The 71,851-nt window shown below is 44.1% G+C and overlaps 2 protein-coding genes across 4 annotated transcripts; both read left to right on the top strand.

Annotated features, from left to right (window-relative positions):
• The first annotated feature begins 29,404 nt into the window (after positions 1-29,404).
• LOC123853937 (olfactory receptor 1D2-like) lies at positions 29,405-30,350 on the top strand. The gene is given in 2 exon segments (XM_045888816.1): positions 29,405-29,607; positions 29,609-30,350. Coding segments are annotated over 2 exon segments (945 nt in total).
• Positions 30,351-50,368: 20,018 nt separating this feature from the next.
• Positions 50,369-70,011, top strand: LOC123854758 (zinc finger protein 354A). 3 transcript variants are annotated; one of them, XM_064595738.1, is made up of 5 exons: positions 50,369-50,564; positions 51,640-51,724; positions 55,583-55,709; positions 56,623-56,718; positions 67,889-70,011. In XM_064595738.1, the coding sequence occupies exons 2-5, from the start codon at positions 51,692-51,694 to the stop codon at positions 69,436-69,438; spliced, it is 1,806 nt and encodes a 601-aa protein (XP_064451808.1). In that variant the 5' UTR covers positions 50,369-50,564; positions 51,640-51,691; the 3' UTR covers positions 69,439-70,011. The 3 variants fall into 3 exon arrangements, with proteins under 3 accessions (XP_064451808.1, XP_064451809.1, XP_064451810.1); XM_064595739.1 differs by lacking the exon at positions 50,369-50,564 and adding an exon at positions 50,580-50,930; XM_064595740.1 differs by lacking the exon at positions 50,369-50,564 and adding an exon at positions 51,988-52,041 and having other exon boundaries at positions 51,147-51,724.
• The last annotated feature ends 1,840 nt before the right edge of the window (positions 70,012-71,851 follow it).

Raw genomic sequence — 71,851 nt, 5'->3', positions numbered from 1 at the left:
GGGGCTGAGGGTGTCCGCGCGCGGCTCGCGAGAGACGCCGCGCTCGGGGCTCCGCTTCTGTGGGGTCTTTGGTCTGGGGAGCGTGGGCCTCAGAAGCGAGTCGGCGCGTGTCCGCCCTCTCCTTTCTCGTCGCGAGTGCGGAAGGACTTGGTGGTGTTCCCTCTTTGAGTGCTGGTGAGAATTCAGCAGGGAGGGGCGCCTGGGTGGCTCGGTCGCTAAGCGTCCGCCTTCGGCTCAGGTCGTGGTCCCGGGGTCCTGGGATCGAGCCCCGCCTGGGGCTCCCTGCTCCGCGGGGAGCCTGCTTCTCCCTCCCCCACTCCCCCTGCTTGTGTTCCCTCTCTCGCTGTGTCTCTCTCTGTCAAATAAATAAATAAAATCTTTAAAAAAAAAAAACAAAACTTTTTTTTTTTTAAGATTTTAGAGATTTATTTATTTGAGAATGCCTGGGTGGCTCAGTCGTTAAGCGTCTGCCTCCGGCTCAGGTCATGATCTCAGGGTCCTGGGATCGAGCCCCGCATCCGGCTCCCTGCTCCGCGGGAAGCCTGCTTCTCCCTCCCCCACTCCCCCTGCTTGTGTTCCCTCTCTCGCTGTGTCTCTCTCTGTCAAATAAATAAATAAAATCTTTAAAAAAAAAAAACAAAACTTTTTTTTTTTTAAGATTTTAGAGATTTATTTATTTGAGAATGCCTGGGTGGCTCAGTCGTTAAGCGTCTGCCTCCGGCTCAGGTCATGATCTCAGGGTCCTGGGATCGAGCCCCGCATCCGGCTCCCTGCTCCGCGGGAAGCCTGCTTCTCCCTCCCCCACTCCCCCTGCTTGTGTTCCCTCTGTCGCTGTGTCTCTCTCTGTCAAATAAATAAATAAAATCTTTAAAAAAAAAAAACAAAACTTTTTTTTTTTTAAGATTTTAGAGATTTATTTATTTGAGAATGCCTGGGTGGCTCAGTCGTTAAGTGTCTGCCTTCGGCTCAGGTCATGATCCCAGGGTCCTGGAATCGAGCCCCGCCTGGGGCTCCCTGCTTCTCCCTCCCCCACTCCCCCTGCTTGTGTTCCCTCTGTCGCTGTGTCTCTCTCTGTCAAATAAATAAATAAAATCTTTAAAAAAAAAAAAAAGAAAACTCCTGTGGTTTCCACTGAGGACAAAAGCACAAGTCTTGCTAATACTGAGCTTTGCTACCTCCATTCATTAGGGGAAGAATGGCTAAATTTAATAAATAAAATAAATATTTAAAAAATAAATTTATTTTTCCCGTCCAGGTTCACAGACCCCCTGAATTCTCACCAGGGACCCTCATGTTTTGGATAATAGTTTTCACCTGGGTGGTTTCTGATATTTGAAAACTGACGGGGAAGGGGGTGCCTGGGTGGCTCAGTCGTTAAGCGTCCGCCTTCGGCTCAGGTCATGATCTCAGCGTCCTGAGATCGAGCCCCGCATCGGGCTCCCTGCTCGGCGGGAAGCCTGCTTCTCCCTCTCCCACTCCCCCTGCTTGTGTTCCTTCTCTCGCTATGTCTCTCTCTGTTAAATAAATAAATAAATAAAATCTTAAAAAAAAATAAATGGAAAAAAGTTAAACATAAAATTAGAGATACAGTATGATGGGAGCTTTGTTCCAGAAAAAAAAAAAAAAAAAACAACTAGCCAATGTATAGAAGGGGAAGGAGAGCAGATGACAAGAAAGAGGATTTCTCCAAAACCTGATCATTAGTCTAATTTACATAACAGAATGTCAGATAATTTTGCTTTCTAATCTTTTGGTTCCATATTTTTTTTAAGTGTAGACATTGAGCTTTTTTAAAAATTTTAATTTAAATTCAATTAATTAACATATAATGTATTATTAGTTTCAGAGGTAGAGTTCAGTGATTCATCAGTCTTATATAAAACCCAGTGTTGATTACAACTTGTTCCCCCCCTTAATGTCCCATAACCCAGTTACCCCACCCCCCACCCCCTCCCCTCCAGCATCCCTCAGTTTGTTTCCTATGATTAAGAGTCTCTTATGGTTTCATATTTTTTTAAAGAGCATGAATTAGGGCGCCTGGGTGGCTCAGTCGGTTGAGCAACTGCCTTCGGCTCAGGTCATGATCCTGGAGTCCCTGGATCGGGTCCCGCATCGGGCTCCCTGCTCGGCGAGGAGCCTGCTTCTCCCTCTAACCCTCCCCCCTCTCATGTACTTTCTCGCTCTCTCAAATAAATAAATAAATCTTTAAAAAAAAAAAAAGAGCATGAATTACTTTTAACTTTGTAGGAAGGTACAGTTTTTCATGAAAATCCAACGTGATATTCTAACTCCGTCCACTAGAGGGAGAAGCTATTTCATGTAATTGCACAATGTGCTGTTTATATTTAGAGCCAGTTGAGAATGGAGCATTTCAGTCTGTACATTCTCTGATTGTGGTGAGACTTTCTTGTTTACTGATTTGTTTAGAATTTCTGTGAAATAAGTTTTAAATATTAAAACCATTATATAGGGGCGCCTGGGTGGCTCAGTCGTTAAGCGTCTGCCTTCGGCTCGGGTCGTGATCCCAGGGTCCTGGGATCGAGCCCCGCATCGGGCTCCCTTCTCGACAGGAGGCCTGCTTCTCCCTCTCCCACTCCCCCTGCTTGTGTTCCCTCTCTTGCTGTGTCTCTCTCTGTCAAAAAATAAAATCTTAAAAAAAAAAAAAAAAAGAATTCAGCAGGGAAGCGCGCGATACCTGCCTTTTCACCCCTTCACATGGGTTTCTGCAGAAGGACGTTTTTACTTATTTATTCTTAGGGGTTTTTTTGAAGTTTTTATTTGTTTAAGTAATCCCTACAGCCAGCGTGGGGCCCTCACGACCCCGAGATCGGGCGCCCACACTCTTGCGACTGAGCCAGCCAGGCGTTCCCAGAAGGATGTTCTCAATTTTGATGAAATGCAATGTATCTGTGTTTTATGAACTACACTTTTGGTGCCAAATCTAGAACGACTCCCAAAGTACCAGATACTGACAGTTTTATCCTATGGTTTTTTCCTAACAATTTTATGTTTAGTGGGGTTATAGTAAGTCTATGATCTATTTTAAGTCCACTTCTGCATAAGGTGTGCAGTTTACATGGGGGTTCACTTTTCCGCCCTCGGAATGTCCAATTACTCAAATGCCCTTTGTTGAAAAGGCTGTCCTTTCTCAGGAGAATTGCTCTTGCACCTTTGTGCAACATCAGGCGGGCATATTTGCGGTCCACTGATCTGTATGTCCGTCCCTTTTGCACACTACTCTGTCTTGATTACTGCAGCTATTTGGTGGGCCTTCATCTATGGAGAGTGACTCCCCCCACTGTATTCTTTTTAAGGACAAGCTACAGACTCAGAGAAAATATTTGCAAAATACCTGCAAATTGGGGCACCTGGATGGCTTGGTTGGTCAAGCAGCCGACTCTTGATTTTGGCATTCTGGGATCCAGCCTGGTCAGGTTCTGCACTCAGTGGGGAGTCTGCTTGAGGGTTCTTTCTCTCCCTCTGCCCCTCCCCCCCCCATGTACTTTTTCTCTCTCTCTCTCAAAAAATAAATCTATTTAAAAGATACCTGACGGGCGCCTGGGTGGCTCAGTTGGTTAAGCGACTGCCTTCGGCTCAGGTCATGATCCTGGAGTCCCGGGATTGAGTCCCGCATCGGGCTCCTTGCTCAGCGGGGAGTCTGCTTCTCCCATTGACCCTCCCCCCTCTCATGCTCTCTCTCCCTATCTCATTCTCTCTCAAATAAATAAATAAAATCTTTAAAAAAAATAAAATAAATAAAAAATAAAAGATACCTGACAAAAGACAACTATCTAGAATATATAAAGACCCAACAGCAAAAAAAAAGTAGTTCAATTTAGAAAATGGGCAAATATCTGAAGAGACATTTCACCAGATGAATTCTGTCGAACATAGGAGCAAGAAGTAAAATTTTACAAACTATCCCAGTGAATAGAGGAGGGAATATCTCCCAACTTGTGTTACAAGGATGGTTTCCTCCAGGTTTATCATACCTGATGCTCTTCACTCCCTCCTGAGGATGGGATTTTACCTCTGGGAGCACTTTTTTTCAGCACGAAGAACTTCTTTGGTATTTCTTGTAGCACTTGTCTGCTCACAACCAATCCTCTTTGTGTCCTTTTGCCTGAAATTGTATTTTTCCCACCTTCATCCATGGCAGGTATTTTTACTGGATGTAGAATTGTGTTGACAGTCTAGATTGTCTAGAAACACCAGGGTTTCTTTTTTTTTTTAATATTTTATTTAAGAAGTGGGGTGGGGAGAGGGAGAAGCAGACTCCCCGCTGAGCAGGGAGCCCGACGCGGGGCTCGATCCCAGGACCCGGAGATCATGACCTGAGCCGAAGGCAGACGCTTCACCGACTAAGCCTCCCAGGCGCCCCTGGACACCACGGTTTCTGAGGGAAGTCAGTGGAAATTCAAACTGTTGTTCCACTGTATGGGATGTGTCATTTTTTTCCTCTATTTTCTCATTGTCTTTGGTTTTCAGGAGTTTGTTTGTGACATGCTTGTATATGGTTTTCTTCATATTTATTCTACTTGGAGTTCGCTGAGTTTGTTGAGCCTGGTCTTTGACCAACACAGTGTCTTTTGTTTGTTTGTTTGGTCACATGCCCTGAGGTCTCCCGTGATTATTTCAAATTTGGCAGCACTCCAGGAATTGGGAGAGTTTATCCTTAAAATTTGGTTCTTACTCCTCTGTGGTTCTCTCACTTCCAGGATTCCCCTCTCCTCCATTTAAACTTCTGGCTGCCTTTCTGCCCTGAACTCTGATCCCCGGCACCCTAGGACTACAGTTTCCATTCTGTCTCCTTAGCCATGGCCCTGGGGCTTGGGAGTGCTGTCCAAATAGAAATCAGCAAATTTATCTTCATTATCTCTGCCAGTTGCAGGGTGAGACAGTGTCTACTTCTGGATACTTTCCAGTGTCTTTAACAGTTATGTTTCTATTATATCCCGTTTTTATACTAGTTATCTGCACACAGGTATATGTGGCCACTTCACTTCCTCAGCGTTACTAGAAATAGTTCTCTCTTTAATTTGAATTTCTTAGTATGAGTGAGATCACATCTCTTTTCATATAGAGAAGGACCATTTTATATCTTTGTGTGTGTGAATTGTCTGCTTACAGCATTTTCCCACTCTTATAATTGGAATCTTAGTCCAATATTTTAGAATTTTCACATATTTGGGATATTAGCCCTTTATCTGGAATACATGTTGCAAATAGTTTCCCCTGGTTTGGTTTGCCAATGGCCTTCAGTGTTGTTTATGGTGATTCTTGCCTTGTACTGTTTTGTAAATTTGGGGGTAGTCAAATTTATCAGTCCTTTTTTTTTTTTTTAGAGAGAGGAAGAGCATGTGTGGGGTGGAGGGGGGCAGAAGGGCAGAGGGAGAGAGAGAATCTCAAGCAGACTCCACATTGAGCGTGGAGCCAGATGTGGGGCTCGATCCCAGGACTCTGGGACCATGACCTGAGCGGAAGGCAGATGCTTAACCAACTGAGCCACCCAGGAGTCCCTAATTGCCTCTGGATCTTGAGGCAGGGCTCAAAAGGCTTTCCCTGGGTGGAGATTAATGAGAATTTCATGCATGTTCTCTTATAGTTCTTGCATGGTTTTGTTTTTTACATTTAGATCCCTGATCTATTTAGAAGTTATTGTTTATGGTGTAAGGTATGAATCTAATTTTTCCCCCCAAATGGCTGGCCAGTTGTTCCAAACCATTTACTTAAAAAAATCCACCTTTTGCCCTACTGATTTGAAATACCATTCTTATACAAAATTTCTGCATGTACTTGAGTCTTTTTCTGGGATTTCTGTTCCATTCCACTGGTCTATGTGTCTCTTTTTCCACTAAGGTTTTATAGGACATTTCAATATCTGGTAAGACTAGGCCCCCTGCGTTGACGTTTCTCTTTAACTCTTGATTATTGTTGCATTGGTGTTTTCCCATATAAACATCAGCATCAGTTTATCAAGTTCATTTAAAAAGCTATTTGATATTTTATTGATATTTCATTAAATTATAACCTAAGGAGAACAAAAATGTTTATGATGCAGAGCTATCCTATTTCATTTGTCCAAGTGTACTTTTGTGTTTTGTTGGAATGTTGTAGTATTTTCTTTGTATAGATATGGTACATTTCTTGTTAACTTTATTCCTAAGTATTTAATATTCTTTGTTGCTACTATAAATGGGGCTTTTATCTACAATTATTTCTTTTAGTGAGAGATTGTGTATATGAATACCATTGATTTTTTAATATATTCTGCTACTTTACTGATATTTAATATAGTTAGTTTTATATGGACTCTCTAGGGTTTTCTATGTATACTACATGATCTGCAAAGAAACATAGTTTCCTTTTTTATTTTTTCTTATGCCTCCAATTGATTTCTCTTCTCTAATTGTATTGGCTAGTGTCCCTAGTACAATGTGAAATAGAAGCAGAGAATGTAGGAATCCTTTACTTGTTCCTGATATAGAGGAACCACCAGAGACTTAGTTTTTTTCCCAGTAAGTAAGATACTAGCGTTAGGACTGAGGTATATATGTTAAGAACAATCCCAAAAGCTAAGTGGGGTGGAGTTGGGCATTGGGATAAGAGTTTGCTAAGACTCTGATTTCCTGGTGACCAAATCAAAATAAAAATGACATAGAAAATAATTATAAGCCTATAAAAGGGCCCTCCATCTGAGTAGTGGAAAGGACTATGGGAGGCTTTCAGCTACCATGCTGCTTTCTTCCTGCTCAGCTCAGAGATTTCTTGCCCCATTCCTCATCTACATTTGGGACTGTCATGAATATTTGGGCTAGTCCTGAAGAGTGCTAAATTCCTCAAGCCCCCTGCATACTACAGTTTCTGAGTAACCTTCTTCTCTCTAACCTTGTCGTAACTGACTTCCCCCTTCATCCTGTTGACCGGCAGTGGCCTTGGCTTAGGTAACTACAGAATCTATACAGGATAGGACAATAAAATTCTCTCTAAAAATGTAAGGATTATACAAATGTATGGTATTATTTTGCTGTTACTGAGGCTTTTTATAGGAATTACCTTAGTTTGGTCATTTGGTTCTGTCCATATTATTTATATGCAGGGACATTGATTTCTTCATGTCCATTTGGGTGGTACCAGGTGAACATAATAGGCATCATTCAATTTTATCCCATATCCTTCATAGTAAGGTTTAAATGAGTCTAGCAAAAATTTAAGGTCATTTAGGTAGTGGGCAGACCACTCCCTTTCTATCTTTCAAGTCTGAGCTTAGTTCACTGCACTCTAGTGTTTCCGGGATGATGGAGGCCAGTGTGGAATGCAGAATTGGTAAGAAAAATGGGTCCATGCTGTACCAAGCAGTGATACGTGGTGACGTCCCAGAAGCAGAGAAGTGATGATGATGGTCAGTAACAGAATGTCCTCTAAAGAGATTGAAAAAATAGACACAAGAGAAAACAGAATTTTAGCCAGAGAAAGGCAAGGAAATGGGCAGATTCCATACATAAGGAGGCAGAAAAGGTGATGGCTTGAACATTATTGAAAACCAAGACCAAAACTCTTTCATGAAGCAAACAGCCTGAGGACAGTGGTGCCCTCAACAATTATATCAGGAAGATCACCCCACTGATATAGTTAAATATTTTAAATAAACAAGACCTGCAATCCTAGCTATGCTTTCTTTTCTCTAAGAAGTTCACTTTAAGGCAAAGTTTCAGAATTAATGCTCTTCTTTATGTCACCTTTTCTCTTTACCCATGGCTGGGGGTTCCTGTCTGGTCTTGGCAGGATCATGTAGCACTGAGGAGCAAACCTGCATCCCAGTAACCCCGGGATGGAGGCCAGGACACAGCCTCCATGGTCCTCCTTTGCTGCTCTGGTAGGCAGGCAGGAAGGACACCCAGATACTGCAGAACACCAGCATCCTGCAAGTGAGGACTCGGCCTCACTGAAGGTGTCGGGGAGGTTCCTGGTTGCAAAAGCAACAGAGAAGCTGACTGAGGCTAGGATGCTCATGTAGCTTGGGACCCAGTAGAAGGTGGTGGCTGAGCCCTTTTTACACTTTATGCTCATGAGTCCAGGCTGGGGCTGCAGGTCTGTGTCTGGGAAGTGAGGAGAGTTCACCAGCCACACTCCACAGAGCATCTGTGGGACCAGGGAGCTGATGAGAATGAGGGAGTTAGAGGCTCCAGGCCCCATGCACTGCCTGGCTCTGCTCTCTGGCCCCGTGGCCACGAAAGTCACAACTACGGTGAGGGTCTTTGCGAAAATGGTGGGAAGAGCTATGGTGAACACAACCCCAAAGGTCGTTTCTCAGAGGAGGCAGGTCACTGTGGAAGGACAACCAGTGAAGAGCAAGGAGCAAGAAGAGGAAGCAGAGGGTCAGGACAATGTGCAGAATAAAGCTGAGAGACTGATGATTGGCTTTCACCATGGGAGTGTTCCGATGCCTCACAAAGACCCCCAGAACCAGAGCTGTGAGGAGAGAGAAGGAAAGAGCCGGGCGGGGCCCAGGTCATTCCCAGGGGTTCTCCCATGGTCAGGAAGATGGTGGCCTCTCCCCTTGTTTGGGTGCTGGTCCTCCGGGCACCTCTCACACTGGTCCAAGTCTGAAAGGGACAGGAGGGTGTATAGCAGGGATGGGTTCAGGGCGCCTGGGGGGCTCAGTCGGTTGAGCGTCTGCCTTCAGCTCAGGTCATGATTCCAGGGTCCTGGGATCAAGTCCCGTATGGGGCTCCCTGCTCAGCACAGTCTGCTTCTCCCTCTGACCCTCCCCTCACTTGTGCTCTCTCGATCTCTCTCTCTCAAATAAATAAATAAAGTCTTAAAAAAAAAAGGGAATGGGTTCAGAAATAGTACTCTGATTCCAGCTGAAGAGCCCAGCACTAATATCCTAATATTTGTGTAGCTTCTTGTTAGCGACTTCTTTCTTTCACACACATAGCCTCGTTTGGTCTTGTACTCTGAGAAGCCAAAGCATGAGGCCCTGATAGTCACAGGGCGGAATAACAGCTTTACCCTGTTGCTCTTGTTCAAGGGCTTGTGAACTCCCATCATATTTGCCTTTTAGGGATAAACACCTTTATCCCCCACAGGAGAGACTGAATAAGGACAATTTGTGGATTAGCAGATGTTTTTCCTGGTTCTGTTTTTACACTGAAAAGATTTGTTCTTAGGATGCCTGGGTAGCTCAGTGGGTAAAACATCTGACTCTTGATTTTGGCTCAGGTCATGATCTCAGGGTGTGAGATCGAGCCCGACTTCCGGCTCCACACTGAGTCCAGAGTCTGCTTAAGATTCTCTCTCTCTCTCCCCCCTTGGCCCCTCCCCCCACTCGTGTACTCTCAATAAATAAATAAATAAATAAATAAATAAATAAATAAATAAATAAATAAAATCTTTGTTAAAAAAAGGAAAAGATTTGTTCTATGGCTTTCCATAGGGATATGAATCCATCAATTGGACAATTTTCATCTCTCTGAACTTCACAATCTGTGACAAGTTTTCTATGAGCTCTTCTCTAACGGGCATTGAGCCAAACATTTTTACAAACTCTTTCACTTAAAAAAAAAAAAAAAAAAGCGACCAGTAGGTGTGGGGGTTAAGTTAAGCAGCTTTATCCCAATTGCATAAAGAAAAAGCTGATGCTTTCAAAGGTCAAGGTATCAGTCTAAGTCAATGGCTTGAATTTGCTGTTAGAAAAAAGTCCCCAAACCTTAATAATGCCCTACAAGGCCCTAAATGATATGGACTGGCCTGTCTCTTCTTGTCTCACCCTGTACCACCTCTCCAGCCCTCCCTCAGTTCCAACAGAGGAGACTTATAGGTCCTCAGAAGAGTCACACTTGTCTCCCCTTCAGGTTTTTACACCTGCCAATCCCTGTGCTGGGAAAGCTAGAAAGTTCACTTAGGTAGCTCCCACTTAGTTCATTTTAATGTTACTTCCTAAAAGAAAAGCATTCCCTGCCAAGAAAGACCCATCCATGTGACTTTACCTGTGTTATTTTGTGGCCTCATTGTTCTCTGTACAATTCACTTCACGTCCCTCATCACAGTATTATGGTTACATACTTGTGGGGTTGTTTGATTAATGCCAATCTCTACAGAAAGGTAAAGTGCATAAATTTAGACATCATTCCTCATTTCACACCGTATTATCCCCAGAACGTAGCTCAGTGCTTGGCACATAGTAGATGTGACAAGTATGTCTTTAGAGAATGTATGAATCAGCCCTCTGGTTCTCAGAATTACACTGATGGCTTTCCTGGATCTCCCTCTTATAGATGGCTAAGACTGTGGGATCTGGCCCTTTTAATAAATCTTTTTACATCCAGTACATCCTTCTTTATGTATATGTTCTGTTGGTTCTGTCTCTCTGGCAACGCTGACCAATACAGATGGCATTACCAAAAACGGGAACAAAAAAACAGAAAATAACAATTGTTGATGAGGATATGGAGAAATTGAAACTCTTGTCCATTGCTGGCAGAATGTAAAATGGTGCAGATGCCTTGGAAAAGTGGTATGGTTCCTATGGAAAATGGCATAGTGGGTCCTCCAAAAATTATATATAAAATTACCATATGATCTACCAATTCACTTCTGGGTATATGCCCCAAAGAATTAAAAGTATAATGGTGGTTGCCAGGGGCTGGAGGAAGAGAGAGCAATGGAGAGTTACTGTTTCAGCTGGGGAAGATTAAAAAGTTCTGGGGATGGATGGTGGTGATGTTTGTACAATAGTATAAATGCACTTAGACCACTGAGCCACGCTGTCTGCATAACAACATAAATATACTTAATGATACTGAACTGTATACTTAAAAATCATTCAGATGGTACATGTAAGCATGTGTATCTTACCACAATAAAAATCATGAACTACAAAGAAACCGTATAGTTCTAAGCCAAATAGGTCTGGTGCCTGGCCCACCATTTCAGATGGAATCTTACCTTCCAGGGATCAGATCCCACACTGGCTATGTCTTCTATTGATCCCACTTCCGATCTGATCAGGAATATGCCAGGCTACAGCCTGCACAGCGCTGTGGACAATATAACTACGCACAGACATGGTTCCTTCAAAATACTGTAGGGGAATCATGTCCAAAGAAGGATCCAGGGAGCGTTCCTATTCCTCCAGTGGTGCTGCCATCTCTGAGCACCCAAGAGCTGCGTGCCAGAAACTCTTCTGAAAAAAATGTTCTCTGGGTATTTAGAAGAACGGACTCTCCTGAGGACTGTCCCAGATTCAGGCATATCTCCTCTGTGATGAGAAAATATCAGAGTCCCATGAAAACCATAACCACTCTGAAACGTGGGCCTCGGAGCAACGTCCCAGTGAGGGCAGATGATCCACACCTTCGCTATTCTTGCATATGGGGCTGTGAAGATCTCACAGTCACCAGGGAATCTGTACCTCCATGAATGGCAACCATTGTAGCTGTTGGTTCTGTTGTTCCAATCAATAGATTATCAAACCCCTCCTCGTGGCATCTCTCACTAACAGAGAGAGTGTCTGAAAAGGCAACACCGATCCCTCTCTTGACCATTTCTTCTCTCCATGCTGAGAGAAACTGTTCACCTATCCTGTCATCTGAGGCAGCAAGTCCCACCCAGTTCCATCCAAAATGAGCATCAGCTGGCCCATGGCCGGGGGCAAGGAGTCATCTTTGAGGTCCGGATGATAAAAGGATGGGTATTGGACTTTGTTACTCTGCATGGGATCATAGGGGCCATCTATGATCTGAATGGGAAAGAAAGAAAAGCCATTTGGGGTTTTAAATAAGTAGAAATTAATTGCAATGAAATAATTATTGCAATGAAATTAAAATAGCCCTTCTTGGCCCTTCCTATAAGTAGATTTAAAATATTGTGAAATTCATTTTAAATTAGGTATTACTAGGTTCAAAAGAGGAGAGCAATATAATCAGCCTAAGGGTCATGTACCCACCCTTCCTTTCTTCTTTGAAAGTCAAATGCTGAGGTACAGAATTTTCTGGCATCCCAGGTATCTCTACCGCAACACATGCCAAAGGAGTCTGTGAACTCCGCATCACCTGGGGAAACCTGCAGAGGTCAAGAAGTGCCCTATCTGGACAAATGGAGTGAGATGGCATCTCCAATAAGAGATGCTGACTCATGGTCTCCTCTGACAGCTGTGATTTGACATAGTCCTATCCCTTCCAAACAGCCACCTCACAGTTTTCCAGAATCTTCTTATCCCTTTGGTAGGCATTGTTGGGCAAAGATCAGAGCAAATTCTAGAGCCAGAACCTGCTGGAAGTGTTTGTGGAGCCACCTGCAGGAAGAGGACAGAATCCTAAATCTGCTCTGAACTTTCAAAGGACTGTAACTTCTAGTTGGACCAAATCTCCTGGCCAGAGTTCAGGGGGTCTCTAATGTGGGCAACAGCCTCCCCAGTACCTTTATGTGCATATGGGTCCACTTAATTCTCTTGATATTGCAACCTCACTTCCATGTGTTCATGTGTCCTCAATAAGCTGCCAGACCGCCATGAACTTGGTAAGGTCCTTTATGATTTCAGGGAATACTAGGACCAAGGAGATAACTTACACAGGGATTCAAATGGAGAATTAAAACTTCCATTTATTAGAATGCTTGAGTGCTCTTGGGAATGCAGCAGGGTGCAGCCCTTATGGAAACAGCATAGTGATTCCTCAAAAATTAAATGTAGAATTACTGTATGATTCAGCAATTCCACTTCTGAGTATATATTCAAAAGAATTGAAAGCAGGGTCTCAAAGAGATATTTGTACACCCATGTTCATAGCAGCATTATTCGCAGAGGCCAAAGGTGGATGAAGGGATAAGCAAAACGTGGTATATACATGCAAGGAAGCATTATTCGCCCTAAAAAGTAGGACATTCTGGGGCATCTGGGATGGAGCCTGGCATCAGGCTCCCTGCTCCAGTGTGGAGTCTGCTTTTCCCTCTCCCCCTCACCCTGCTCATGCTTGCGCATGCTCTCTCTCCCTCTCTCTGAAATAAATAAGATCTTTAAAAAAAAAGGACATTCTGACACATGCTATAATATGGATGAAACTTGAAGACATTCTGCTAAGTGAAATCAGCCAGAGTCACAAAAAGACAAATACTGTATGATTCCACTCATATGAGTTATCTCAAGTAGTCAAATTCATAGAGCCAGAAGGCAGAATGGAGGTTGTCAGAGGCTGGAGGAGGGGAGAATGGGGAGTTAGTGTTGAACAGATAGAGAGTTTCAGGTATGCAAGATGAAAAGAGTTCTGGAGATGGATGGAGGGGATGGCTGCACAGCAATGTGAATCACACTTAAACCTAGTTACGGTGGTAAATTTTATGTTCTGTGTTTTGTACCACGAGTTTTAAAATGTTTCCCTCTTAAACAGATATTTGTAGTGATGTTTCTCACATGGACTACCTTCGTGCACTCATCTGGAACCATAATCTGCTCTACAGAGAGTCTGAGGGATGCTGGTACAGTGTAGAAGGCAGGAGACAAAGGAGCAGGACAGTGTGGTGGTTAAGAACATGGGTCCCAAAGCCTTCTGCTGGTGTGCGGATCACATGTCTGCCCTTATCAAGCCCCCTAATTTCAGTGTGCCTCTGTTTCCTCATCTGTAAAATGGGAATAGTAATAGTGCTTGGTGAGACTGAAATCAGTTAATATTTGTAAGACTCTCAGAAGAGTTAGTGCCTAGTTCATGGTGATACAGAATAGCCATCTACTTACTCCTCTGAGGCTCATCTGTTGATCCTTGTGAGGTAGTGAAGACCCTTGACTTTTAAGTGCATGCTTGAGTCTCTCCTGATGATGGAATCTTGTTGTCGGAACTGGGACGCATCCTTCAGATGTGCTTCTGATATTGGGCTTTGTGGTGTAACTGCCCTCAGACATTGATGGATGCACCATCAGGGGCATCCACCTGGGGCTCATCTGCAAGCAGATCCTCACCCAGCTCCCTGATCACCCCCACCCAGGAACACGTGTTATCTCACCTGTGAACCCCAAATGTGGGAGGCACACGTGAGCAGGGAGCATGCTTTTTCCACCCATCGTTATACGTCTGGCGTCTGGCAGGGAGAGGCTAACATGTCATCCGTGCTCAGTAAATAGGTTTGAATGAATTAAAGAAGGAATGTTTTAAAAGGAAGCAGCCTTCAATAGGGTGATCATGTACAGTCTCACAACAGAGTTTCTGAGAAAAGACTGTGGAGTAAAAAAGAGGAGTTCAAGGTCTAGATCACACACAAGGAACGTGCAATGACAAAAGGAAGAAAAATAGAATTTTGCCATTAGGGAGATTTGTGCTCCCAACTACAATGAAGAAACTCTCTGGTTTCTACTGCGGTAGAGCATATGACTTAGGTCTAAAATCTGCTTCTTCCTCCCTTACACCCACAAACATACCATAGACTGGTTACAAGAGTTGGAAGCCATTAAGAGCCAGGACACTCAAGCAAAAATAGTAACATGCATCAGCTGATGAATGCACAGTATAATTCAATTGCGGAGCTGTAGTTGATTGCCAAGGAGGATGGACTAGAGGAGTACTGACAAAAAGAAAAGCCATCAATCTATTTATTTCTCCCTGTTTATATTGGTAATCTCTCAGAGAAGAAAACCGAAGGATTTCCCACTGACTTCCAAGAACATCCCGACATCCCTGCAGAATCCTGCCCAGATTCTAGATTACATCTTCATTCCTCCTCCATTCACGTTGAGATGCTCTTCACCACACTGCCAGTCAAAATGCAAGTTCCCTAGCATCAGCCCAGCCCTCAAAACTGCCTCCTACAGACACACAGTAAGCTTTGCTTCCTTTATTGGTTTTTTTGAAAGCTTCATTACCTTCCTCAGACCCTGTACCTTCTGCCTCCCCAACCCCTCAGCACATCACTTTCGCCTTGCTTTATTAAGAACATGCAGGCTGGGGGCGCCTGAGTGGCTCAGTCATTAAGCATCTGCCTTCGGCTCAGGTCATGATCTCAGGGTCCTGGGATTGAGCCCCACATCAGGCTCCTTGCTCCGCGGGAAGCCTGCTTCTCCCTCTCCCACTCCCCCTGCTTGTGTTCCCTCTCTCATTGTGTCTCTCTCTGTCAGAAAATAAATAAAATCTTAAAAAAAAAAGAACATGCAGGCTGGTGGAAAGAATTCCCTCCATATCCTCTTATCCACACAGATTTCCCTGGCTGTGCTCTCAAGTGATATCTCTCCTGTTTAAGGACAGAAGCACTGCTCTTCCTCTCTGGACACTTTGCATCTCATTTCATCCCAATGTTCCACTGATCTGGCCACACCAGCCATAACCTTCCCTCTCCCACCTCACTGCCCTCCTCCCTTCAGTATTATTTCACTATTATAAACACAGACACATCTCTCCCATCTTTAAAATAATAAGATTCTATTTGCTATCATATTTGCTTTCATTGTCCTAAGTCCCAAGCTTTTAGAAATCATCATTTCCACTATCTCTTTCTATAACCTAATCTCTTATCATTTTCTCAACCCTACTGAAATAGGTCTTTTAATCCAACTCAACCCAATTGAAAATACCACCCCCCCCTTCTTTTTCCTTTTGGAAATCTGGGAGCACATAATTGGGTTAATCACGGTCTTTGGTCTGTCCGTAACACTGAGAAAAAAAAAAGGAAACAATTTTTTTGCTGAATGACTGAGTCCTCATTGAAACAGGGATTCCAAGAACTTAATAATACACACATGGAATATGGGAATGGAGAGACAGGATGTTGACAGAGAAGAGAGAAGGGGGTCGGGGGAGGAACACAGGCATGTAGACTCCTTTATTGCCCTGGTTTTCCATTTGTGCCTTCAAATCAAGGTTGTTGGGGAGGAAAATATTTACTCTACCTTTTAAAGGTTCTTGCGGCTGGCCTAAGAATTAAATTGGCATGAGACAGATTAATAGGAGAAAATCCAATTAATTTCCTAAGTACGAGAACCCCACATATATGAGAGGTTCCAAAGCAGAAAGGCAAATGAGGTATATATGCCATCCTGAGCTAAGAACGGGACAGGACCTGGGGCTTCAAAGGGGAGGAGGGCAACTCACAGGGCAATAAGAAGAACTGGTATTTGATCATTAGATATTTGCCCTGTCATATAGACAGTTCATTCAGATAAAATTTATCTCTTGTAATAACTCTAATTCTGGGAAAGACCCCATTTAGAGTCTTCTAAGTAGTTAAGTAGCAGGGAAAGTTTCTCTTAAGCCCACAGGGTCTCAATTGTCTTCAACTCAAAATAGTCCATATGCCAAAGTGGCGCATTTTAGGGAGACTTGCTCTTGAACTCCTTCAAGGTCGATCATGAAGCCTCCCTCTGCCTCTTCCATACCTCAGAAATGGCAGAAGATGAGTAATCAATCTACCAGAAGTTTTGAACTGTCTTTTGCAGAGAGCTGAACACATGCTCTAATTAGGTTCCAGAATTCTTACCATGTTGGTTTGACTCATAAACCTCTCTTAGTGCTAGGTGCCAGATTTGTTTTCCCTTGTTTCTCCCCCACCTTTCTGTTTAGAGACTGGGAGCCTGCAATAACACGTTTCCCCCTCCCCTCTGTTACCCTGCAACCTGAACTGCCATCCTAGGGCACATCCTTTCCCTTAAGATGAAGAAAATAGTGAAAATACTAAAAATTCTAATAACACAGATTGTACCTGGAGATGGAATGCTGTGCATGTAAAGAAAACAGCAAACACTTGCAGAGGACTTGCATGCCAGACATAGTTCTAAGTTCCTGTGTGTACATCAAAACCCTTAATCTTTGCAACTACTCCTGGTGGGCAGTATTAATATCTCCATGTTACAGACGAGTACTGATGCACAAGGAAGTTCAGTAATTAAGAGTAATTAAGAAATTCAGTAATTGTGTATATTGTGTAATATACACAGTAACTACAAAAGACAGGAGTTGAACCCAGGCGGGATGGGGTTAGAATGCATGGTCTTCACCATTCAGCTATGCTGCTTTCCAATAAATATTAGGGGAAATTATTAATTATATATAAAATTAATATTTACTTTATGTATTTATTATAATAACATTTTAATAACAAGTTATGTATTTATATATTATATATAACATAATTATAATTACATTGAAATATAAGCTATGAAGATTGTATCTGTTATAAGTATTTATAAATATAAAAATACTAAAAATACTTATTACATATTATGTAGCAAATTATATAAGTAATAAATAAAATATTGATTTTATTGAATAATATATTTGACTAATAATTAAATATGTTAAATATTAGAGGAATATATGTATTAAAAATATACATTTAAGGGGCGCCTGGGTGGCTCAGTTGGTTAAGCGACTGCCTTCAGCTCGGGTCATGATCCCAGGGTCCTGGGATCGAGTCCCACATCGGGTTCCCGGCTCAGCGGGGAGCCTGCTTCTCCCTCTGACCCTCTCCCCTCTCATGCTGTTTCTCTCCTGCTCACTCTCTAATAAATAAATAAATAAATAAATAAATAAATAAATAAATAAATAATCTTTAAAAAAATATACATTTAATATGTATATTAAATCAACAGGTACACATATTAAATTAAAACTATGATTAAAGATAGAAAATTGAGGAGGGGCATCTGGATGGCTCAGTTGGCTGAGTGTCCGACTCTTGATTTCAGCTCAGGTCATGATCTCAGGGTCTTGGGATCAAGCCCCGTGTCAAGAATCTATGCTCAGTGGAGAGTCAGCTTGAGATTCTCTCCCTCTCCCTCTGCCCCTCCCCCTGCTCACACACGTGTATGTGTGCATGTGCTCTTTCTCTCTCTCTCTGTCTCAAATAAATAAATAAATCTTAAAAAAAAAGAAATTTGAGGAAACACAGAAGGCTGGGAAGACAAGGCAAGGGCAACATAGTGGGATGGTAACAAATACGCAACTAGAGAGGGTCTAAGGGAGATGCAGAACCATCTGCAGACAACTAGTTTCTCTCTCTTTCCATCACTACCATGTCCGCCACCTCTCCCCTGGCCTCCCCATATCAGAGGCCAATCCACTGTCTTCACCAGGTTTACAGAGTGTTCATGCCATACATGTCAAAATTGCTCAGGAAATAACTGGCAAGTCTCTTACCTCAACAGTGGTGATTAGCAACTCAGCCGAGCTACAGCTGAATTGACCTGCCCCTTTCCAACTTTCGACCCAACACCAACGCCAATGTGAGGGTTTTATCCAAGTAGTGCAATTGCTGGGTCATAGGGTAGCTCTATTTTCAACTTTCTGAGGAACCTCCACACCTTCAACTCAATTCTGACACCTTCTACCCAGAGGTAGCATCGGATCCCACAGGGTAAGGGTCCCTCCTATAAGGCTGTCCCTACTTGAGACACCAGTGATAAATCTGGGTTGTTACCTATGCTTCTGACTAACCGGCTTTAAATTAGAGATTCGGAGGACCCCTCCTCAGGTTCTGTTAATTTGCCAGAGTGGCTCACAGAACTCCGAGAAACGTTTTACTTAGTAGATCACCAGTTGATTGTAATAGGATAGAACTCAGGTGCTGCCAATTGGAAGACAGGTGTGAAAGGATTTCAATCTAAAAGGAAACAGGAGGTATGAAATGGAGAATCTCATACAGGTGTCCTCAGCATAACAAAACTTAACCGAGAGACTGATTTCCTGTAAATGCCTGATTTACAGAAGACTGAAACTTACCTCCTTGACTGATGACTATCTGCCAAGAATCTCTCCCCATCCTCAAACCAGTGTACTCACTGGTTGGACTCTGACAGGACTCCCCTTCTTTGTGCTCCTTGCCCAAAAGACAGCCCACCCCAAACCCTCAGCAGACTCACTTGCAGCTTGCATTTCCTGAATTGCAATCCCTCTGCTATTCTTGAATAAACTTGATTTCTGGAGCTTGTCTCAGTTTACCTCTTTATTTGGGTTGACAGATGCAGGGGGCAAGGTATGGGAAAAAGGCATGGACCTTCCCTGCACTCTTCCCACACCTCCACCTGTTCACTAGCCTGCAAGCTCTCCAAACCCCGTCCTTTTGAGTTTTTAGGGAGGCTTCATGACATAGACATATCTGATTAAATCACTGGCCATTGGTGACTAAACTCAATCTCCAGCGCTCTGCCCTCCCGAGGTCAGTTAGAGGGAGAGGTTGAGGCTGAAAGTTTCAACCCTTTAATCACTTGGTTGGCTCCAGTGGTACCCACCACCCCATCCTCAGGTGCTTTCCCAGAGTCATCTCATTAACATAACAAAAGGCATCTTTATAGCTCCCTCCTCATAGGAAATTCTGAGGACTTTTTAAAAATTTAAATTCAATTAATTAACATATAATGTATTATTTGTTTCAGGGGTACAGGTCTGTGATTCATTGGTTTTATATAACACCCAGTGCTCATTACAACACATACCCTCCCCAGTGTCCATCACCCAGTTACCCCATCCTTCCCAACCCCCTCCCCTCCAGCAACTCTGTTTGTTTCCTAAGATTAAGAATATCTTGGAGCACCTGGGTGGCTCAGTCCTTGAGCGTCTGCCTTTGGCTCGGGTCATGATCCTGGGGTCCTGGGAACGGGCCCCGCGTTGAGCTCCCTGCCCCGCGGGGAGCCTGCTTCTCCCTCTCCCACTCCCCCTGCTTGTGTTCCCTCTCTTGCTGTGTCTCTCTCTGTCAAATAAATAAATAAAATCTTTAAAAAAAAAATCTCTTATGGTTTGTCTCCCTCTCTGGTTTCGTCTTATTTCATTTTTTCCTCTCTTCCCCTATGATCCTCTGCCTTGTTTCTTAAATTCCACGTATCAGTGAGATTGTATGATAATTGTCTTTCTCTGATTGACTTATTTCTCTTAGCATAATACCCTCTAGTTCTATCCACATCATTGCAAATGGCAAGATTTCGGTTTTTTTGATGGCTGAGTAATATTCTATTATACACACACACACACACACACACACACGACCTCTTCTTTATCCACTCATCAGTCGATGGACATCTGGGCTCTTTCCATAGTTTGGTTATTGTGGACATTGCTGCTATAAACATTGGGGTGCAGGTGTCCCTTCGGATCACTACATTTGTATCTTTGGGGTAAATACCCAGTAGTGCAATTGCTGGGTCATAGGGTAGCTCTATTTTCAACTTTCTGAGGAAACTCGACACTGTTTTCCAGAGTGGCTGCACCAGTTTGCATTCCCACCAACAGTGTAGGAGGGTTCCCCTTTCTCCGCATCCCCGCCAACATCTGTCATTTCCTGACTTGTTAATTTTAGCCATTCTGACTGGTGTGAGTGGTATCTCATTGTGGTTTTGATTTTTATTTCCCTGATGCTGAGTGATTTTGAGCACTTTTTCATGTGTCTGTTAGCCATTTGGATGTCTTCTTTGCAGAAATGTCTGTTCATAGCTCCCTCCTCACAGGAAATTCCAAGGATTTTAAGAGCTCTTTGCCAGGAACAGGGATGAAGACCAAATATATATTTCTTACTCTACATCACAATGCCACACCTTATCAACAGAAGCTGGGCTAGCAGCACAGACTGATCCCAGCCTACTCCATGCAAATCAATAAACACCATTAAAATCATATCCTTTTACTGCCTGGAAGGAGTGAGGTAGGCCACGTGCATGTGACTTTATACATGGCTGCCCACGACAGCCATCACCCAGCAGCTGGCTCCCCTCCTGCCGCCCAGCACCTTAGCACAGAGCTCAGAGACTTAAGAGGGGGGATGTGGGGGTAGCTGATGTTCAACACCAGGGAGCGCCACCCTAGAAGCTCATGATTGGCTTCACAAGCTATTCTAACCCTGGTCATAAGGAGGAAACAGAGCCGCTATGTGAAAGGGCCAGGAGGAGAATGGGACAGTTTGAATTCATGTTGGGTGCAAAGAACTGAGGACTGACTCTGAGGGGCCACAGGGTAGGGGAGAACCACAGACCCTCCTGGCTGCCCCTCTGCAAGCCCTGGGAGAAAACCAGCCCAAACAATCCCATTCAAAAAAGGGCAAATGACTTGAATAGATGTTTCTCCAAAGAGCACACGCAAATGGCTAATAAGCACATGAAAAGAGGTTCAGCATCCCCAATCATTAGGGAAAGAAAAACTGTAAGATACTACTTTACACCCATTAGGATGGCTACTATCCAAAAAACAAAACAAAACAAACACACAGAAAACAATAAGCGTTGGCAAGAATATGGAGAAATTGGAACACTTGTGCACCATTGGTAGGAAGGTAAAATGGTGCAGCCACCATAGAGAACAGTGTGGTGGTTCCTCAAAAAATTAAAAACAGAACTACCATATGATTCAACAGTTCCACTTCTGGGTGTTTACCCAAAAGATTTGAAAACAAGGACTCAGAGAGATATTCATACACCTGTGTTCATAGCAACGTTATTCAGAACAGCTAAATCATGGAAGCAATGCAAGTGTCCATCAAAGGATGAATGGATAGGCAAAATTATGCATATATATGCAAAGGAATATTATTCAGACTTAAGGAAGAAAATTCTGCAGCATGCTACAACATGGATGAACCTTGAGGATGTTATGCAAATAAGCCAGTTACAAAAAGACAAATACTGTATGACTTCACTTTTATGAAAGACTTAGGGGCGCCTGGGTGGCTCAGTCCTTGAGCATCTGCCTTTGGCTCAGGTCATGATCCCGGGGTCCTGGGATCGAGCCCCACGTCGGGTTCCCTGCTCAGCGGGAAGCCTGCTTCTCCCTCTCCCACTCCCCCTGCCTGTGTTCCCTCTCTCGCTGTGTCTCTCTCTGTCAAATAAATAAATAAAATCTTAAAAAAAAAAAGACTTAGAGAAATCAAAATCATAGAGGCAGAAAGTAGAATGGGCTGGGGGAGGGAAAATGGGGAGTTAATGTTTAATGGGTGGAGATTCAGTTTTATAAGATGAAAAGCATTATGGAGATGATGGTGGGGATGGCTGCACCAACGTAATGAATGTATTTAATTCCACTGAACTGTATACTTCAAAATGGTTAAGATGGTAAATTTCAGGTCATGTGTCTTTTACCACAATAAAAAAATTGGGGGAAAAAAATCGAGGTATCCTGAATTGGGTACAGGAGTGGATACAAAGAAGGAGGTTCTGGGCTCCTTGGATAATGATAACTTATAATGAGCTGAACTGAGGAAACAAATGTGTGTGTTGAGATTTGCTGCAGGCTCTTTGGTGAGAACTGGTGAGTCATTTCTGGTTGTGGTTTCCTGCACATGAAGCACTCACAGGACATGAACGGATCATAAATTAAAGCTCAACATCACTGGGGGCCTCTAGTGCCCTCTCCCTGATGGAAGCAGGTGCAGGGCCAGACTGGCAGAGTCCTCCCAGGGAGCAGCCAGGAAATCAGGACTGTGTCTGGGAATTCACCCTCCAGGGTCTGCTCTCTGCAGCTGGGGCCTCAAAAGACACCATCCTTCTTCCTCATAGGCAACTTCCACCTCGCACTAATGAGCCACTAGGGGCCAGCTCTTCGCAAACAATTGAAACAACTTGCAGAGAAAAGTTTGATTTTAGCTCATTGAATGTTGAAAGAGAGGCTCATTCCTCTTCCCAGCACGTTTCCTCTGACGCTGCTCTCCTCAGGGAGCAGGGACCGCTCCATGTCATGGCCATTGCAGTGAGATGTCTTTCAGGTTCATGAAATCATCTCCCTCCAACTTGTGCTTCAGGTGTCTGCTCCAAGGCCACGCCAGCCATGGAGTCTTCCAGGAGAGCCTGGTACTGTCTCTTGGGAGCTGAAGTTTCCCTGAGTCTTGCAAGTCACCGTCCTGCCTGTAGTAACTTGTCGCCCTGTGCTTGAGGGCAGGAGCTAAGCTTCACACGGACTTTCATCTCACAATGTCAGTCGGCCTTCAGCAGATGACTTTGTTCCAGCCATGACCTTCTGTCTTTTATTTACCTTTTGTCGATGGAAGTTGGTGTTGTCTAACTGATGAACTCTGACCCCTAATAAATCTGGTTATCTAGATTGACTTTTCATGTGGGAGCCACAAGGAGGAAATCAGCGTCTTGCCAAAACCATTTTCAGAACAGGCCATCTTTTATTTCCTCGAAACCTCAGGCATCTCATGTTGTCAGTCAAAAACTACTGGGTCAGGCTCATAATTTTTAAATGTGAGATATGAGTGATATTTCGGCACAACCCCACCTTTGGTTTGTTGTTGTTTTCTTAGAAATATTTTTAAATTCAATGAAAAATATGCACATAAAAGAATGACCAGATTATGGAGGAGAAATAAGATGTTAATGTTATAGTTTGAGTTCCTGGATCCAGCTGAACCTGAAGACCTACCTTTGGGCTTTGCAGTCCCATGAGCCAATAGGCTCTCATTTTTGACTGGGCTAGTTTGAACTGTTTTTTTTTTTTTTTAATTTAATTTTATTTTATTTTATTATGTTATGTTAGTCACCATACAATACATCATTAGTTGTTGTTTTTTTAAAGATTTTATTTATTTATTTGACAGAGAGAGACACAGTGACAGGGGGAATGTGGGAGGGAGAAGCAGGCTTCCTGTGGAGCAGGGAGCCCAACACAGGGCTCGATCCCAGGACCCTGGGATCGCATGACCTGAGCTGAAGGCAGAAGCCCAACGACTGAGCCACCCAGGCGCCCCTACATCATTAGTTTTTGATGTGATCCATGATTCATTGTTTTCATATAACACCCAGTGCTCCAAGCAGTAAGTGCCCTCCTTAATACCCATCACAGGGCTAACCCATCACCCCACCCCCCTCCCCTCTAAAATCCTCAGTTTGTCTTGCCTTTGTTTTTTGATATATTTGCCAAGAAGGATGCAGACCATTTGTGTTCTTTCTTAGGTCTGTATATAGACAAATAAATCACTTTTGAGCCAAGTGATGTGAGCACAATCCAGACTTCCCATAACCAATGCTCATATACAACCTGCCATTTAATACCTTTCAGAATTTGGTAGAAAGAGCAGTTTCCGGAAATTGTAGGCAGAGACATGACATGAGGCCAGGGTTGATTTTATACAGTATTCCAACCATTTATACATGGGAAGCTGTGCTCTCTCCCCAACTAGGGTGAAAGCAGCGTGGACGCAGGCCTATCCCATCCCACTTCTCTCTCCTGTAGAATTGAAACAGTCCCTGCCATGCAGCAGGTGTCCAATAAACACTGACTAGATAAATCCTATAACCAGAGAAGGAATGTTGGCCGTTAGACCGAGAACATCATTTTACAACTAGTGCAGGTAAGGCTGGAGACAGGTGGGACACAAGAGTTCCAGGCTCTGCTCCAATATGGACCCTGGTACCTCCCTCAGCACAGTCGCAGGTATAATCATGATGACTGCCAGGACCATACCCGGCATCCAACCATTCCACCACCCCAAAGACAACATGGAGACCATGAACCCTCATCCCCAAACACTCAGAAGCAGCATGATGCAGGCTGCTTCCCGAACTCTGTTTTCTGGCATTTCCCACCCCATCACATCATGGATAGTTCTTCAACATCTCATGCCATTCTAACCAATCCCCCAAGTATATATCCAGAATAATCAGAGGATAAGATGGGTCTGCTCCAGATTAGGACCTAGCTCTGTCATCTCTCTCTCAGTCCTTTGATGAAGGCAAAATAGGGCAGAGAGTACTGAGGAAGGACATGGCCAGCCCTCTTCAGGGAATGTGCATCTGTGGAGGCTCACATTCCAGCTGGGGCTTGAGCTAACCTGGAAGATTCCCAACAGGAAAATCTCTTACGTCCCTGACCGACAATATGAATGCAATCCTCTTTCTTTCCACTTTAGCCCCTGGGGTAGGTGATTTGTTTGTGATCTGCAGAACATGGACAAATTCCCTGTGGATTGCCTATAATCAGGAGCTTTGGGCATTCACTTTGGTGGGGACCATAAAATCCCTACACATCTATAGAAGGGACGGTGTTCCAACCCAGAGGATAAGAGAACAGACTGTGCTTCTCCAGACCCCAGGTATTGTCCCCACACCCCAGAGCAGTGAGATTTGAGTAGGTTGGTACCCATCAATCCATAATTATCCATGGGGTGATCACACTTGCCATCTGACCCACCTACTTCATAGGGCTGCAGAAAGGCAAGTCAGGTCATGTATAGGGAAAGTCTATGCATTTGAATCAACATAACTTTTTTTTTAAGATTTCATTTATTTATTTATTAGAGGGAGAGAGTAGAGGGAGGAGAAGAGGGAGAGAAACAAGCAGACTCCCCACTGAGTGCAGAGCCCAACACGGGCCTCTATCCCACAACTCTGAGATCATGACTTGAGCTGAAATCAAGAGTGGGATACTTAACCGACTGAGTCACCCAGGCACCCCTGAATCAACATAACTCTTTTAAATATTGTCGAATCATGGCCTGAGAATGCTATCAATTAACCGCATTGGAAACTACAAAGTGCAAAATTTAGTCACACCAGTAACTCACACCGTGGCTCTATGTCCAACCTTGCTCAAGCAACTGTGGGTCCCAGGTTCCCAAACCAGGACCTCACCTTCTGCACAATGGCATGACTGTTTGCTTCAAACAACACCCCACAGTCCCCCAAATAAGACCTTGGGATCACCCTAAATTCCTAATTTATAGACATTTTTAACCAAAGTGTTCAAAGAGAAGCAGGCTGCTCTGGGAAGGAGCAGGTGCTCACCACCGAGGGAGAGCACATGCTGGGAGCACTATCACTTCCAGAAGTGCTCCAAGCAAGTTTCTCCGGTAGGTAGGAGGCTGTATCAGCCCATTCCACCTGCCACAGCCCTGCCGCCCTTGCTCTGCTCCAGGTGGGGCAGTCATGGAATCTGCCGCCAGCCCCGGAGGAGAGAAGTGAAGGCCAGAACTGCAACCTAGGGAAGGAATTAAGATCAGCACAGGCAGCCAGGTGAGACCAGGGGAAGCTGGAATGGAGGAGAAGGTCAGACACAGACACCCCGGATGTGAGGTTAGCAGATTCACATGTGGTGTCACATGACCTTTCGTCTAACCGCTCCTCTAAGTGCAGAGAGGACCTGGCTTCCGGGTTTCCTTCTGTCAGCATTCTGCAGGATGTCTGGTACGGTCCTGAGGAGAGGGTGTAGCAGCTCGATCGGGAGCTGCCGCCCGCTGATTTCCGCGGGACATGGAAGGACTGTGCCAGGGATTTTCAGTCACCCTCTCCCTTGTCCTCACAGGCCATCCCCATTGTACAGAGGAGGAAAAGGAGAACAAGCAATTAAATCCACTTCAAGATGAAAGGTGAGCCAGAGCATCGGTGTCAGCTGTCTTGCCCAGTGAGCAGCAGAGAATTCTAGGGAATGGGACATGGGCCTGCATGGTGCAAAGTCCTACACAACCATAATGGATTTTTGATGTTTCCATTTAAGGCTCCTGAAGCAAACACTAGGCAATGTGGAATTTTAAAGAAAATATTGAAAAGGTTGTCTTTATTGTCTTACGTTTCCCAGTGTTCTCCGCCACAGACCAGGCTGCCATTTTCCCTTCTGCCTCACCATGAGTTTCCAACACATCTCAGTTCTACTCCCCGTTGGCTTTAAACATATCAATTTTTGAGTTTAGTAAGTGCTTTCTGGTTGGCAGTAGTGTTCCTAGAATATAGGGTCTGTTCCCTTCTCTGGTGGCCCCACAGGGACGAGATGAGTGCTCCACACGCACCTGACTGATGATGGCGTGAGCAGATGGATGAAAGTCTCCCCATTTCATCCATTTCTGCCATTTTGTTTTACTTCAAGTTATATGAAAGTAACTGCAGATGTCCCTTAAGAATTCAGACTTCCATGGTACAGATCAAATCCCACCATACAAAGCATGATTACAACACAAATTCCCTACAGAACATGATGGGACCCAAAGAACTACCTCGTGATCCATTCGTTGCCAGAAATTTCTATTATACAAAAATTCAGCTACATCCTTAATATTGTTCATAATGAGGCAAAAATTAGTCTTGAGAAATCATATCTAGGGGCACCTGGGTGGCTCAGTCGTTAAGCGTCTGCCTTCAGCTCAGGTCATGATCCCGGGGTCCTGGGATCGAGCCCCGCATCCGGCTCCCTGCTCAGCGGGAACCCTCTCCCACTCCCCCTGCTTGTGTTCCCTCTCTTGCTGTGTATCTCTCTGTCAAATAAGTAAATAAAATCTTTTTTAAAAAAAGAAATCATATCTAATATTAAGATTTTGGCAAAGAAATCATTCAAAGCCAATGGATAAATAAATTACTCTGACTTATCTACTACATGAAGTGTGAAGTAGAGGACCAGAAGGAATGGGACAGGGACACAGTGTAAGGTGAGGTTAAGGTCCTGAATAAATACTTCATTTGGTTTTCTGTTTAAAATTTTGTAGACACGAACAACTCTGCACCTAAAATCAAAGTAAGATTTCCATAACCGACTGAACTTCTTCTGCAAATTCTTCATCCCAGCTTTCAAAAGTCCTTCAGAATTTAGACTGCCTGGGGATAAGGCAATCTCGAGAAATGATAGCTTCTAGAAGATACTAGAGAGAGTGGCACATGGAAAGTGAGTAGACTTTTCCCAAGTGATTCCAGGGGCCAGAACAGGAGACAACCATGGTGATAAAAATCAACTAACACAGGGCAGTCTAGAGAGGAAGACCACTAGCTCTGCCACTCTGGGAGCATCACTTAGTTCTGCTGTGCAACCCTTGCCTCATGTGGAACAGGGACATTTATAAAGTGACTGCAGAGGAGGGCTCTGAGGGGTCCCAGAAGCATCTGTGTACAGCACTAAGCACAAGGAGTGCTCAGTGAGTATTAGCTGTTCGCCTTCCCCGGCTATTGTTGCTGGCCAAGAATGAGAGTCCAATGTCTCCAGGTCTGCAGATTTTTCAAGAGGCAGAATCCAGATTTTATACGAAATCCTTGATTTTTTTAAAAAAGATTTGTTTATTTATTTGAGGGAGGGGAGGGAGGGAGAAGCAGGCTCCCTGCTGAGCAGAGAGCCCAACATGGGGCTCGATCCCAGGACCCTGAGATCATGACCTGAGCTGAAGGCAGACGCTTAACCGACTGAGCCACCCAGGCGCCCTGTAATCCTTGATTTTTAAAATGTCAGCAAATAGGAAATATCTTGTAGAACATTAAGGGTCTAAACCAAGTAAATACACCAGCAGGCAGTGTCTGGGTTGTTCCTCTGGTCTACAGTAGTCACATGTCCTGGATCACATAGACCAGATTCATAATTCCTCCTCATTCATATATTCGAGGAAATTCCTGTTGGCACAGAACCTTGGGCTTGCCTATGACTCCACCCTGCCTGCCTTCCACTCAGCTCTTATAAACACCTGCAGGAGCACCTGGGTGGCTCAGTCGGTTAAGCCTCCGCCTTTGGCTCAGGTCATGATCCCAGAGTCCCTAGATTGAGTTCCGTGTTGGGCTCCCTGCTCAGTGGGGAGGTCTGCTTCTCCCTCTTGTGCACGCTCTCTCTCTCTTAAATAAATAAAGTTTAAAAAAAAAGAAAGAAACACCTGCTATTTTCTTTGCTTAAATGCATTCATTAATCACAACAAAACATTTCTCATTAGCCTGCTGTCCACATATTTTCTACGGGTCGATTTTGGTGTGCAATACGTTTGTGAAAGTTCATTCTTCTATTTGATGGCTTTGTTGAGCACTGACCATGTGCTGCGGATTGTTACGGGCACTGGGCACACGACAGGGAATGGCGTGGACACAACCCTGTTCTCAGGAGGGCATGGCCTCATGGGGAAAACCCACCATAAACTAGTTAACAAATGACGTAACCTCCCACAGAGTTACAAAGGTGACAAATCAGCCATGAGAAGGTCCGGGTGGAGAGAAATGCTGGGACAAGAAGAGCCCATGCAAAGGCCCTGTTCTGAGGCAGGAAGGGCATGCAGTCAGATAAGCAGGCAGGAACCAGGGCAGGAAGTCCTTTCTAGAGAGGACATGCTGGCTGGGTTGAGGTCAAAGATTCGGTCACACTGCCCTCAGTACGCTGTGCCAGAGGGACGGGGCGGGTCCTCTCGAGTGGGATGGGGGAGGCACAGGCTCTGGATTCAAAGTGGGTTCAAAGTCTCCTTTGCCACTTCCTACTCATGTGGTCCTGAGCAAGCTACATATATTGAGTCTCAGCTACTTCATCTGAAAAGCGGGAATCATAAGAGTACCTATTTTGCGGGGATTAAGAGAGATCGTGCATGTAAACTCCGTAGCACATAATAAGCACATAATAAGCACTTGATAAGAAGCAGCAATTACCATGGGTACAAAATTCTGGTCATGTATCCAATCACAAATGACCTTTGATCTGATTCTTCACATACAGCAAGACCAGGCTCTGCTGGGATTTTGTCCTCCCCCTTGTGTGTGTAGGCTGTCACCTCCCCGAGCCAAAGTGGGATGTCCAGGGGGAAGGAGAATGGGACAGGAGTCACCAAGTTCCTCCTGCTTGGCATCACCAGTGACCCAGAGCAGCGGCAAGTCCTCTTCTGGCTCTTCCTGTGTATGTACCTGGTCACCGTGGCCGGGAACACACTCATTATCCTCATCATCGGCTCCGATCCCCACCGGCACACACCCTTGTACTTCTTCCTTACCAATCTCTGCTGACATCTGCTTCACCACCAACCTGATCCCCAAGCTGTTGGTCAGCCACGTAGCAGGAACATGGACGATCTCTTACCCCCACTGCCTGACCCAAATGTACTTTCTCATCTCCTTTGCCAACCTGGACACCTGTTTGCTGGCGGCCATGGCACTGGACCGTTGCGTGGCCATCTGCCACCCCCTACAGTACCACACCATCATCTCCCCCCAGCTCTGTAGGGGACTGACTACACTCATGTGGACGTGCTCAGGCCTCATCGCTCTGGTCCACACATTCCTCATGAACAGACTGACGTTCTGCTCCTCTGCCCGGGAGATCGCACACTTCTACTGCGAGGCCTACCTGCTGATGAAGATTGCCTGCTCAGACACGCGGGTCAATCAGCACGTGTTCCTGGGCGCCGTGGTCCTGTTTGTGGCCCCCTGTGCGCTCATTGTGGTCTCCTACATCCGCATAGCTGCAGCTGTCCTCCAGATCCCCTACACCCCAGGAAGGTGCAAAGCATTTTCCGCGTGCATCTCCCACCTGTCTGTGGTCACCCTGTTCTATGGAACTGTCCTGAGGGTATACATACGACCCCCCAACTCCTTCTCAGCCCAGGACACAGTAGCAACCATCATGTATACAGTGGTGACCCCCATGCTAAACCCCTTCATCTACAGCCTGAGGAACCAGGACATGAAGAAGGCTGTAAGAAGACTCTTCAGCAGGGGCTCCGAATCCTCTAAGCGGTGGTGAGCGCCGGGCTGATACCTGGAGAGGCCCAGGATGTCAGGAAACGGAACACGACTCTGCCATCGCCTCAACAACACCAACTTCCGCACACTGACAGGTAATTTTCTGAGAAGAAGAGGCCTGAAATTAGAGGAATTTTTAATGTATTCTATCTCTGAGAAACCCGGGCTCCTTCCAGCTCTCTCCTCTAATGATAGGGTGGGGCTAGCAACCCCATGCTTCCAAGGTGGCTGCTGGGGCTCCATCCATCTCTTCCTGTCCCAGGCAGGCAGGAGGAAGATAGCAGGACCAAAAGACTTGCCACTTGCAAGGGCTCTCTCAGAAGCCCCAACAGCTGCTTCTGGTTCGTTTCTCAAAGGTCTCGCCCTAATAGCAAGGCAGGCTGGGAAATGTAGCTGCTATTTTTTGCTGCTGCTGCTATTGTTTTGGTTAGGCTTGGACAGGCCGCCACCTTATATGCTGAGCAGGGAGCCCAAGAGCAAGCGGTCCGTAGCTTGCTCAGGACGAATGGGTAGGAAGTGGCAAAGGAGACCTTGAACCCACTTTGAACCCAGAGCCTGTGCCTCCCCCATCCCACTCGAGAGGACCCGCCCCGTCCCTCTGGCGCCGCTTACTGAGGGCAGTTCTCTTAGAAAGGAAGGGGGGATGGATAGTGACCAGACAACAGGCAGGTGCGCAACGATACGCGAGACTTATTTTGCCACATTTTATAGATACGAAGCCACACAGTTATTTTAGGAAAATGAACCTGTGTTTTACACATTGACCCCCTCTGGGTGGGGACTGTGTGTCAGGAGAAACACCTGATGTGCTCCCACACTGCTGAGGCTATGACATCAGCAGAAGGATCCCACGGTTCTCCTGCACGTCGGGGTCCCCCTGCGGGGAGCACAGCAGTAGGGAGCGAAAGCGAAAGGAGAGTTCATGCCATTCGGTTATCGTGAAACTTTAATTTTTCCCAAGGAGATGGTTTATATTTCATCTTGAATGTTTTTTGCACTGGGGAAAATTAACATTGGAAGTGTAAAAATTTATAAAAGGAAACCTCATTTAAAATGGGGGGGGGTGCATCTGGGTGGCTCAGTCGGTTAAGCAGCTGACTCTTAATCCCAGCTCAGGTCTTGATCTCGGGATTATGAGTTCAAGCCCCAGGCTGGGCTGCACACTGGGCACAGAGCCTACTTAAAAAAAAAAAAAAAAAAAAAAAAGAGGCGTCAGGAGGCCAGCAGGGGGAGCTCTCACACCGTAAGCTCCTGGCCAACTGCAGCCCCTACTACTTTAGCTACTACTTTACCGCCCCAGGAGGAAGAAAGGTTTTCCTCCTCCCCCAGCAACAGCCCAGCCAATGAGAGACCGTCACAGCTCAGCCAATGAGAAGCCACCATACTTCCAACTCCCAGTTTAACCCAATGGACCTTGTGTTTACAACAGCCCCTCCCAACGCCCCCTTTTCTCTATAAAAGAGCGTTCCTCTCTTTTGCTCCCCAGACTTGCCTGTGGTTTTGCAGAAGCTTGCTTGTCGGAGATTGCAGTTCTCTACTCTGTCAAACCCGTTTTTGCTGGGAAAATAGCCAGCAGTTTTATTTTTTGAAGTTAACAGGAGAAAGTTCATATTGTTCAGACTTTGCACAATATTTTATTGATGTAGGTGTGTGTGGTAAAATAAAGCATGGATTATTTTAAATAAATCAGACAATAAAGCTTTAGAATCCAGTATCAACAGATGGGTTTTTTTTTTTAAGATTTTTAAGATTTTATTTATTTATTTATTAAAGAGAGAGACATTGAGAGAGAGAGAGACAGTGTGTCTCACGGAGAGGGACAAGCAGACTCGGTGCTGACTGAGCAGGGAGCCCGATGCGGGACTCGATCCCGGGACTCCAGGATCAGGATCATGACCTGAGCCGAAGGCAGACACTTAACGACTGAGCCACCCAGGTGCCCCTTGAATCCAGAATATTTTTTTTAAAGATTTTATTTATTTATTTGAGAGAGAGAGAGCACAAGAGGGGGGAGCGGGAGAGGGAGAAGCAGGCTCCCTGCTGAGCAAGGAGCCCGATGCGGGACTTGATCCCGGGACTCTAGGATCATGACTTGAACCAAAGGCAGTTGCTCAACCAACTGAGCCACCCAGGCGCCCCATGCATGAGGCTTCTTTACAGAAAGATTAATAGAATAAAAGCCTACCACAGAAGTGAAAAGTTGAATGACAAGAAGAACATGTTCAAGTTCCATGACAGGTTATCACACCTACACATGCACACACGCACGCACATACACACACATAAAATAAAAATGGCAGAGGACAGCAACAGTAATAAAAAAAATACGGTCTTCTTCCATAGTCTTGGCCTCTGTGGAGAGGGCTGATCCATACTAATCTTACCAAAAAGGGCCACACCTAGTGCTCTCGCCCAAACAGGCTTTCTCGTTTGTTTCATTACGGATGGGCCAAGAGTCTTCCAAACCTTCAAATTCCCTTCCTTTTTGCTTAACAAGGACATCTTTACATGATACAACTATCCTGCTTACAAGGCAAAATACACTAATCCCTTCCCCAGAAAATGAGGTAGTGTTTTCTCTTGATATCCCACAGTTTAAATACTATGATTTAAAATTAATAAATAATGACAAAGTCAATACATCTTATGTTACATGATAAGAGAATAAGGTAATTAAGAGAACACAGATATTTCCTTAATATATGTGTATATATACAAACCTATTTGTAACAAAATAAGAAGGAAATACTCATGATGAGTATAGAAGTTCTGCTTACTAGAAAGATTTCCTTTCACCACTATCCTTCAGGGACGTCCCAGAGAGAGGCTGTAGTCTGCAGCCATCCACTTACAGGTGGTGGTAGCCAATTGCACAGAATCATCTGTAAAGTGGGCCAGAATGTGAAAATTTACTCATGTAGGGAAGATGTTAGGGTTCGAAGCCAATGGCCAAGAAAGAATTCCTGAGATGTCTTTGGTGGGACAGGACCTGTGGGCAGAAGGAGCTGCACTGGGGTCATGAGGGGTGGGCTATTATATACATTCAAGTAGGGAGGGGGTTAGAGATAAAGTCCCTCTAAGGAACTTTGGAAGCAAGGTTTCCAGGACCTTGAGGGGGCTAGCTGTTGTTGGGAAAAGGCCATTTATCACCATCTAATAAAACCTTAGTCATGAGACCCTTTAGATATGTATTGATGGGCCATATGCTTGGGGGATGATTGCCAACACAGATTATTGCCAACATGTATCTTGGGGGTTTAGAGATAAAGGAAATTTCTAAAGGAATTTTTAAATGTTAAAGTAGACTCACAGGGTGCTGGGGGTTGGGCTCAGATCGCCTTTTGCCCTTAGCAAAGTATTAACATCGAGGCAGTTGAGTCCCTAGAGGAAATGTCACTCTGCCTGTTTCAAGGACTTGTCAATGGGCTGTAGATAGTAAGGAAATTTAATAATTTCTCTTCTGCTTTTGTTGCCCACATCATTTACTATATTACAAAGATGACAATTTAATTAGCAGAAGGAAGAAGAGATTATTTAACAGAGATTCTTATCAAAATTGGCAATCAAAATCTAAGTAAAAAGTGTTTATTTTTATCTCATAACAAAATTCTGGATGGACTGAAAACTGCAGAGTAAGAAATAAAACCAAAGAAGTCCTTAGAACACAATATAAGTGAAGATCTTCAGGGAAGGCCATTTTAAGCATGTCACCAAATCTGAAAGCATGAAAGAAAGAATTTGATCTAATGACATAAACAGTTAAAAATGAAATGTTTAGGGCGCCTGGGTGGCTCAGTTGGTTGAGCGACTGCCTTCGGCTCAGGTCATGATCCTGGAGTCCCTGGATCAAGTCCCGCATCGGGCTCCCTGCTTGGCAGGGAGCCTGCTTCTCCCTCTAACCCTCCCCCCTCTCATGGTGCTCTCTTAAATAAATAAATCTTTAAAAAAAAAAAAAAAGAAATGTTTACAAAATGTTACAAACTGAAACTCTGTGCCCATCAAAAGATAATCCTGGAGCTCCTGGAGGGCTCAGATGGACTCTTGATTTCAGCTCAGGTCATGATCTCAGGGTCGTGAGATTGAGCCCTGCATCTGCTTGTCCTTCTCCCTCTGCTCCTCCCCCCATTTGCTCTCTCTCTCTCTTTAAAATAAATTTTTTTTAAAAAAGCTCTAAAAATAATAATTCCATTGCCCCCTTAGCCCAGCCCCTAGTAACCACAATTCTACTTTGTCTCTATGCATTTGATTATTCTAGGAACCTCATATAAGGGGGAATGATACCATATTTGTCCTTTTGTGTCTGACTTATTTCACAAAGCATGACATCTTTGGGTTCATCCACATTATGGCATGTATCAAAATTCCATTGTTTTCAAGGCAGAATCATATCCCATTGTACGTATATTCCACATCTTGTTTATCCATTCATCTGTCTTCAGACGTCTGAATTGTCTCCACCTTTTGGCTATTGTGAATAATGCTGCTCTGAACTCCGGTATCGTTTCTAGTCCCTACTTTCAATTCTTTGGGGTACATTCCAAGAAGTGGAATTGCTGGACCATCCAATAATTCTGCTTAATGTTTTGAGGAACCCCCAAACTTTCCCACAGTGGCTGCACCATTTTACCTTCCCACCAGCAGTGCACACAGGCTCCAGTTTCTCCCCAAACTCGCTAACTCTTGTGTCTCTGCCACTGGATTTTGTCAGCAGCCAGTGGCGGGACCTGGCCTGTTTGGGAGTCCGGGAGCCAGGTACTCTTGCACTCCTGCACTCTGGTTACGGTAGTATCTCACTGTGGTTTTGGGTTTTTTGGGGTTTTTCGTTTGTTTTTGCCCAAAAGAATTTCATATATTTTTCCTTTTAAGATTAAATGATGAATACAGCTTACAACATCTGACCAAGTTCAGACTATAGAAGGAGGTAGTTCTAGTCATCCTTAAGTGCGGATGGGAACACTTAATGGGGATGACAATAATCCCTAGAAACTGGCTTGGCATCAAGCTAAAACTGATGCCAAATTAATTGATGTGTATATTCAATATTCATTCAACGAATGTTAACTGAGCACTGACTATGTGCCAGGCACTGTGCTGGACACTGAACCTACTTTTTTTTTTCCTTCTCTGATAATTTTATTTATTGCCCAAAATTCTCAACAATGAATTTAAAATGGAAAGCACTGATGACTAAGAGGTGACTGCAAAAAGAATCAGACTTTTTTTTTCTTTCTGGAGTAGAATTCAGTGATTCATCACTTACGTACAACACCCAGTGCTCATCTCACTGTAGGGTTTTTTTTTAAGATTTTATTTATTTATTTGACAGAGAGACAGCGAGAGAGGGAACACAAGCAGGGGGAGTGGGAGAGGGAGAAGCAGGCTTCCTACGGAACAGGGAGCCTGACGTGGGGTTTGATTCTAGGACCTGGGATCATGACCTGAGCCAAAGGCAGATGCTTAATGACTGAGCCACCCAGGCGCCCCCTCACTGTAGTTTTGATTCAAATTTCCCTAATAATTGGTGGTGTTGATCATCTTTTCATGTGCTCATTAGCCATTTGTACACCTTCTCCAGAGAAGTCCTCTGCAATCTCTGAAGTGGGATGTTTGTTTGTTGTTGTTGGGTTGTGGAGTTTTTATATATTCTGGATATTAAATCCCTTATCAGATATGTCATTTTAAATATCTTCTCCCATTCTGTGGGTGGTCTTTTTGTTCTCTTGACAGTATCCTTGGAAGCACAAAAGTTTAATTTTGAATAAGTCCAATTTATTTTTTTCCCTTCCCTGCCTGTGCTTTGGTATCATATCCAGGAAATCACTGCCAAATCCAATGTTGTGAAGTTTTCCTCTATAGTTCACTCTAATAGCTGTATAATTTTAGCTCTTCTGTTTAGGTCTTTGATCCATTTGAGTTAACTTTATATGTGGTGTGAGGTAAGGGTCCCACCTCATTCTTCTGCATGTGGATATCTAGTGTGTCAGCCCACCTTCCGAGGAAAATACTGTCTTTTCTCCATTGATCTTCACACTGCTGCAGAAAATCATTTGACCATATATGTGAGGTTTATGTCTGGACTCTATTTCACTGTACAATACCACTGTCTTTATGCCACTAAAACACTGCTTTGATTACTGTAGCTTTGCAGTAAGTTTTTCAATCAGGAAGTATGAGCCTGCCAAGAGTGTTCTTTTTGAAGACATTTTGGCTATTTGAGGTCCCTTGATATGAATTTTAGGATAGACTCTTCTATTTCAGGAAAAAAAAAAGCAGCCATTGGATGTTGATTGAATTGCACTGAATCTGTGGATCACTTGGGTACTATTGATATCTTAACTATATTAAGTCTTCTGTCCACACACAAGATGCCTTTACATTTATTTATATCTTGTCTAGTTACCTTCACCAATGTTTTATATTTTCCCATGTACAAGTCTTCCACCTCCCTGGGTAAGTTTGTTTCTAAGTATTTTATTTTTTCAATGATACTGTAAGTTGAGTTTTTTATTTTGTTTTTGGATTGTCCATTGTTAGTAAATAGAAACTCAATTGATCTTTATATGTTGATTTTTTATCCTGCAACATTGCTGAATTTTTATTAGTTCTAATAGCTTTGGTGGAATCCTCAGGGCTTTCTATATAGAAGATTGTCTCATCCATGAACAAAGAAAATTTTACTTCTTCCTTTCCAATTTGGATGTTATTTCTTTTTCTTGCTTAATTGCTCTGGCTAGGACTTCCAGTACTATATTGAATAAAAGTGGCAAAAAATGGGCATCTTTGTCTTGTTCCTGATCATAGGAGAAAAGCTTTCAGTTTTTCACCATTGAGCATGATATTATTTGTGTTTTTTTCACAGATGTCATTTCATTAATCACATTTTCTTCTATTCCTACTTTGTTCACTCTTTTCTTCCCTATCATGAAAGGGTGTTGAATTTTGTCAAATGCATTTTCTTTATCAACTGTGATAGTCATGTGGCTTATTACATTGGTTGATTTTCATATGATGAACCATCCTGAAATTAATACTGCTTGGCTATGGTTTCTAATCCTTTCAATATGCTGCTGAATTTGGTCTATTATTTTATTGAGGTTTTGCACCTATTCTCATAAGGAATATTGGTCTGTAGTTTTCTTATACTGTTTTTGGTTTTGCTATCAGAGCAGTGCTAGTCTTACAAAATGAGCTTGGAAGTACTCCATCCTTTTCATTCTTTAAAAGGCTTTGAGAAGGATTGGTGTTAATTCTTTTTTTTTTTTTTTAAAGGTTTTATTTATTTATTTGAGAGAGAGAATGAGAGCACAAGGGGGGGAGCAGGAGAGGGAGAAGCAGACTCCCCGCTGAGCAGGGGAGCCCGATGCGGGACTCGATCCTAGGACTCCAGGATCATGACCTGAGCTGAAGGCAGTCGCTTAACCAACTGAGCCACCCAGGCGCCTGGTGTTAATTCTTTTTAATTGTTGGTTATATTCACTGGTGAGGCCATTTGGTCCAGGGTTTTTCTTTGTTAGAAAGTTTTGGTTACTAATTTAATCTCCTTATTACAAGTCTGTTAAGATTGATTCTTTTATGATTCAGTCTTGGTAGGTGTTATCTTGCTAGGGATTAGTCATGTTCATTAGGTTATCTAATTTATTGGTGAACAATTATTTACAGTCTTGTATTATAATCCTTATTAGTAAAATCAGTAGTAATGTCCCCCTTTTTTAACTTTTTTCCCCCATTTTCATTTCTGATTTTAGTATTTGAGTCTCCTTTCTTTCTTTCTTTGTCAATCTAACTAAAGATTGTTCACTTGTATTGCTCTTTTCAAAGAATAAATTTTTGACTACAATGATTTTCTCTACTGTTTGTTTATTCTCTATTTTATTTATGTCCAATCTCATCTTCATTATTGATTTTCTTCTGCTAGCTTTAGGTTTAAATTGTTCTGCTTTCCTGGGGCGCCTGGGTGGCTCAGTTGGTTAAGCGACTGCCTTTGGCTCAGGTCATGATCCTGGAGTCCCGGGATCGAGTCCCGCATCGGGCTCCCTGCTTGGCAGGGAGTCTGCTTCGTCCTCTGACCCTATCCCCTCTCATGTGCTGTCTCTCTCATTCTCTCTGTCTCAAATAAATAAATAAAATCTTTAAAAAAATAAAATAAAAAAAATAAATTGTTCTGCTTTCCTTAAAGTAGAAGGTTGTTGTTTTAAGATCTTTCTTTTTCCATTTTCTTCTTCTTTTTCATTTTTATTTTTTAAATTTTTAAATTTTTAAATTTTTTTAGAGAGCAAGCTCGCAAGTGGGAGTGGGGGATGCGGGGAGTGGAATAGAGAGAATCTTAAGCAGGATCCATACCCAGCACAAAGCCTCATGCAGGGCTTGATCTCACAACCCTGAGATCATGACCTGAGCCCAAATCAATTCGGACACAACTGACTGAGCCACCCAGGTGCTCCTTTTTCTTCTTTTTTAAGGTAAGCAGTTATAGCTATCAATTTCCCTGTTAGAACAGCATTTCCTGTAGAGCAGATGTAGTTATAATAAACTCCCCTGGCTTTTGTTTATCTGGGATTATCTCTCCCTCATTTTTGAAAGACTATTTTGCTGCACATAAAAATCTCAGTTGACAGGTTTTTTCTTTCAGCACTTTAAATATCTTCTGAACTCCAAAATTTCTACTGAGGAATTATTTGATAATCCTATCACAAATCTCTTGTATTTGATGAATCACCCCTTCTTTCTTGCTGCCTTTCAAAATTCTCTCTTTATCCTTGGCTTTCAATAGATTAATTATAGTGTGTCTCAATTCAGATCTTCTGTGAGTCTGTCCTACATGGAGTTTGCTGAGTTCCATGGATTTGCAAATTCGTGTCTTTTTTTTCTTTTAAAGATTTATTTATTTGAGAGAGTGCGCGCATGCACACATGTGGGGTAGGGGGCAGAGGGAGAGGGGGAGAGAGTCTTAAGCAGACTGTGCTGAGCACAGAGCCCCATGTGGGTCTCAATCTCATGACCCCGAGATCATGACCTGAACCAAAACCAAAAGTTGGATGCTTAACTAACTGTGCCACCCAGGCGCCCCTTCCTTATGATTTTCTTTCTTTCTTTTTTTTAAATTTTTGATGTAGTGTTCCATGATTCATTGTTTGTGTATAACACCCAATGCTCCATGCAGAACGTGCCCTCCTTAATACCCATCACCGGGCTAACCCATCCTCCCACTCCCCTCCCCTCTAGAACCCTCAGTTTGTTTTTCAGAGTCCATCGTCTCATGGTTCATCTCCCCCTCCGATTTCCTGCCCTTCATTCTTCCCCTCCTACTATCTTCTTCTTCTTTTTTTTTCTTAACATATATTGCATTATTTGTTTCAGAGGTACAGATCTGTGATTCAACAGTCTTGCACAATTCACAGCACTCACCATAGCACATACCCTTCCCACTGTCTATCATCCAGCCACCCCATCCCTCCCACCCCACCCCCCACTCCAGCAACCCTCAGTTTGTTTCCTGAGATTAAGAATTCCTCATATCAGTGAGGTCATATGATACATGTCTTTCTCTGATTGACTTATTTCGCTCAGCATAACACCCTCCAGTTCCATCCATGTCGTTGCAAATGGCAAGACCTCATTCCTTTTGATGGCTGCATAATATTCCATTGTATATATATACCACATTTTCTTTATCCATTCATCTGTCCATGGACATCTTGGCTCTTTCCACAGTTTGGCTATTGTGGACATTGCTGCTATAAACATCAGGGTGCACGTACCCCTTCAGATCCCTACATTTGTATCTTTGGGGTAAATACCCAGTAGTGCAATTGCTGGATCGTATGGTAGCTCTAGCAAATTCGTGTCTTAAACTAAATTTGGGGAGTTTTCAGCCATTATTTCTTCAAATAATCTGCCTCTTTCTCTCTTTTCCTTCTGAGACTCCCATAATGAATATATTGACTCACTTCCTAGTAATCTCAAATGTTCTATCTTCACATTTGCCAATTCTTTCTTCTGCTTGCTGAAATCTGGAGTTGAATGCCTCTACAGCATGTTAAATTCAGTTACTTTCTTTTTAAGGTCCAGAATTTGTTTGGTTCCTTTTTATAATTGCTATCTTTTTGTTGATATTATCATTTTTTTCCTAGATCATTTTCCTTATTTCCTTTAGTTCTTTGTCCATATTTTCCTTTAGCTCTTTGAGCATATTTAAGACAATTTTCTAAAAAGTTTTTGCCTGTCTGATGTCTGTGTTTCTCCAAGAACAGTTTCTGCAGCCTTAATCTGGTCAAGTTGTTATACCAAAATACCATAGACTGGATGGCTTAAATAACAAACATGTATTTCTCAAGGTTGGGAAGTCCAAGTTCAATGTTCCAGCAGATTCAGTTACTGGTGAGGGCTCTCTCTGTGGCTTGCAGATACTACCTTCTTGCTATGTCCTCATATGATGGAGAGAAAGCTCTGATCTCTCTTCCTCTTCTTGTAAGGATACCAGTCCCATCTTGGGAGTCCCACTTTCATGGCCTCATCCAAACTTAATTATTGCCCAAAGGCCTACCTCCAACACCTTTATATTGGGGATTTGAATTCATATATGAATGGGGGGGGGACACATTCAGTCTCATAACACTGCCAATTCATTTTCTTCCTTGAATGGGCCACATTTTCTTGTTTCTTTATAGGTCTTGTGATTTTGTTGTTGTTGCTATTGAAAATTGGGCACTTGAAAAAAGTCCCATGGACATAGTTTCTGGATCTACATGCAAAGAGCATGGAAGTTGCCATTCCATCCTAACAACAAGTACAAAGCTGAACAGACAGAAAAATCCACAATTCTTCTAGGATCTGCAAGACAGGTGAGCACACAGGGCAAGCCATTACCCCCAAGACTGGAGAAACCAACAGGCGATTATAGAAAATAACTTATTGGAGCAGAGACTTGACAGAGTAATTGGCAATTACTGCAGGTGTGAACTCTGAGAGTTAAAAACTCCAGGGGACCTTGTTATAAGAGGGGTGCCAAAATTTTGTGAGATTTATTTTCAGGAGCTCAATGAGGTTTCCTCCATAAATACTGGAGGAAAATCTCCTCATGTTTCCAGGAAGGAGAGAGGAAAAGGAGCCATCTTGAAATACAAGATAGCATTCTGTTCTTAACAAGGCCTGCCCTCAGAAGAAACTAGTTAACCAGAGCCTAAACTGCTAGAGTATTATCAAAGCCTAACCATTCTGGGAGAAGAGGAATAGCCAACTCTATTCAGCCTTACCCTTCCACATGGGAGAAGAAATACCCAATATAGCACACCCTCACCACCCAACCCACTGATGAACTTAGAAAAAAAAAGATTTTAAAACACTAATAAAGTTCAGTCAGGAGGCACAGGCTTACTAAAAGATGGACACCTCATCATAGAACTATAGAAAACTTTCCTGCCACTCACACCTCACCACCACATTACTAAAGGCCTATTTACAGCAATTGATTTTGCTCAGTTCATCATCTCCAGCTATCAAGAAAAAAATACGATGCATGCCAAAAGGCAGAAAACACAATTTGAAGAGACAGAGCAAGCATCAGAACCAGATGTGGCAGGGAATTTGGAATTTTAAGACTGGGAATTTAAAACGACTATGATTAATATGCTAAGGGTGCTAATGGATAAAGTAGACAGCATGAAAGAATGGATGAGCAACGTAAGGAGAGAGACAGAAATCCCAAGAAAGAACAACAAAAAAAAAATGCTAGAGATCAAAAACACTGTAACAGATATGAAGGGTGTTCTTGATGGACTTACTAGTAGACTGAACATGGCTGAGAAAAGAATCTCTGAACTTGAAGATATCTAAATAGAGACCTCCAAAACTGAAAAGCAAAGAAAAAAGACTGAAAAAACAATACCCAGGGACTGTGGGACAACTACATAAGGTGTAATATACAGGTAATGGGAGTACCAGAAGGAGAAGAAAGGAACAGAAGATCTGAAACAATAATAACTGAGAATCTTCCCAAATTAATGTCAGACACCAGATCACAGATCCCAGAAGTTCAGAGATCACCAAACAGGATGAATTCTAAAAATGCTAAAATACTACACCTATGCATATCATTTTTAAATTACAGAAAATCAAAGCTAAGAAAATACTCTGAGAGAAGCCAGAGGGAAAGATACCTACCTATAAAGGAACAAAGATAAGAAGGCCACTACTATACCACCATTTATGAGGCCACCATACATCCAACATCTCTTCAGAAACCATGCAAGCAAGAAGAGAGTGGAGTGAAATATTTAATGTGTTGGGGGAAAAAAACACCACCAACCTAGAATTCTGTACCCTGCAAAATTATCCTTGAAAAGTGAAGGAGAAATGAAGATTTTATCAGACAAACAACAAATAAGGGAGTTTGTTGATAGTATACCTGCCTTGCAAGAAATGTTAAAAGAACTTCTTTAGAGAGAAGGAAAATAATATAGGTCGGAAACTCAGATCTTCATAAAGAAAGGAAGAGCATCAAAGGATTAGGTGAAGGTAAAATTAAAACTTTTATCTTTCTTATTTTTTTTTTTAAGATTTTATTTATTTGACAGAGAGAGAGACAGCCAGAGAGAGAACACAAGCAGGGGGAGTGGGAGAGGGAGAAGCAGGCTTCCCGCAGAGCAGGGAGCCCAGTGCGGGGCTCAATCCCAGGACCATGGGATCATGACCTGAGCCGAAGGCAGATGCTTAACCATCTGAGCCACCCAGGTGCCCCTATCTTTCTTATTTTTAACTGGTCTAAGAGATCACAGTTTGTTCAAAATAATAACAACAATGTGTTTGATTATATATGCTTATGTCTACCTCATAAATATATATACACTATACATATATATATGCTTATGTAAAAGTGAAATGAAAAACAGCAATGATACATGGCACAAGAGGGCAGGATTAGGATTGTTTTGCTATTATAAGGTACTCACAAAACCCATGAAGTGGTATAGTGTTACTTGAAAGTGGGCTTATATTAGTTGTAAATGTATTGCAAACTCTAGGGCAACCACTGAAGAAAGTAACAAAAAGAAATGTATGTGTTATGAAAGGAAAGTAAAAGGAATCATATGAAATGCTCAATTAAAACCTCAAAGGCAGGGTGCCTGGGTGGCTCAGTTGGTTAAGCAACTGCCTTCGGCTCAGGTCATGATCCTGGAGTCCCGGGATCGAGTCCCACATCGGGCTCCCTGCTCAGCAGGGAGTCTGCTTCTCCCTCTGACCCTCCTCCTTCTCCTGCTCTCTGTCTCTCATTCTCTCTCTCAAATAAATAAATAAAATCTTAAAAAAAAAATAAAACCTCAAAGGCAAAAAGAGAATGGAAAACAAATATAGGAACAAAGAACAAGGACAACAAATAGAAAACAGTAACAAACATGGTAATATTAATTCAACTATATCAATAATCACTTTGAATATCAGTGGTTTAAATGCACCAGTTGAAAGGCAGATTGTCAGATGGATCAAAAAATATGATTCAACTATAAGTTGTCTACAAGATACCCATTTTAAATATAAAGACATATATAGAATAAAAATAAATGGAGAAAATAGACTATGCTAACATGAATCAAAGAAAGTTGGGATAACTGTATTAATTTCAGAAAGAACAACTGTTAAAGCAAGGAAAGTTATCAGGGATAAAGAAGCAAATTACATAATGATAAAGGGGTCAGTTCTCCAGGAAGACATAACAATTTTTAATGTGTACATGTCTAAAAATGAATCATCAAATTGCACAAGGCAAAAACCAACAGAACTGTAAGGAGAAATAGAAGAATCAACTATTATGAAATAGAAGAATCAACTATTATAACTGGAAACTTCAACACCCCTCTATCAGGAATTGATAGATCCAACAGATAGAAAGCCAGTAAGGATGTAATTGAACTCAATAACACCATCAATCAAGTAGATATGATGGACATCTATAGAATATTCCATCCAACAACAAATACACATTCTTCTCAAGCTCATATGGAATATTTATCAAGATAGACCACATTCTGGGCCATAAAACACATCTTAACAAATTTAAAATAATACCAGTCAAACAATAGTTGCTCTTCCAAGACTCACAATGGAATTAAACTGGAAATCAATTACAGAAAGATAGCTAGAAAATCTCAAAATTCTTGGAGATTAAACGATAAACTTCTAAATATCACAAAGGTCAAAGAAACCTCAAGAGAAATTTTTAAATATTTTGAACTAAATGAAAATGAAAACACAACTTATCAAAATTTGTTGAGGGTATTGAAAGCGGTGCTTAAAGCGAAATTATAGCACTGAATACATACATAAGAAGAGAAGAAAGATCTAAATTACTAATCCAAGCTTTCACTTTAGCAAACTAGAAAACGAAGAGCAAATTAAGTCCAAATTAAGCAGAAGAAAAGAATAAAAATTAGAGTAGAATGAAGTTGAAAACAGGAAATCAATAGCAAAAATCGACAACACCAATACCTGGTTCTTTGAAAAGATCAACAATATCAAAAAGCCTCCAGCCAGGCTAATTAATCAAAAAAGATTGGACATGGATTTCTAACATGGGATATGAAAGAGGGGACATCACTACAAAACTTTCATTTATACAATAAAGTTATAATAAAGGAAGATTTATAAACAACTCTATGCAAACTAGATTGATAACCTAGATGAAATCAACCAATTCCTTGAAAGTTACAATCAACTAAAACTCATGCAAGAAGAAACAATCTGAATAAGTCTGCATTTATTAAAGATACTGATCAATAATTAAGAAGCTTCTAGAATGGAAAGGACCAGGACCAGATGGGTTCTACCACACACTGAAGGAAGAAATTATACCAATTCACTATAATCTCTGTCAGAATATAGAAGCAGAGGGTATACTTCCAAATTCGTTTTATGAAGCCACAATTACCACAATACCAAAATCCCACAAAGAAAACAGAAGAAAACAAACTACAAACCAATATTTCTCATGAAGATAAATCTAAAGTCCTCAACAAAATATAGCAAATCAAATCTAACAAGTATGAAAAGAATTATACACCATGACCAAGTGGGATATATCCCAGATATGCAAGGCTAGTTGAACATCTGAAAATCAGTTAATGTAACCATCATATCAACAATCTAAAGAAAAATCACATGGGCATATCAATAGATGCAGGAAATGCATTTGACAAAATCCAATACCCATAAATGATAAAAACTATCACCAAACTAGTAATAGAAGAAGACGTCCTCATTTTAATAAATTCCCTATAATTCACATAATGGTGAGAAACTCAAAGCTTTCCCAGGATCAAGACCAAGATGTCTCTTCTCACTACTAATTTTCAATATTGTATTGGAAGTGATAGTTAATAAAAAAAGACAAGAAAAGGAAATAAAAGGCATACAGATTGGGAAGGAGTAAAACTGTCTTTGTTCACAGATGAATGTTGATTCACAACCTCAGGATTTCCCCAGGTGAAGTCTGAAACCCCTTACATGAAGGGCAAGGGGAGACAGAAGAAAGCAGACCACTCCAGATTGGTAGGTGGCAGTTTTAAGAAGCAAGGTAACTTATATAGTAGACGTGTCTTGGGCAGCCATAAGACTAGCAGATCTCTGTACCCACCTGCTGGAATCCTAAAAGTTTACATACGGCCTTAACATATCAAGTCCATTACTCTCTCAAGGCTAGGTACTAGAAATGGCTGCTAGTATGGAAATAGCAGGCAGAATGTACATTCCAAGGGCAGGGGAAGGGGTAAGGAGCCTCCTATTGCCCGGGTCCATCTCATGAGTCAAACATTGGCCATGTCCTCTCGATGACCTCCTCCTGCAATGACATGATAATCTATATAGAAACCCCAAAAGAGGGGCGCCTGGGTGGCTCAGTTGGTTAAGCGACTGCCTTCGGCTCAGGTCATGATCCTGGAGTCCCTGGATCGAGTCCCGCATCGAGTCCCGCATCGGGCTCCCTGCTCGGCAGGGAGTCTGCTTCTCCCTCTGATCCTCCCCCCTCTCATATGCTCTCTCTCTCTCATTCTCTCTCTCATAAATAAATAAAATCTTTAAAAAAAAAAAAAAGAAACCCCAAAAGAACTGACCAAGAAATTCCTAGAACTAATAAGCAATTGCAGCAAGGTTAAAGGATACATGGCTAATACACAAAACTCTATCAATTCTCTCTATACCAGCAATCAACAAGTGGTATTTGAGATTAAAAACACAGTATCATTTACGTTAACACCCCCCAAAGTGAAATATTTAGCTATAAATCTAATAAAATATGTACAAGATCTATATGAAGAAAACTATAAAACTCTGAACAAAATGAACAAAATCAAGGGAGAACTAAATAAATGGAGAAATATTCCATGTTTGTGGGGAGGGAGACTCAATATTGTCAAAATGTCAGCTCTTCCCAAATTAGTCTATAGATTCAATAAAATACCAATCAAATTATTTTGTGGGTACTGACAAACGGATTCTAAAGTTTATATGGAGAAGTGAAAGACCCAGAATAGTCAACAAAATAATGAAGATGAACCAAGTTGGAGCAATGATGCTACCTAATTTCAAGACTTACTATAAAACTACAATGATCAAGATAATATGGTGTTGGTAAAAGAACAGACAAATAGATCAGTGGAACAGAAAAGAGATCCCAGAAATAGACCCACATAAATATAGCCAACTGATCTTTAACATGGAGGGAGGGCAAGACAATGGAGCGATGATAGTCTCTTCAGCAAATGGTGCTGGAATATTTGGGCATCCACATGCAAAATGATAAGTCTAGGCACAGCCTTTACACCCTTCACAAAAATCAACTCAAACTGGATTTCACAGAGTTAAGTGTAAAACACACAATGAGAAAACTTTAAAAGATAACATAGGAGAAGGGTGCCTGGCTGGCTCAGTTGGTGGAGCATGTGACTCTTGATCTCAGGGTTGTGAGTTCAGGCCCCATATTGGGAGTAGAGATTACTAAAAAAATAAAATAAAATAAAATCTTTTAACAAATAAATAGATAACATAGGAGAAAAGTAGATGACCTTGGGTACTGTGATGAGTTTTTAGATACAATATCAAAACCATGATTGATGAAAGAAATAATTGACAAGCTGGACTTGATTAAAATTTAAAACTTCTGCTCTGTGACACACACTGTCAAGAGAATAAGACAAGCCACAGACTGGAACAAAATATTTGCAAAAGAATATATCTGAAAATATAAAGTACCCAAAATAGTCGAAGAACTCTGAAAGCCCAATAGTAAGAAATAAAAGAACGGGATGAAAAACTGGGCCAAAGATCTTAATAGACACCTCACTAAGGAAGATCTGCAGATGGCAAAAAAGCACATGCAAAGATCCTTCGCATTATATGTCGTCAAAGAAATACGCAAATTAAAACAACAGTGAGATGCTCTGCATGCCTATTAGAATGTCCAAAATCCAGAACGCTGACAGCAGTAAATGCTGGTTCTGAGCTATAGTTCTTTACTAATTAGGGGGCTTGCTTTCAGCCTAGGGGTCAGACAGAGGTGAAAACTTAAGATCTCTTTGTTCTTTTCTGAACATGCATCTTGGTTGGGCCTCATGTTGCTTTTTCAGCTGCTTTTAAATGTCCTGATTTCTCCATGAGTCTTACCCCAAGCCTCTCCTGGGGGCCTCAGATGATCTCTTTATCCTTCCTTTCTTGCCCCAGGTATCAGTGGGACTGTAGTCTACCTCCAATTTTCATGAGCAATGCTTGCTGCTTCTCCCTACCTGAGATCTGAGTGAGGCAAGACAGAGCCCAGTACTTCTGGCAGCCCCCCAACCAGGCTAGAACTTTACAAATAAAGGCTGCTCTGTTCTTTTCCTGATGGAGAGACGTAATCGGGAACTCCACTGCCTCCTCTCCAGACAAGACATGCTCTGGGGAAAGGGATGCCACAAAACTTCCCACAATTTCAAGTGCGGTTTTTACTTTGAGTGTTTGGTTGCTGTAGATCTTTTTATTGTTTCCCAGAGCTTTTCTAAGCTTATTTTGGCTAGTTTCTAGAAGGCTTTTTGTTGTTGTTATTTTGTTTTATTTTGTTCTGTTTTGTTGATGCTTCCAAAGAGGATTGAGGGCTTGGAGTTTTTACTCTGTCATTTTGCTGCCCTCCTTCTACTTTGCCTGGAAATCACAGACCACTCAATATGGTGATCATAGAAAAGGAAATTATTTTTTAAAAAAGAAGCAAAATTGTCATTAATGTGTTATATATATATATATTTAAAGATTTTATTTATTTATTTGAGAGAGAGACAGAGATAGCAACAGAGAGAGCCAGAGAACATGAGGGGGGAAGAGGGGCAGAGGGAGAAGCTGGCTCCCCGCAGAGCCAGGACCCTGGGGCAAAGGCAGATGCTTAAACGACTGCCACCCAGGCACCCCTCATGTGTCATATAAAAAGTCCAAAACAACAAATTCATTATTGTAATTTATAAGAGACTTTAGGCAGTCAGCTGTATACGAAACCAGTACTTTACAAATAAAATTTTTAAAAAGATACCATTTACAATAGCTTTAAAATATGAAATATCTAAAATTAAACTAAAAAATATGCAATAATGCTATGGAGAAAATATGTGAAGAGTTATTAGACCGAAATAAACAGATACACTTTTAGCTAGGGCACCATGGAGTTACTCAGATCAGACGGTTGAAAGCTATCTGCAGAGGGAAAATGGGGGAGGGACAAAAGCAGGGAAAGAATGTGTCTGTTTTGCAGAACAAACAGCTCCCACCAAGGAGACATACGGCCAGGTGTTCCAACGGATACACCCTTGCATGAGCCAGTTTGGAGCTGAGGACCTGTGCAGAAACCCTGAGTTGCCCTTAAGTTTCCTTTAGCTCATTATAATACTGAGATCTCCTATGGGCAGAGTTTTGGGCCATTTTTTTTAAACATGCAATGTATGCACTAGCATGTTGACAAGCTACTGACAAGCTAGGTATTTGCAGCTGAACCAAAGTGCCTAACAAAATATGTGTAAGTTCCCTAATGTAGCCAGCTCCCTGCCCCCAACACCCTGAATAAAAGCTTCCTGCACTAACCCCATGGGGAGACACTGCTTTGACAGTGTAATTACTTGCTGCAAGTAATAAAAACTTTTTGCTCCGACCGAGAGACTTGGGCTGGTTAATTGCCTGACGCACCGCCAAGGGGCAGACCCTTTGTGTGCGGTGACAATACCATGGTAATGGATTATGAGAATCAGTATTGTGAAGCTATCAATTTTCCCAAGGTAATTTGTAGATTCAATGAATCCAATCAAAGTCTCAGCATTTTTATTCACAAGTTGGCATAATGATGATTCTTCTTGCGACTTAATAGCCAAAATACTTGAACAAAAATTCACGGATACCTACTCTATCTTAGCAAGACTTCGTTTCCTGCTATATGAACACGGGGGTGGGGTATCCGTGACCCCATTCCTTGCTACAAACTGCCTCCTTATCTACCCTAAATACTTCTGAACCTGCTTTCACTTTTCCCCATAACTTACCTTCTAAATTCTCTATGATTATATTTTTGACTTATTGTCTGCTCTTTACCACCCCCGATCGAAAAAAAAAAAAGTAACGGAGAGCAGCCAACTTTGTTTTGTTCACTGACATCCTTCCAACCCCTGCAATGGCGCTTGGAACGCAGCAGGTGCTCGATACACTTTGATTGAATCACTGAAGGGGAAGTAGGTTTGCTCTCGGCGCTTGTCTACTTGCCTTACCATCATCTATGCAGACGCACAGCTACAAGACACACCACCCTCAGCAAACCCCATTTCCTTCTTGAGGAACCTGGAGCCACGCGCCGGCTAGCCCAAGCGGTGGGACAGCGAGCCCGGCCAGCGGGAGCTGGGCACTTCACAGGCGCGCCCGGCCCCGCCTCTCCGTCTAGCCGCGGGGAACTACACTTCCCAGAATGCTTGGTGCTCGCGTGGACTACATTCCCCAGAGGCATTGCGGCCGTCCCCCCCGCCTCCCGTCCCGCCTCTCCGGACCTGCGCGGGACGCCGGTCGTTTGCTGCCGGAGCGGGAGGCTCAAGGACTTGAAGTCGGCCAAGGCATCGCCCGGGGAGGGGTCCCGACCCCAGGCTGCTGTCCGCCGGGGCAGCGCCGGAGCCTCCGCCTGCGGAGCACGGCCGGGGAGGCGCAGCCCCCGGGACCCCGGGGCCTGGGCGAGGTGAGCGGCGGAGGGTCGGCGGAACGCGGGACGGAGGGAGGACCGGGGCCTCGGGAGGATGCGGCGCCGGGGCGCGGGGCACAGGCCCGAGGGGCGCGGGCGGGGCCTCTGTGGGCGCGGGCGGGGGGCCGAGGCCCGGCACCCCCGACGTGCCCGCCTGCCCCGCACCGCCGTCCCGCGGACGCGCCCCTGGCCGCGGCAGGTCGGGCACTGGTCCCCGCCGGCCCAGGCCCCGGGCGCCCTCCTGCTCCCTCCGGACCCGCGCCCAGCGCGCTAGCTGCCGGGCCCTGCGCGCGTGCGGCTTTGCTACCGGCTGTCGGTGGACGCGAGGCGCTTTTCCGCCGCTCCCGGGCTGCGGGCGCACAGGTGTGTTTTCCGCCAGAAGCGAGTGGCCGGCCTCCCCCCGCCGCCACGGCAGAGCCTGGACTGGAGCCCAGGTCTTCGGCTTCTGTGCCTGCTCCTCTAGACGGCAGCCCTCTGGCCGCCACACGAAAGCTGCTGTCACCCCTTCCCGAAGCACTTTTCTCCAGAAGCCTGGAAGGAGACCCCTTGACAGGAGGGGGAGGACTCGGGGGCGGGGGGGGGCGGGGGGGCGGCAGCTTGGGGTGGACAGGAGTCGTCCCCTGCGGGCCGTGAGGTTAGAGCCGCGCTCTGGGCGCGCGGAGCGGACCCCGGCGCAGCCTGGCCGCTGTGCGCCCCGGGCCGAGCGGCTCCGGCTCTGCGCTCAGTTTCCGACCTGTAACCTGTAACCGGGCGTGGACAACGGCAGCGGGGCGGCGGGACTGAACGTGTGGGCGGTGCCCGGCCCGGGGGAGGGTCGGCGAGTTATTGCGGCCCCCACTGCAGCCGGAGTCCTACGTCCTTCTTCTCTGAGCCGCACGGCCGAGGGGGGGGTCCCGGACCCCTGGGGCGGGCCCTCGTCTCTGGGCCTGTGTAGCCCCAGCTCCTTCTGACTTCCCTCTCCGAGGGCTCGTGGCCTCATTCTCGGGCGGAGTAAGGATGTCAGAGCTGGTGATTCTCAGGGGTGGAAAGCACGAGGGGCTTCTCCCTCCTGGCTCCCTATTTCCTCTTTCAGATCTGCCTTCTGGAGACCCCACCGTCCTCGCAGAAGAGCCCAGAAAGAAGACATGGCTCTTGGACCGAGGGAAGCAAGGTCTCGAGTGAGTTCATTGCCATCTCGGGTCTTACAGATAGAGATAGATCGATCGATTGATTGATGGGCTGGTTGATTTACTTACTCGCTTACTTACCCTACCCTTAAACTCAAGTTCTCTACTCAGTACAGTTTTCTCCAGGATCTGGAGCCCTAGCCCTTTTCTCCTTGAACAGTCGATCCACCCAGGTGGAGGGTGGATTCTGTAGGCAACGTTTGCCTCCTCCCTGCCAATCCATGTCTGGTGTTTCTCTCTTCTTTTTCTAACAGACGCCTCTTTTTATTCATGAATCTCAATTCAGTGTATGATTACTAACTTGACAGGTAAGGTGCCACATGGGGACGGAGCAAAGAAACACGCACACTTGGCAGTTCCTTTCTGGCCCTGCTTCCTTGGCTCGCCCTGGTCTCTCTCCCTACCCTTGGCTTTTCCTTAGGATACCTTCCCTAGACTTCTCCAAGCCACCATGGTTAGGTTTTTCTCCCTCTTTACTTTGTGGACCACGTGCCTTGTTTCTGTACTCTCTTGAGAACTGTTCTTGACCTGCCATTTTCATCCTTCTGTCGTTGGAAATGGTCCAGGTGAGCCAGTGCATGAACAAGGAGTAGCCCTGTTGGAGGGGACGCAGTTGGAGAGATCTCTGGACTGCAAGGGCAGAGAGAAGACTCCCCAGGAAGGAGCAGGGAGGGTTTTGTGGGATATCAGGAGTGGAGAGGCAGGGTCTCCAGTGGGTAAGAAGCGGGGCTTGAACCCATCTCCTCGGTTGTTTGCGGGCCTTGGACAAATAGCTCCGTCTCTCTAAGCCCGTTTCCTCATCTGGACAATGGGAATAACAAGCATGCTGACCTCGTGGAGTAGGTGGCAGGGTCAGGTGAGTTAGTGCACGGAAAGTGTTGAGATCAGGGCTGGGCACTAGCAGATGCCCAACATGGGGTGGTTGTGGGAGCCGGACGATGTTACTGTAGTAATAATACCACTCATGCCGACAGATGGGAACGGCTGTACCGTGCTGCTAGGACTTGGCCTTTCATTGCTCATCTTCATCTGACAGTAACAGTTAATGCTGCTGGGGGTCGGCCCGAGGGCTTGGCCTTTGTTCTCACTCTCAGGCCAGCGCCGCAGTGATCATCCCGGTGTTACACATGCACAAACTGAAGCTCAGAGACGTCCAGTAACCTGAATTCCAGCTCCAGTGTGTCTGGCTTCTGGGTCCAGGCTCGTCACTGCCCAGCCATTCCCCTGGTGCCTCTTTCAGAACCCAGGGCAGCCCCAGCCCCGTGTTCCCAGAGCTCTTCTCCGCTGTCATGTCTTTGGGCCCATGAATTGCGGTGGTGGTTGATCTTGGGGCTGGGGCCGGCCAGTGCATATCTGGGCTGCTTTTTTCTAAAGCTTTCCTCTTCCATTCCCACAGAGCCACGCTGCTCTCGTGCCCAGAATCTTCTCCATCCCTGCAGAGGAGCTAATGCATGCGGCATTCTCCCTAACCTCACCTGCTCCCCTATGTCCATACTGCATGGGCTTGCGTGTAAAGCTCAGTGACAGGCGTTTAAGACCAGAGAGAGAATATACTGAGTGCTGGGTTAACAGAAAACTTTAATCATTGTCCTGCCTCTGCCACTGATAAAGTATGTGACCCGGGGTCTTGGCTGCTCTGGACCTTCTCATCCTCATCTCTGAAGTGAGGATTGAGCTGGGAGATGGTGTATGGCCCTGTCCAGCTACACATTTTTCTTTCATTGATCCAGTTATTTTGTGTGTTAATCTTGTCTGCCAGCTGGATTGTAAATTCTTTGAGAGCAAAAATTATTTCTTATATTCCTCCCCAATATGTAAATAATTTACTGTTTTTCTTACCAGAAAGATATTGTAGGGGCACCTGGGTGGCTCAGTTGGTTAAGCGACTGCCTTCGGCTCAGGTCACGATCCTGGAGTCCCGGGATCGAGTCCCGCATCGGGCTCCCTGCTCGGCGGGGAGTCTGCTTCTCCCTCTGATCCTCCCCGCTCTCATGCTCTCTCTCTCTGTCTCATTCTCTCTCTAAACTAAATAAATAAAATCTTAAAAAAAAAAAAAGATATTGTATAATCATGGTATAAATTTTAGAGTATAAAATATGTACATATATATGCATAGATGTATATATGTATGTGTGTGTATTTGTGTGTAGAGTTGACCCTTGAGCAACACAGGTTTGAACTGGGTAGGTCCACTTCCACGTGGATTTTTTTCAATCAGTACAGTACAGTACTGTAAATGTATTTCTCTTACAGGTTTTTTTTTTTTTTTGGTTTATTTTTTTGAGAGAGAGTGCAAGTAGATGAGGGGGGACAGAGAGAGAGAGAGAATGAATCTCAAGGAGATTCTGTGCTGAGTGCAGAGCATGATGTGGGGCTTGATCTCATGACCCTGAGATCATGATCAGAGTGGAAATCAAGAGTCAGATGCTTAACCGACTGAGCCACCAAGGCGCCCCCTTATGATTTTCTTAATATTTTCTTTTCTCCAGCTTACTTTAGTGTAAGAATATAGTATATAATACATATAACGTGCAAAATATGTGTTAATCAACTGTTTACATTATTGGGAAGGCTTCCAGTCAACAGTAGGCTATTAGTAGTTATGTTTTTGGGGAGTCAAAAGTTATATGTGGATTTTCGTCTGTGTGTGAGGTCAGTGCCCCTAACCCCCTCCTTGTGCAAGAATCAGCTATATATTTTTTTTCATATATTCAAAAGAAAGTAGAATCACCCTTAACCCCACCGTCTGGAGATAATCACTGTCAATCATTTGTTGTGTATCCCTTAGCATATACATACATATGCACATGCATATATTTATACATATATATACATATATATGTAATTTTTTATCAGAATTGAGTACAAGCTACACACTGATATATAATCTGCTTTTTGTATTTAACATTATCTTGGGTGTCTTTTTAACAAACATTGACCTAACCATCAGTTGTGTTGGTTGCATAGTATTTTATATTGAATATGATAATAGCTAACATCTGAAGCTTTGATATGACCCAGACATGGTATTAATTACTGTATGGGTTATCTCATTTATTTAATAGCTCTATGTGGTAGGTTCTGAGAGGCGTTTTTGCAAAATGGTTAAGAATGGAGCCTGGTCATGTACCTGGATTGGAATCCCAGGTCTACCACTGACTAGCTATGGGACTTTAGGCAAATTTATCCTCTCTGTGGCTGTTTTCTCTCATGTAAAATGAGGACACTGATGAATCTTCTCTTAGAGTTGTCGTGATTTTTAAATAAAGATCATATTAAAGATTAATAGAAAGTTCTAAGGCTTGTATCTGGCCTGTGTAAAGCATTCAGTAGAAGAGAGAGATTTCAGTTTCCATTATTTCTGCCCTCCAGCTCCAGTGAGCACTCAGATAGTACCTTCTATTAGTGACCCTACCCTTCATCATCCGTGATGACTTAGCTTGTTTCTAATTTTTTGCTATTACTAAAACCATGATAAATGCTCTGTGTGCATTTTTGTGTACTGTTCATTATAATAGAAATATAATTGGTGAGTTAAAGAATAAACATCTTTTAAAGCTTTTGATATGTATTATCAAATCACCATCAGCAAGATTATTCTAATTAACACTCCAGTGGTCTTACTTTCTCCCCACATCTCCTTATAGTAGTTAACACAGGGCCTGGTGAATACTTCATGCTGCTCAGTATGTATCTGTCACTGGCCGATGGTTCATTAAACAAATGACCTGACATCTTCAGAAACCAGAATATCAGAAGCCTTTCACGGCAGCCCGTCTACTCCCCCCTGCTACCTTCACTCTGTGGGGTGGGAGGTCCTGGGTGAGCCGGGATGGCTTGTCATTACAGGTGTCGGTGACCTTCGAGGATGTGGCTGTGCTCTTCACGCGGGATGAGTGGAGGAAGCTGGGTCCTTCTCAGAGAAACGTGTACCAGGAAGTGATGCTGGAGAACTACAGTAACCTGGTCTCACTGGGTAAGGGAATTTTCCCTGTAGATGAAAAGGTCAGGGTGCCTGGGTGGCTCAGTCATTAAGCGTCTGCCTTCGGCTCAGGTCATGATTCCAGCGTCCTGGGATCGAGTCCCACATTGGGCTCCCTGCTCAGCAGGAAGCCTGCTGTGTTCCTGCTCTCGCTGTCTCTGTCTCTGTCGAATAAATAAATAAAATCTTTAAAAAAAGAAAAGAAAAGGTCAGACGTTAGCATAAGTCAGCACCTGCCTCCCTGCATAAAAGCCGTGGGTCATCAGGAACTTTTAGCTGAATTTTGCCTTAGGATTGTACACATTGTAAATAAATAAGTGTTTAAAACTTCTTTCCCCCTATAGGCATGGATTTGTCCCAGGCATGGGACACTTAACATACTTGCATGTTAGAAATTCCCTCATAGTTCAGGCAGCATTTTCCTGCTGATCTTGTTTGCTCAGCTCACAGCAGAGAGCATCCCTCAACCATCTTCATTAACCTGCCACCAGCCTTTCTCAGTTCCCCCTTCCTGCCTGATGAACGTTGTATAACCCACCTTTGAAAGGGAGTCAGAGTGCTTTCTCATTTTAAACAGGGCACTTGGTACACAGTCTCTCGGTATGGGTACCTGTTTACAAATATTTAGTCTTTACATTAACGTATTCCCTCTCCTGTAGAAAGCCATGGATACTCTAGTAATCAAAGCTGCATGTTTATCATATTTCTCTAACCTACAACAACTAATTACATAGCCACGCCCTACAGGTCCCTTGCTTTTCCCCTCACAAAGGCCCTCACATCGCGGGGGCACAGCTCGAGCACCCCACCGAAGCTCACTGTGCCGTCCCCTGAGTTTTCCGCTCAGATCCGTGATGCCTCTTTCGAGTCAAAGCAAAACCAAGTCTTTTCTTTTTGTTTCTGGCAGGACTCCTGTTTTCCAAACCAAAAGTGATCTCCCTGTTGCAGCAAGGAGAAGATCCCTGGAGGGTAGAGAAAGAAAGTCCTGGAGGCCCCTCTCTAGGTGAGTGGGTGGGACCGAGGGGCCGGGAATGGGCTCAGGCAGCAGTCTGGGTGGTAAGTGGACGGTGCGGCTTGGAGATGTGGTTTGGGAAAGATTCCTCTGGGTCTCTGTCCTCGAGAAGTGGCGGAGAGGGGACGCTCGGGCCCCAGACGCAAGCTTCCTCTTATTCTCTGGTAGTCACTTCCCAATGAATCTCTCAGGAGCTCTTCTTACTCGCTCCTGTTTTCAGAGGAGGGCTGCACATCGGGGATTCAGTCAGCAAACGGCGTACTTAAGGAATGGCAGGGAATCCTTCTGACCGAGGCTCAGGGTGTGTGAGAGAAGGAGCCGAGGAAGGAAACGGTGTCAGAAAGCTAGCCAGGCTGCGGTACAGCGGGCTTTGACAAGACCCGACATGGGACCGTCCATGGAAATAAGGAGTGTCAGCAGATGCTGGAGTTCTTGGTATTTCAGGAAAGTTGGCTTAACTGTGAAACAATGGAAAGGTCCTCCGATAAGGCGTGGCAGGAGAAGCTGGGCGAGTCCCCGCTCCGGCCCCGAGCGCCACCGTCAGAAAGGAGGGCAGCTGGTGTAGACGGAGCTGGGGTGGTGGGGGGAGGGGAGCATCGTGCTGATGTGTCCCCGTTGCTGCTGAAGGGAGCGGACATGGTTGTGCGGGTCTGGTGTGTGTGGAAGCGCAGATGGAAAGGCTGGGGACACACCTGAGCTGGTGCTGGGACCTCCACTGGGAATGGCATCGAGAAGGGGCGGGAGGAAAGAGGGCTTCAGTTACATGTAATCTTAGCATTTCATAGAGAATAGATTCGTGAAGTCCTTGTGCAGTTGGAGTTGAGCACGCATGGTCACTTTGGAAGTCCTGTGGGCATAGATTTAAAGTGAGGGAAAACCCGAGGTGGAACCGTCCCAGAGACACTTGCAATACGGTAGGTGAGACGTTTCGAGGGTCTGGACAAAGGCACGGGCAGTGGGGTCCAGGAGGGAAGAAGAGGGGCCCCTTTGTGAAGGGTGAAGGCCGAGTTCGCTGCGGGATGGGTCTCACTGGAGATGTGAGCGGAATGTTCGGGGAGAGGTGCTGGCGGGCAGTTGTATGAGGTCTGTGGGAACTCGGAAGGGAGCTCAGGGAGCTGTCGTTACAATGGCGGCATCTGACGTCTCGAGCTGACCAGGCGAGGACACAGAGCAGAGGACAGAATGCCAGGAAACCTCACCATTTACGAGGTGGGTTAGGAAGGAAGACTGGCTGAGCCTGAGAAGTCATCAGAGGAGAGAAACGGGAGAGGCGGCTGACAGGGAAGTTGGGGACGGAGAGCTGCTGAAAGGGGGACGATCCGGGTTCAGATCCACACCCCCTGCTTTCCTGGCCCGTGATGGACGGTGCGTGAGCTCCATGCTGAGAGAGGTGTTAAGGATGCCTCTTAGAGTTTTGATTCAGAACTAGTGCCGTTTCTAGAGACAAGGGGTTGGTTATACAGGTTGGAGGGAATGATCGTGAATTCAGTTTTAGGCATGTTGAATTTGAGTCATCGAGACATCTAAGTTGCTATTTTGAGTGGGCTCTTGTATCACTGGGTGCGGAGAGAAGTCTTGCCTCGCGTATGTGTATGGAATAGAAATGGGCCCACGGAAAGAGTGCAGAACAAAGAGAATTAGGGTCCAAGGACTAAACCCTGATGGACCCCCCAGGACTGAAGATTATGCAGGGGAACACAAGTGCACAGAGGAGATTGAGGCTGGTGGGAAGGGAGAGGAATGTGGAGTAAAGCGGGGGGTCACCAGAGCCTAGGGAGAGGGCCGCTCAAGGCAAACAAGGGGTGGGAGAGGGCCGCTCAAGGCAAACAAGGGGTCACTGTGAGCCGCTGCTGACAGGTTGGTTAGGGGGGAACTGCCCAGTGTTTTGTCTCAGCCCCCTGGAGGTCGTGGCTGCTTTAGCGAGGTGGCTGAGGACAGAAGCCAGGAGGGGGTACGATGGGGTGATGGGCGGGAGGAAGGGAACGGGTGTGAGATAGTGCACAGAGCGGATGTGGAGGAGGAGCTCTTGTATGCACATACGGTTGTATATATCCTCTCATTTTCCTTTGTCCACTCTGATTACACAGCGCACGTTATTTTGCCCGTCACCTGGTGTCTGTTGAAACTCTCCATGGCCCCCCGTAGAGGGCTTCCTCTCTCTGTGGGGGAGCTTGGAGTGACTTCGGTTGTATTTGGCTTTGGATCATGTTAGCCCAGCAGGCCTGGTTCGGGCTAGGATTTTATAAATGGTATGATTGCTGATTTGCGTGATGGATATTGATTTAAAGCTGTACCTTTATCACGTATCCGTGTAAAGTCCTGAGATGGATCGCAGTTTGAGTTAACAGAGGAATCTGGTTGAATAAACTGTGGCACATTCACGCAGACTTCTTTGAGGAAGACCTCTGTAAATTCCGCTACGGGGTTATCTCCACAACATATTCATAGGTGGAAACACGTACTTTTAGCTCAGGAAGGAGGAAATACCAAAACGACAAAAGAGGTGGGGAGTGGGAGGGATGGGGTGGCTGGGTGATAGACACTGGGGAGGGTATGTGCTATGGTGAGCGCTGTGAATTGTGCAAGACTGTTGAATCTCAGATCTGTACCTCTGAAACAAATAATGCAATATATGTTAAGAAAAAAAAAGAAGATAGTAGGAGGGGAAGAATGAAGGGTGGGAAACGGAGGGGGAGACGAACCATGAGAGACTATGGACTCTGAGAAACAAACTGAGGGTTCTAGAGGGGAGGGGGGTGGGAGGATGAGTTAGCCTGGTGATGGGTATTGAGGAGGGCACGTTCTGCACGGAGCAGTGGGTGTTACGCGCAAACGATGAATCATGGAACACTTCATCAAAAACTAATGATGTAATGTATGGTGATTAACATAACAATAAATAAGACAAAAGAAAGTGTCTATTAGGTTTTAAAAAAGGAGAGAAAAGCCTCTTCTGCCTCATCACCAAAAAAAAAAAAAGTAAAAGTAGATCAATAAAAATGGTTACTGATGAAGGCAGAAAAGAAAAAGAAAAAAAAAAGGACGAAGAGAACAGCGATAGGATCTAGAATTGTTTAAAGGTGCCTTTTCATAATTTTGACTTCGGAACTATAAAACTGTTTTTTATAAAAGTATAAAACCAGAAATCAAATGAAAATGTCCATAAATATCGCAAGCAAAATGAAACAAAGGACCCTAATTGCCTTTCAGGTTGGTGGCTGAGTCACATACAAAGGCATTTGAAATAATTCTTATCACAGCAGTTTGAATAAACTTCCTGAGCGATTTCTATCTGTGACATTTTGATTCATAATAATGTATAATTGGTCTTCATCTATTTCTGGCACAGAGCTCCTAAAACCCTTGGAATTTCCTAAGTGACGAGAGCCATAAAGGTGACTTGTTATGTCAGTGAGTGGCTTTTGGACCCCACCCAAGGATGGGTGCTGGTTGCTAGGGAATCAACCCTGTGGTTAGTGTTGGAATTTTCAGTCCCAGCCCCTGACCTGCTCCTTGAATCAGTTGCAGGGGGCAGTGATTTAGTCCATCATGCCTGTGTAGTTAAGGCCCCATAAAAACCCAAAAGGACAGGGTTCAGAGAGCTTCCTGGTTGGCTAACACGTGAAGGTCTGGGAAGAGTGGTACATCCAGACAGGGTATGGAAGCTCCTCGCCTTTTCCCCTGAACATTGCCTGATGCTCTCTTCCAGCTGGCTGGTCCTGAGTTACATCCTTTTATAATAAACGAGTGATCTAGGAAGAAAAAAATTTGAGTTCTGTGAGCCAATCTAGCTAATTAATCAAAACCAAGCAGGGGGTTGTGGGAACCTCTGATTTATAACCCACTGATTGAAAGCACAGATGATAATTTGGGCTTGCAACTGGTGTGTGAAGGGGACAGGGGACAGTCTTGGAGGACTGAGCCCTTAACTGGTGGGGTCTGATGCTATCTCCAGGTAGCTAGTTGAGTTGAATTATAGGACACCCAGTTGGTGTCCAAGAATTGCTTGTTGTTAGTGTGGGAACCGCCTCTCTCCCCCTACATGGGAATTGGTACACAGCTTTTAATTACCTTATAGGCAAAAGGAACTTCAAAACAATAGGCAGGCCAGATCTGAGGACCCAGAGGTGGTCCCCCAGGACCAGCCAAGAGGGTCCTTGGCATCGCACAGGGTAGAAATAAAACTCTCGCAAAGTTTATTGAAGATACAAAGAGAGGGCAGATACAGACAGTGTCTGGGAGACTCAGGAAAGAAGAGTGAGTCCCATCTTTGCTTAGGGTCTGAGGTTTTTATTGAGGACGGTGGTCTGGTGTACGTGTCCTCTCAGGCATCCAGGAACTGGCCGGAATAAGGACGAGTGCTCAGGTGTCCTCTGTAAGTCACTTACTTCCTGGAGGCAGGCGTCTTGGGTCAAGGTGTCTATATGGTCAGTGGTCTTAGAAAACGTACATGATGTACCTGAGGACCTTACCTTGCCCTGTCATTCCTTAGATGTTACCTATTGTGCTGGAAGACTCCAGAGAAATCATTAACCCCTTGACCTTTACAAGGAGGACATACACTAATGCATGCGTAAGATGGGGGCGTGGGTCGTAGCAAGAACAGAGGCAGCCAAAAAAGCAGTCCATCATGGGCTCTCTTCAGTTTCCCTGTCTCAGTAAGATTATGTGGCTGTGTTTCCGGGGAGAGTTCTTAGCTCTGAGAAGTGTGTTCTGACCTTTCATGGGAGAAATGATAGAATATTTGGGATTTACCGTCTGTACTCTGTCGGAAGAGATGGAGGGGTGTGTAGGAGTAGGTTCCACCTGCTCTATCAAGTACCACAGACCATGTGGCTTGAAACAACAGAAACTTACTGTCTCACAGTTCTGGAGGCTAGAAGTTCAAAACCAGGGCATTGACAGGGCCCTGCCCCCCCGAGACTGGTACGTTCCTCCCTTGGCTCTTCCTAGCTTCGGGCGTGGCCGCCATCTTTGTTGGCTTGTGGCTGTGTCGCTCCCATTTCTGCTGCTCCTGTCGCTCGGTGTTCTTCCTGTGTGCCTTTGCTGTGCAGGCCTGTGTCTGGACTTCCCTTCTCTGAGGACCCCAGTCATAGCGGATTAGGACCTGATGACGCGATCTTAACCTGATTAATCTTCAAGGACACCGTTTCCAAATAAGGTCACAATCTGAGTTACTGAACTTACAGCTTCACCATAGCCTTTTTGGGTGACACAGTTCAACTCGTAACAAGCCAGTAGTTGAAATAACAGTAGTGATTGTGGAAGCTGGCTGGGAGGTTCACTGTACAGTTCACTCTATTTTTTTGTACATGTTGACCATTTTCCATAATAAAAAGCTTTAAAAGTTAGCATTAGCAACAAAATTTCTAGAACAGCATTTCTCTTTTTCACCAACACAGACATTACGGAGGAGGTTTGTAACTGTGTATGCTACCCCGTCATGGTGTTAGGTATAATTCCCGGCACGTAGCTCCCTGAGTCCTCAGACTTTGTAGAAAGTCTCTGAGAAATGCATAGGACATTTTATAGGAGTGACTTTGAATCTGACCAACTACAGGATAAGGTGGGGACAGATACGTTAGGAACGAAGTCCAGAAAGCTGGCCGGGTTCAAAGACACTGATGCTGCTTCAGCCCTCACACTATCTGGCTAATCCTTTAAAATCCCATCTTAGAGGTTTCTTCCAAAACACTCTGACCACCATCTGTACCTCTTCCCCGTTTGCACCCTCCACTGAGGGTAGTTTGGATGGTGGTCTAAGCTCACATTCACGTCCATTTCTACCTTGTCATTTTGTTGTAAAAATCATCACATTGCGATGTGATGGCCTGTTCCTTCTTTGTCTCTAATGCCAAGCTGGGAACTCCCTGAAGACGTGAACTGTTTCTTTTCATTACCGGATCTGGAAGGTCTGATGGATCACCAGTGCGTAGGAGAGAGCCTGGCATATGTAGGTGCTTTTTAAGTATTTGATGAATGAATTAAATAAGGAGTGGTCGGTGCTTTTTGAAGGAATAAGAGGAGTTACATGTAGTAAGAGGGATAAATCCAGTGGGAGATAATCCCGGCTACATGAGAAACTGGAGTCAAAGGATCAAACCAAGGATCAGTAGCAATGTCACTATGGAGTAAGGAGACCCTGAATTTGGATGTCTTAATGACAGTTGTTAGTGACATCTTAGAGAAGAGGTTGAAGAGAATTTGTTGACTGACCAGACTTGGAATGAAGAGGAGGGAAGAATCTGAGATGAAACGATTTATGGCTTAGTCACTGAAAAGCTCATGATGGGATTCTGTGCTGGGAAACAGAAAAAAGGTTTGAAAAGGAATGCACTGGGTTCAGATCTGGACAGCCTAAATTTGAAAGATACTCAAATGGCAAGTCTAGCAGGCAGTTGGAAATAGCTGTTTTAAAGTGTTCTGAGAGGAGTCAGGATGTCCCTCACGCAGGAGGTGTGGGAGTGGGAAGAGAAGGCCAGGGAGAGACTTCCAGAGTGTCCTACGAGCCTAGGGAGGAGAGTCGAGAACTGATGCTAGGCGCCAGTCAGGGTCACAGTCAGAGCAAGGTCACTCTGGCCTCCAGACTTGTGACTCCGTCCTAGCCTTGTTCGTGCCATAGCTCAGGCCCAGGCTGGACTCTAGAACAGAACAAAAGTCACACTGCGCTTCTGGAAACAATCTGTGGGGCTGTGAACACACTAAGCAGATCATAAGGAACAGTTAGGATTTCCACAGTCTGGGTCTCGTGTCCACTGCGGTGGGAAACCCGAATTCAGGGCTAAGGCATGGGCACTCCAAGTAGCGTTGAGGTGAGTTGCCCAGTGTGGATATGGACCCTCGTAGCTGTGATCACTTCCATTAAAACAGAGAAATTCCCGGTGTCCCATTGCCCTGTTCAGTTCTAAACAAAACTTTTCAAGAGCGTCTCTGTATTGATGTTTCCATCTTGTCATCTCCCCGTCTCCTCTGTATGCTCCATGGTGGCTTTCTTCCTCATATTCCCAAAAAGCATGGCCACTAAATTCCAGTCAGTCTCCACTTGGGCACAGGCAGGGTTAAGTTTCTGGTCCTCAGCTTGTTTCCAGAGTTGCTCGCTCACTGCTCCCTGCAGTACTTTCTTCCTTTGGCTTCTGGAGCACCATGTTCTGATTTTCCTCCCTTTCTTGACCTCTGATGTGGCCATGCCTAAGTGAGTGTTCGTGCTTCAGCTTTAAATAAAATGTACCTACTGAGGACTCCCAGATAGCTCACTGTAGCTCCGACCTCGTCCCTGATCTCCAGAGTACATACAACTGACAGTCTCAGTGTCCTCCTTGAGGGTCTAGACATAAAGGCACCTCAGCCGCGACAAACATGTCGGAAACCGAATGCACCCCCAGACCTGCCCCTTTTCTGCCCTTCTGTTCTCAGTGGCTTGTGCAGCATTCATCATTTTCAGGCCGGAAACCTAGGAGTGATCTCTCTCTTTTTTTTTTTTTTTTTAAAGATTTTATTTATTTATTTGACAGAGAGATAGAGAGCACAAGTAGGCAGAGAGGCAGGCAGAGGGAGAGGGAGAAGCAGACTCTCCACTGAGCAGGGAGCCCGACGCGGGGCTCGATCCCAGGACCCTGGGATCATGACCTGAGCCGAAGGCAGCCGCTCAACCGACTGAGCCACCCAGGCGCCCCTAGGAGTGATCTCTTAACTGCTTTATTCCTGCTCAGTGCCCCACACCGTCTGCCAGCAAGCCGGGTCATGTTATCACCTCCTTAATAGGACATCCGGCTGCATGGTCTGTGCCTCCACCCCCTCGCTCAGCCGGATAACTCCAGCAGCCGCCTGAGTGCTTGCTCCCCTCCCTGCGTCCACTTGGGCCTCACCGGACCGTTGTCTACATGGTGGCCCACCTGAGTGAGCATGTCCTTTCCCTCTGGCTTCCCATCATGCTTAGAATAAAATTCCAGGGGTGCCTGGGGGGCTCAGTCGGGTGAGCATCTGACTCTTGATTTCGGCTCAGGTCATGATCTCAGGGTCGTGGGATTGAGCCCTGCCTCTCTCCCTCTGCACCCCCTCCCCACCCCCGCTTGCGTGCATGCTCTCTCTCAAATAAATAAACCTTTTTTTTAAAAAAAAGAACGGGAAAAAAAATAAATAAATAAAAAATAAAAAAAAGAACGGAATTCCAAACTCCTCACCACGAGGCCTTACCTGATTTGCCCCTTCCTGGTGCTCCAGTCTTACTTAGCATCATCCCTCTTGCTGTGTACCCACACAGCCTCTTTGCAGTTCCTCAGAAGTCACCCCACTTCTGTGTTTGCTGTTTCCTTTGCCTGGGAAGCTCTTTCTTCACATATCCATACAGCTTTCATTTACTTACTGTTTGTCACTTCATCCCCTCTCCCCCAGCGTGCGTGCGTGCGTGCACACACACACACACACACACACCCCCCAAAGTATAAGCTCCTGAAAGGCCGGAACTCTGTCTCAGTCATGACATTATCTATATTCCTGAGAATAGCTAGTCCATAATAGGCACTTACTAAATATTTGTGAATGGAAAGGACATCTCCACCATATGCAAAACTAAGGAGCACCTGAGTGGCTCCATGGTTTAAGCATCCCAACTCTTGATCTCAGGGTCATGAGTTCAAGCCCCACGTTGGGTTTCTTGTTGGGCATAGAGCCTACTTAAAAAAAAAAAAAGGGAGTGCCCCAGAAACTGCATGGAGTTTTACATACCTGGCAAGAAGCCAGGGAAGGGAGAGGAGAACAGAGATGGACAGAGGTAAGATCATGAAATACCTGGTTCACTGCATTAAGTACACTGGCCCTCATATATGAATTATTGAAGATAAATTTGGGAGATCTTAAGGAAGTTTGCAGCATGCTAAGATGTGGATTTTAAAAAGATTGCTCAGGTTGCAGTGTGGAGACTAAACTAGTAGAGAGCAAGACTTGAGACCAGGAGAGTAGTGAGGAGACTATGGTACAAACAGTGAAGCATGAGAAACAAAATACCATGAAGGCATCTGGCCCAGTGCTCAGGGCTTTACTCTTAAGTTAGCAAGACTTTGTTGGGAAGGAACAAGGAAGGTGTTGGGCAGAAAGTAAAACACTCCTTTCCCTTAAAATAAGTAGTAAAGACATTGGGGCACCTGGGTGGCTCAGTCGGTTAAGCGTCTGCCTTCGGCTCAGGTCATGATTCCAGGGTCCTGGGATTGAGCCCCGCATCGGGCTCCCTGCTCAGTGGGGTTCCTGCCTCTCCCTCTCCTGCCCCTCCCCCAGCTCATGCTCTTGCTTGCGCATGCTCTCTCTCTCTCAAATGAATAAATTAAAAAAAATAGTAAAGACATGAGTGCATGTAAAATGAGCCAAGGAGGGTGTAACAGAGTGGAGGGGAAAATTCCAAATTTTAAAGAGAGAAGAGAAAATGTTATTCAGGAAGGAGACCGAGAAGTAAAGCTGGTAGAAAAGAGAAAAGCAGAATGCATTATGATCACCAAGCAGAGAGAAGTCGTACACGGGTGAGAAAGGGAACGTCTGATAGGAATCTCAGCCACAGTGAGGTGCAGAGGAACCCTTTAAATGGTTCTCCCCGGCCCAGGAGGACATGCCATGCACAGCCATTCCCTGGCAGAATTTCATAGTTTATGAAACTCTGAACCGAAGGCAGACACTTAACGACTGAGCCACCCAGGCGCCCCTCAATTCTGTTCTTTACCACTCTATCATGCTAGCCCTTTTTTACCTTTTTGTATTTGTGCCCATCTTGTTTACCTTTGACTCTTTTCCACACTGTCTGCATAGCCTCTTTTGCTTGATGTAAAAGGCAAGGCTGCCTTTCTGGCTTGCACCTTTCAGCTTCATGCCTACCTGCAGGACCTCTAGATTAACACCATAACTCGTTCCTGTTTGAACTGGCCCTGAATGTAACCACCCATAGATGATCTCCCATCACTCATGTAATGTCCTGTCCTGTAAGGCAACCTCAAAAGTTTGAATCATGTGTATTTGTGTGTGTGTGCATGTGCGTGTGTGTGCACATGTATGAAATAAGGAATTGAGACTATTTGACATTGTTCAAATTAGGAATATATAAGTAATTAAGGAAAATTAACAAAACATTTCATGTATAATTCAGGTGTCATCAGGAGGATCTGCAAATAGGGCAAGCTAATCTGCTTGCAGAGAATACTTATAGTAGAAAAGGAAAGTCTAATATATTTAGATGTAGGTAGATGTGTAATCATATATATACAAAGGTATAGAATATGTATTTTAAATACTGTGGTAAGTGCTATAATAAGGGGAATGGACTGTAGAAATTCAGAGTCAAGAAAGGACTCCATTGAGACCCCTGGGTGGCTCAGATGGTTAAGCGTCTGCCTTCGGCTAAGGTCATGATCCCAGGGTCCTGGGATCAGGCCCCACATCAGGCTCTCTGCTCAGTGGGGAGTCTGTTTCTCCCTCTGCCTCTGTCATTCCCTCCACTTGTGCTCCCTGGCTCTGTCTCTGTCAAATAAATAAATAAAATCTTAAAAAAAAAAAAAAAGAAAGAAAGGACTCCATTAACTTTTGAACTGTCTGAAGGATACAAAGGAATTGGGCATGAGGGAAAGTGGGGAAGACTTTACAGATTAGGAAGATTACACACAATGAAGAGAAATGTCATGAAAATAATTTCAGAGTCCAGGATGGCTTTGGACTGATCCCAGGCTGCCTTTCCCAATTCGTGCTCCCCTGGTTGCTCTTAACACTCACCTTCTTTAAATAGGTTTGTTTTATTCTTTTCTCCACCATAGTACTTTAGTTCCCATTATTTTTCTCTATCACTTGAATCTTTTATGTTTTCCTCTTATAGTTGGCCAGATAAAGACCCTATTTAAATAAATTAATACTTGGGATGCCTGGGTGGCTCAGTCCTTAAGCATCTGCCTTCGGATCAGGTCATGATCTCAGGGTCCTGGGATCGAGCCCCGCATCGGGCTCCCTGCTCGGTGGGAAGCCTGCTTCTCCCTCTACCACTCCCCCTGCTTGTGTTCCCTCTCCCGCTGTGTCTCTCTCTGTCAAATAAATAAATAAATACCATCAATACTTAGTTTTTTCTCTACATTTAGTCTCAGTAGCCAGAAACCATATTACATGAAACATCTTTAGTTTTTTTTTCCCCCTCCAGGATGGAAGAGCAGTCACAAAACCACGAAGTCAACTCAGACGCAGGATTGTTCTTTTCAGGAGTTGATGATGAGAAGATCCAGAAGAAATGGACCCTGGGACTTTAAATCAGAAAAACCCTGCATTTATGAAGACAGATTAGAGAAAAAGCAGGAGAAAAAAGAAATTCAGACAGTTACCCACAAAAAAATCCTCATTGTAGAAAGAAGCCATAAAAATAATGAATTTGGCCAAAACTTTAGCCCAAAGTCGGTCCTTGTTAGGCAACAGATGGTTCCCAGAGAAAAAACACCACCAAAATGTGAAATACAAGGAAACAGCTTCAAACAGAATCCATATTTGCTTAATCAACGAAAAATCAACACCGCAGAGAAACGCTATAAATGTAGCATTTGTGAAAAAACCTTCATTAACACTTCATCTCTTCGCAAACATGAGAAAAACCATAGCGGAGAGAAATTATTTAAATGTAAAGAATGTTCGAAAGCCTTCAACCAAAGTTCAGCTCTCATTCAGCATCAAATAACTCACACTGGAGAGAAGCCCTACGTATGTAAAGAATGTGGGAAAGCCTTCACTCTGAGTACATCCCTTTACAAACACCTAAGAACCCACACTGTGGAGAAATCCTATAGATGTAAAGAATGTGGTAAATCCTTCAGCAGAAGGTCTGGCCTTTTTATACATCAAAAAATCCACGCTGGAGAAAATCCCCATAGATACAATCCAGGTAGGAAGGCATCCAGCACATCCCTTCCCGGATGTCAGAGAATTCATCTCAGAAAGAAGTCCTATTTATGTAATGAATGTGGCAACACCTTTAAGTCTAGCTCATCCCTTCGTTATCATCAGAGGATTCACACGGGAGAGAAACCTTTCAAGTGCAGTGAATGTGGGAGAGCCTTCAGTCAGAGTGCATCTCTTATCCAGCACGAAAGAATTCACACTGGAGAAAAGCCCTATCGATGTAATGAATGTGGAAAAGGTTTCACTTCTATTTCACGACTTAATAGACACCGGATAATTCATACCGGTGAGAAGTTTTATAACTGTAATGAATGTGGCAAAGCCTTAAGTTCTCACTCGACGCTTATCATTCATGAAAGAATTCACACTGGAGAGAAACCGTGTAAATGTAAAGTGTGTGGGAAAGCCTTCCGACAGAGTTCAGCTCTCATTCAACATCAGAGAATGCATACCGGGGAAAGACCCTATAAATGCAACGAGTGCGGGAAAACATTCAGGTGTAACTCATCCCTTAGTAATCACCAGAGAATTCACACAGGAGAGAAACCATATCGGTGTGAGGAATGCGGGATATCTTTTGGCCAAAGTTCAGCTCTTATTCAGCATCGGAGGATTCATACAGGAGAGAAGCCCTTTAAATGTAACACATGTGGGAAGACTTTCAGACAGAGCTCATCACGTATTGCCCATCAGAGAATTCATACTGGAGAGAAACCATATGAATGTACTACATGCGGGAAACTTTTCAATCACAGGTCATCTCTTACTAATCATTACAAAATTCATATCGAGGAGAACCCCTAGGAAGTAAATTTGCATGTGTGAAAGCCTTAAACCAAAGCTCATCAGAATATCCGAGAGTGATACAACAGAAGTAATGGATAGGAAAAACCTTTCTGTGATGTAGGCCTCATCAGATACCAGATTCCAAGGATAAACCTTGACTGTGTAATAGATAATGAGGAAAGTAGGAAGTGTTCATGCCTGCCAGGCACTTTTGAAAATAACCTGAAATGAAGAATTCACAACTGGAGACACTGACTTTGGGCATTTGTAAAATAATTCTCTTCCTAGAGCAGTGTACACGAGATACCTAAACATCTGGGTGAGGGGAGGTGTGCACTGGATTTCTCATTAAAAAGAAACTTATAAATTGGTAATACTTTTTTTTTTTACAACTAACATTTAATAGCATATAAAAGATGTGATTGAATTCTACACTTTTAGAGAAAAGGACCAAATAAAAGATTAAAAACAACAACAAAAAAGAGCTGTGAACTACCTCTCCATTTCTGGGGTTTGTCCTTTTCCTGACCTGATGTCAAATTCTGTGCATGGATTTCATTTAAAAATAGAAATAAAAGTCTGTTGTCTTCATCCTGTGTTCTTCTAGTAATTGCTATCGATTGGGAAGTTTCTAACCAATTGCTAATGCTGTTCTTGAATTTTGTTTATTTAGCTGTGAGGTCATTTATGAAGAAAGTATGCCAGCTATGTACTGTGAGCTGTCATCCTGGGTACATTAAATGGGAAAAATAAGCAATTCTTTCAAGTGTAAAGCTATTAAATATCTATAAATTCACAATGGAAGGAGCTAGCAAAAGAAATTAATGAATCTAATAGCTGTGCCAAAATATTGAAAGGTACATTGATTATTTTATGACCTAAGAAGTAGGTTTTCCCTTACTTGGTGTTCTGTATCACACAACTTAAGGAAAATAAAAGGAATTATAAACAGTAATTTTTTTTAACCCTAGTTCTGGGGCAGGTACTATACTGCATACTGGGAGCCTTACGAAGAAAGACACAGCCCTTAGAGATGCCGTGAATTTGGGGAGAGGACAGAGCTGAGGAACTAGCAGTGAGGAAGCCAATTACTATATCACAGTATGTAAGTGGCTTTAACAAGCAAATAGGTAAGTTAACGATAGTATGTTGCATTGCAAGAATGTTAGGGATTCGTGCAGCATGAATGAAGAGGAGATCAAGCCTAACCAAGAAAACCTGGAGACAAAGTTTCCAGAGGCAGTGTGGCTAAGCCAGGTTTTGGAAGAACAGCAACTCTGCAGAGGGTGAAATGACTGTTCTGAAGCAGAGACCACATGCATGAAGGTACAGGTGGGTAGGCGGTCACGGCACCTTCGTGAAAACGCAAATATGGAACTAATGAGCAGGAGACGCTAAGTTGGAGTGGGACACAGACGCCAGATAACTCATGGCTTATTTGCCATGTGAAGAAGTTAGAATTTTATCCAAAATTGGTGAAGATTGTTCTGGCAACAATGTGTAGAAGATGGATTTAGGAGGTTGAAGAAAGCTGTACAGGTGGACACCTAGAAATCTGGGCTATTGAAATTCAAGTGATAGGTGAGTGAGAGACCAGACTCCCACAGGACAGATGGATAGAGAACAGGAGACAGGTAAGGCATTGAGGCATTATGTGAACACCATAAGACATGGTGTTCACAAGCAAGTAGATAAGGTTGGTGAGTGACGAGACTAAGATGACCCAAGTAGGGCTGCCAGATAGGCTGTCTATATAGGACAGGTCTCGTATTCAACGATTTTGTCCTGCATCCTGGATTGACTTTGGCAGGTTGTCCTTAGTGTAATCAGTTGTGGGGGCTTTTTTTCCCCCCAATAATGAAAATTCAGCAGAGTTCTTTTTCTGCTTCAGTAATTGGCACTTAGGTTACTTAAATGGTAACGCTAGCTGAAACCCGTACCTCCACAAATAAAGATCTGAACAATTGCAGGTCTTGTTTTCCATCTTAAAAGAAGGCTAAGACTTCTTTTGGCCAAAGTCTCCAGTTGTAAACAAATGATCACTCTTAATTAGAACTTTGGGTGAGTACCAGTGCTCTGAAAATCAGCACCAGCAGCCATGCTTCTGAAAGTGAGCAAGTTAATGATAGACCCCAGTTTCTGAAAGTCAACCAACTAGTAGACTATCTCATGCCTCTAGACAGTCGTTAGCAAATGTCTCACTCCAGTGACCACAGAAAGTATGCCTGTCAAGAACAACCTTATTCCAGTGATCACACGAACTCATTTGCAAGTCTTGTCAATCTATATAAACACCTACTTTTGAAAATCCACCAATCCCTACACCGAGCTTTCCAAAACCTTGTAGGAGATCAACTCTGGCTTTCTTCAGGGAGGATGTTCCTTGCAAATACAGCTTTCTCTTGTGGGCATACATGAAGTTTTCCTTTTC

This window comes from Mirounga angustirostris, unplaced genomic scaffold, assembly GCF_029215605.1.
Source record: "Mirounga angustirostris isolate CCGP_5_RB_7025 unplaced genomic scaffold, mMirAng1.0.hap1 SCAF_7, whole genome shotgun sequence".
Taxonomy (NCBI): Eukaryota; Metazoa; Chordata; class Mammalia; order Carnivora; family Phocidae; genus Mirounga; species Mirounga angustirostris.
Note: the sequence above shows the minus strand (reverse complement) of the source record. Positions and strands in the feature narration are given on the sequence as shown.

What these genes read in the sequence shown, in the direction of transcription:
- LOC123854758 (XM_064595738.1), top strand. Translation starts at nt 51,692, where the DNA reads ATGGCTCTTGGACCGAGGGAAGCAAGGTCTCGA. An exon ending in CAGTAACCTGGTCTCACTGG is followed by an intron (nt 55,710 to 56,622) that starts GTAAGGGAATTT and finishes TGTTTCTGGCAG; the next exon opens with GACTCCTGTTTTCCAAACCA. An exon ending in TCCTGGAGGCCCCTCTCTAG is followed by an intron (nt 56,719 to 67,888) that starts GTGAGTGGGTGG and finishes TTCCCCCTCCAG; the next exon opens with GATGGAAGAGCAGTCACAAA.